The 62,500-nt window shown below is 46.4% G+C and overlaps 2 protein-coding genes across 3 annotated transcripts; one reads left to right on the forward strand and one right to left on the reverse strand.

Moving 5' to 3' along the window:
* Positions 1 to 18,194: 18,194 nt before the first annotated feature.
* On the reverse strand, positions 18,195 to 49,066 carry LOC311307540 (guanine nucleotide-binding protein subunit alpha-11-like; the record flags this gene model as incomplete). Of its 2 annotated transcripts, none has more annotated exons than XM_084436356.1 (7): positions 18,195 to 18,385; positions 19,724 to 19,877; positions 23,013 to 23,142; positions 29,743 to 29,871; positions 32,628 to 32,782; positions 34,655 to 34,839; positions 48,931 to 49,066. In XM_084436356.1, 7 exons carry the CDS (start codon positions 49,064 to 49,066, stop codon positions 18,195 to 18,197), a joined length of 1,080 nt encoding a protein of 359 aa, XP_084292482.1. The 2 variants fall into 2 exon arrangements, with proteins under 2 accessions (XP_084292482.1, XP_084292481.1); XM_084436355.1 differs by lacking the exon at positions 29,743 to 29,871 and adding an exon at positions 30,386 to 30,517.
* A 4,326-nt stretch (positions 49,067 to 53,392) lies between these two features.
* Positions 53,393 to 59,826, forward strand: LOC311329845 (guanine nucleotide-binding protein subunit alpha-14-like; the record flags this gene model as incomplete). The annotated part of the gene is made up of 7 exons (XM_084461781.1): positions 53,393 to 53,543; positions 55,130 to 55,314; positions 55,491 to 55,645; positions 56,922 to 57,050; positions 57,969 to 58,098; positions 58,612 to 58,765; positions 59,621 to 59,826. 7 exons carry the CDS (start codon positions 53,393 to 53,395, stop codon positions 59,824 to 59,826), a joined length of 1,110 nt encoding a protein of 369 aa, XP_084317907.1.
* Between the last annotated feature and the right edge of the window lie 2,674 nt (positions 59,827 to 62,500).

The following is a 62,500-nucleotide window of genomic DNA, read 5'->3' on the forward strand; positions in this document are numbered from 1 at the left end:
TTATGCAACTTGGCCCAATGGTAGAGGCTTGTGCCACGAAGCCATGGAACAAGTCTCACATTGATTGGCTAATGGGGGGCGCTATAGCAACCGTTCAAAATGGCGTTGAACAGGCATCTCTCTCACGCCCCATTTGACATACAGGTATGAAACTTTGCACCCACATCTCTCCTCACAAGGAACTAATTTGCCTCAAGAACCCAGAACTTCCGGTTATGCAGATTTTTTTTTTTACGCTTAAAATCTATCTCTTCCTAGCAAGTTTAACTAATCTGTATGAATCTTGGGGTATACACAATCTAGGGACCAATATCTAGTTCCATCTCGGCAAAATTTAGAAAACTTTGTATGGATATCCCCACTCTCAATAGGAGGCTAACCCTCCAATATTGGCCCGATCAAACAAAATGGGGGCGCTAAAGAGCTCATTTCCGATTTAGGCCTAAGCGCCATGCAGATCTTTCTGAAACTTGGTACAGTGGTACCAGGGCATGCCTAATGGTCACTGGAGAAAGATCACGCTGGCCACAGGATGGCGCTATAACAAGCCAAAATTCTTAAAATTGGCTAAAACACAATTAATTGCTGTGGCGCCCCCAATGGCCAAATGGGGTTCATATTATTTGTTCATCCACAGATTTACGAACACGTCACGAATCAGACGGCAGCTTTCTTTAGAAACGTTCTTAGGAAGAAATTTAAGAACGGAACTTAGGAAGATATTAGTGAATGAGGCCCGATGTCTATGTTGTGTCTCTATACACACATCGTACACCATTTTATATTTTGCACTGTTCATTTGCACTGTCCTGTTTTTGCGCTGTCCCATCTAGTCTAATGTTGTCTACCCATCAATGTTATGCACCAAATGACCAGAACAAATTCCTGTTGTTGTGTAAAAACTACCGGGTAATAAAACCAATTCCCATTCTGATTACACCTTCTTTTTGTTTTGTTGTTTACAGATGGCGTGCCTGTGTTAAGAGACACACAGCAGCTTCAACCCTTAATGAGGACAAACTCTCCCATGTGAAGAGACAGAGAGTTGGTCAGGTGGGAGATCCACTAGAACAGGACGATGAGGAGCGTCTGATTGGAGCATCTGATTGCGGCGGTCTGTACTACAAAGAATGACATGTCACCAAACGTGGTCTCCGCTAAGAGAGAGTGTCACTGTCATCGTCCTTGCGGTGCCTCCGCGCCTCAATCAACCGCGGTGGATGGAATACAGTTTCTTTGTTATGGCAGAAAACAGCCCTTTCAAACCCTCCGTCCCTACAGCCGTGATAACCCCTGGTCCGATCCTAGACCGTTACTCTGCGGAAAAAGACTCTGACATTCGAGCGCCGTAACCTTTCAGCGTTATCTGTCCAGCCGGCCATGAATAAAAAACAGTGCAAACAGCCGCCGTGCTATAGCCTACACAAGACAAAGCCTGTGTCAACACAAGGCACTTAGGGGCAGGGCAGGCTGGCTGCCTGACTGGCTGTCTGGTAGGCTGCTCCCCGCTCCTGAAACCCTGGCGTGAGCCTGCGGGTGTCCCTCCCCCGTACCGGGGGGGGAGGGGATCTGATTTCCTCCCCATGTAGCGCAGTATGCTAACGTTTAAAATACCAAAGGTTCTCCGAGTCAATAGCCTCGGGCGGAACATTCCACTACAGAGACAAAGGGGGGGAGAGAGGAGGAGAGTACAGAGGAAGAATGAGAGAGGGGCCCCTAGAGTTGGTTCCTCCCACTCAAGCGTAGCCTGGTCTCTCTCTCTCTCAGCGTGATCCTCTGACCCTGGGGTTCTGACCTCTGACCCTGGACGGCCGCAGGGCGGGGACAAGCCTTGGGATTGACCCCATGACCCCGGCGCCGCCAACACACCCGTTTCAAAACAATCGACATGTCGTCGTCGTCGTCGTCACTGCTGGGCTCGGCGCAGGCCGGAGGAATCAGGTGCGCCAGACGCAGGGCAGGAAGGAAGACATCTGCAAACCGAGCCGGAAATATCCTGGGGAGATCTCCTTCCTCCTACACACGGACCCGGCTCCTTCCTCCTCCTACACACGGACCCGGCTCCCAAACCCCCCCCCCCCAACCAACCAACCAACAGACCCGGATAATAGCTGTGTCCCTCGGCGTTCCTGCTCCACTCTTTACTGCGGTGCTGTACTGACCGACTAAGAATAAGCAACCCTGTAGGCCTCCGAGCCCCCGACAGATGGATGCACAGGTTCATGAAATACCGCTGCTTATTGACATCTGGTGTGACGGAGAAAGGCGCCTGCATTCTAAGTGTGTGTGTGTGTGTGTGTGTGTGTGTGTGTGAGTGTGTGTGTGAGTGAGAGAGATAATGAAAGAGAGGGAGGGGGGGTGTCATCAGAAGCACGTCTAGATGCAAGGCGAGATAAGACGCTCTGCAGTCAGAATAGCTATCACACAGTTAGCGGCGTGAATCAGAAACATGCCTATGTGAGCCCACCCACCTCCACGCGCACGCACACACACACACACACACACACACACACACACTGGCACACACACACGCACTCGCGCGCACGCACATACACACACAGCTCACACAGCTCCAAAATGTAGGGCAATCTCTAATTTGATTCTGCCCCGCTCCTTTGAGAAGCAATTAAAGCATTAGAAAGCTTTGTGCGCTGGTGGAGCAGTGGAGATGGTCTTCAGTGAATAAATGGGATTCATCATCTGTGTAAATGGCTGCCCAACGCCCCCATGCCCTCACCGTTTGGGGAAGAAGAAAAAAAAAAAACAACGAATCGCATCATCATTCAATCCATGTGAAATCTAGTCTAAAGCATAATGTCTATCTTCAAGGAGGATTACAAACCCAATCCCTGTGTTTCTGCTCCGAGGATCAGACCGCCAAGGAGGGAGACGGAGATTACTGAGGGGCGAGCGGTTCTGCTACACACACACACACACACACACACGGACACACACACCAAGCACAAACACACGCAAACACTGGGTATCATCTGAAAACATCCTCCTCAGTTTCAATCTTGCCTGGGGGGAGCAGCGGCATGGGGATCTTGTTTCCTGGAGTAACATCCAACTGTTTGCATCTCAACTAAAGGGAGAAAGGGAGAGTGTGTGTGTGTGTGTGTGCGTGGGGTGGGTGGGGGGCGGGGGACTGGGCGCTCTAATTATTCACTAATGATGGGATGTTATCAAGCTCCTTGATTGACTCCAGAGGATCAACAACACAACACAACACCACACACCCACACCACACACACACACCCACACAAACACAGCACACACACACACACACCCACACAAACACAACACAACACCACACACCCACAAAAACACACACCCACACAAACACAACACAACACCACACACCCACACAAACACAACACACACACACACACCCACACAAACACAACACAACACCACACACCCACACAAACACAACACAACACACACACACACAACACACACACACCCACACAAACACAACACACACACACACCCACACAAACACAACACACACACACACACAACACACACACACACACCCACACAAACACAACACCACACACACACCCACACAAACACAACACCACACACACACCCACACAAACACAACACAACACCACACAACACCACACACCCACACAAACACCACACACACACACACACACACACACACACACACCCACACAAACACAACAACACCACACACCCACACAAACACAACACACACACACACACACCCACACAAACACAACACACCACCACACACCCACACAAACACAACACACACACACACACCCACACAAACACAACACAACACCACACACCCACACAAACACAACACCACACACCCACACAAACACAACACACCACACACCCACACAAACACAACACAACACCACACACCCACACAAACACAACACACACACACACACCCACACAAACACAACACACACACACACACACCCACACAAACACCCACACAAACACAACACAACACAACAACACACACACACAACAACACACACAACAACACACACCCACACACACAAAACAACACCACACACCCACACAAACACAACACACACACACACCCACACAAACACAACAACACAACACCACACACCCACACAAACACAACCGTCAGGGCGCTGGATTTGATATTCAAATAGACGGAGGATATCAGGTCATCAAATACATCGTTCAGTCCGACTGGGAAACCTCAGTTGAAACCGTAAGAACGCCAGAGGTGTAAAGACGTTGCGTCATCGCACCACGCGGCGTCATCAACAATATAAGACCTGAGGATCCGAGGGCCGCTCCCGCAAACAGCTCCCGTATAAACATCCGGCGTTCGAGAGACCGCAGCGGAGTGCGCCCGTGTCCGGCTCGGCCGAGCTGAGGGGGGCGGCGGCTCGCCCCGGGCTGAGCTAGCCCCAGCACGCTACCGGGAAGGGGGCGGGGCTGAGGAGGAATCCGGCGCTAGCTAGCTGGAGCGGGCTGCGGACACGGTGCGTGGAGCCTAATCCTGTTTGGGCCAGGAATTTGATTTTGATTATTATCTCCCGTCCGTGGAGCAGGCCGGGGGATTAGCCGCCGCTCGGAGACAGCGTTATCCCTCGTCCCTCGTCCCGGATGATTTGACCTCGTTAAGACGCTTTAAAGGGGATTATTCTACTTTTATCACTTCTAGTGAAGTACGCTGGTAAACATCGGCTCGGGCTTCCCTCCGAGCGCACGACTGCCCAAGCATGGCAGGCAAAAACACAACCACACACACACACACACACAGGCTCACAGCTGACATCGAGGGCATACCAACACACACACACACACACACACAAACGGACACATAAGACCGTAGCCAGAAAAAGAGCACAGACACAGCGAGGCAAAGCAGAGGGGAAATGGGCAATTTGTCAAGAGTGGGGGAGAGAGGTGAAGGCGACAGGCCTGCAGGTTCGGACGCCGCGGCGCAGATTAAAACTGGCCCTGCCGAAGGAGACGGCGAGATTACAGAGAACGCCGTCGTGTTGGTGATTGATGCCTCGCTGTAAAAAACAAGGTTATTGCTTACAAGCGTCCAGGAGGGAGGGGGGGCGGAGGGAGGGTGGGGGGGGAGGATCACTCCCAAGGTTCAGAAACAAATAAGTGGACAATGAGAGGCCTCACCCGGCTATTGACAGATTTGGCACAGGCTCTGCAGGCCTGGATCTGTCCCCTGAACAAGGACAACAGCTAGCTAGCTGGCCGAACCCCCCCCCCCACCAGGGAGACTAGCTAGCTGGCCGAACCCCCCCCCCCACCAGGGAGACTAGCTAGCTGGCCGAACCCCCCCCACCAGGGAGACTAGCTAGCTGGCCGAACCCCCCCCACCAGGGAGACTAGCTAGCTGGCCGAACCCCCCCCCCCCACCAGGGAGACTAGCTAGCTGGCCGAACCCCCCCCACCAGGGAGACTAGCTAGCTGGCCGAACCCCCCCCCCCCACCAGGGAGACTAGCTAGCTGGCCGAACCCCCCCCACCAGGGAGACTAGCTAGCTGGCCGAACCCCCCCCCCCCCCCACCAGGGAGACTAGCTAGCTGGCCGAACCCCCCCCACCAGGGAGACTAGCTAGCTGGCCGAACCCCCCCCCCCCCCACCAGGGAGACTAGCTAGCTGACCGAACCCCCCCCCCCCCCCCCAGGGAGACTAGCTAGCTGGCCGAACCCCCCCCCCACCAGGGAGACTAGCTAGCTGGCCGACCCCCCCCCCCCACCAGGGAGACTAGCTAGCTGGCCGAACCCCCCCCCCCCCCCCACCAGGGAGACTAGATAGCTGGCCGAACCCCCCCCCCCCCCCACCAGGGAGACTAGCTAGCTGGCCGAACCCCCCCCCCCCCCCACCAGGGAGACTAGCTAGCTGGCCGAACCCCCCCCCCCCCCCACCAGGGAGACTAGATAGCTGGCCGAACCCCCCCCCACCAGGGAGACTAGCTAGCTGGCCGAACCCCCCCCCCCCCCCACCAGGGAGACTAGCTAGCTGGCCGAACCCCCCCCCCCCCCCACCAGGGAGACTAGCTAGCTGGCCGAACCCCACCCCACCAGGGAGACTAGCTAGCTGTCCGAACCCCCCCCCCCAAGCCGAGTCAGGGAGGCCAGCCCAGGATCCCCTGGGTTTGAATAGGGCTCCAGGATGAGCCGTTTTGTTGTTTCAAGCCCTTTCTTCTGCAACCCCCCCCCCCCTCCCCCCCCCAGTCTCCAGGAGAGAGGACAGCTAATTCTCTTGTCTGGCCTCTGCAGTGGCTGTGTTCTGGCAGGTCTGGGGCCTGTGCTGGGGGTTGGCCAATCAAACGCCCCCCCACTGAGCTGCTTTGTTCCAGACCAGCGCCCTGCACTGGGGTGCGGTTGCCCCCTTCCCTCCCTCCCTCCCTCCCTCCCGCCCCCTCCGGCGCCCCCCCCCCCTCCTCCTCCTCCCCCGGCGCCCCTGCTGAATACTGATGCAGCCGCTCCACTCCTAGTTCCCCCCCGCACACACACACACACACACACACCCCCCCTCCTCGCGCTCACTCCTACACACACACTCCATCCGCTTGTGCCCTCTTTAACGCGCACACACACATTCACCATATTTCTTTTCTCTCCCCACACACCATCCTCTGCTTTGTCCTTTACACACACACACACACACACACACACACACACACACACACACAATCATGTATACAGACGACAAACAAATCCCACACAAACAAAGGCGGCAATCATTTAGGAATTCATAAAACGGAGGCATATTAAAATCCACCCCCACACGCTCAGCCTAAATATGCACAACACATCCAAAGTGAGAAGGAAACGATCGCAAGACAGTAACAGGTGTCCCATGTGAAGGCTTCAGTTGAATGGAGTCGGAAGGGGATACTTCAAATTATTGAAAATGATGGTCCTAATGGTGAACACTCCTCTGCAGTTTGTGCTCCAAACCTTACTATGACCTCAGGGAGGAAGGGGGAGGGTAGCGTGTGTGTGTGTGTGTGTGTGTGTGTGTTCATAATAAGGGGTTTGGATAGAGTCCCAAACCCCCAACCCTGTAGCATTTTGGAAAATCAGCCAGTGTGGCCCTCCACAAAAATCAATATCACCTGTGACCCGGGGCCTCAACTCAGCCCCTCAACGCGCCGCCCCCTGGAGGGTTGTGTGTGTGTGTGGGGGGGGGGGCTCTCTGGGGGGGGGGGCTCTCTGTCATGCTAATGAGCTGGCCTGCCCTTAACGACCCAGACATCTGCTGGCCTGTGTGTGTGTCAAGACCCACATTCAATTTGTTCCCCAGAAACAAAAAGCAGATAAGGCCCTTGAGGCCAGTAAGGATGTTTGTGTGTGTGTGTGTGTGTGTGCGCGTGTGTGTGTGCGCACGCACACGTGTGTGTATATACAATCAAGGAAATAACATATTTTGTGCGTGCATGGGTGGGTAGCCGAAACAGACAGAGAAGATTTTTCTTACAAATGTATTTATCTGGGTAATTATTCTTGCACTGATAAGTGGGTGTAGGGAGGAAGAGGAAGGTGAAGGCTGTGTGTGTGTGCGTGTGTGTGTGTGTGTGTAACAGAGCGGCGTGTGTGTGCGTGTGTAACAGAGCGGTGTGTGTGCGTGTGTAACAGAGCGGTTGAGCAGGGGTGGGAGGGAGTTTGTTTAATGGGCGAGACAGAGGACTGTGGGGAATGAGCTCCCCCCAGCTGGAGGCTTTGGAGAAAAGGCCGGGGGCTGTTCTGTTAATTCAAGTGGGCTTAATAATGCCTGTGCACCCTCTGCCCCCGACCCTCCCACCACTACACAGATCTGGGAGGAAGCGCATGATAAAGGGAGACAAGCAGGGGGAGGGAGACAAGCAGGGGGAGGGAGTGGGAGGGAGAGAGAGAGTGTGTGTGTGCGTTCTTACAACCTGTGGACTCTGCTGTAGCGGTAATAGAGGGTTGGCTATGTTCTTGTTAGCATTGGCGTCATGCCATCCTGGGTTCTACTTCCCAGGCAGAGACAGCTTTGTTTATGCCTTGGATTAGTCAACACCAACAACAATATGGCGAACGCAACCATCTAGGTCAAACAGACACAATCTAACGGAGAGCTGTGCGTTTCGCTGGACTACTCCACTCCTGCATTATGCCCGTTGGAAGATTACAATTCCAAACGCGATAATCTTTTCTCAAGCTTGTATATCAGTATCCACATAACCTAGCAGTTTATCTGTTAGTCACCCCCGCATTGGGTATCAAATACTCCTGGATGACCCCTGGTGCGGTCAGTCCACAGGCTCACAGGCTGTTCTTGTACTGTAAAATAGCATGAATACCATACCTAGCGTAACGTAGGGCTGGCTATCTGCTAGGACCTCATGATACGATGCGTTTCACCATACAGGGGCCACAATATGGTACGTATCACCATACAATACATATTGCAATACTCTACATAATTTACTAAAAATGTTAAAATACAGCTGAAAATACAACTCCAGCCCCCGCTCCCTGGAGGGTGGATCCAATAAGGACATTTTAACCCATTTAAAACATGAATAATGTATATATGGCTGAATTCTATAATTAATTTTCTATACCAATATCTATTCCGTCTTATTCTGCATATTTTCCTTGAGCCTTTTCTTTTTTACTGTATTGATACAGTATCGGAGATGATCCATACAGTTCTGTATAGTGGAATAAAATATGCCTGATGTATCGCTGTATGGATTTTATTACATAGCCATAGATAAAGTAAAGACAACATCCCTCGTGCTTCAGAACCCAACATATTGTTTTGATTGCAGAGATATTTCCTGAGGACAGGAGGAGACATGACGCTACTATCAAGCACTTCCTGCTGCATCACCTTCAGGGCCCAATATGGGAGGTGAGCCAGTCGGAGAGATCCATCTCCTGTCAGCTCGCCGTCCTGCAGGTCCTCCTCTCTGATGCTCATATCTATGGCTGTCATATCCCCCCCCCCCCCGAGCACAGGGGGATTCTGACTGGGGGGGTTGTCTCTGGCAGGGGGGGGCTGATTTGACTGCTTATATATGCAAGTAGGATGGACAGACTGCTGAAGCTCCCTCGCAAAGCATCACACTAAATCCATAATCCTGTTTTTTATTTTTTTTGATCCTTTGTGCTGGGATCTTAATACCCCAGTCGAGTAGCATAAGGACACGCAATTGGATTAGAGAGGAAACCAACAACAAGCACCTAGAAGACGGACGGGAACGGCCAGGGTCTCATTTAGGAACATGTGATTGAATATCAGTCCACATGATCACACTACAGACAGCCCAAACCAGCCAATAGACCCTCCACTCCAGGTCACATGATCACACTACAGACAGCCCAAACCAGCCAATAGACCCTCCACTCCAGGTCACATGATCACACTACAGACAGCCCAAACCAGCCAATAGACCCTCCACTCCAGGTCACATGATCACACTACAGACAGCCCAAACCAGCCAATAGACCCTCCACTCCAGGTCACATGATCACACTACAGACAGCCCAAACCAGCCAATAGACCCTCCTCTCCAGGTCACATGATCATACTACAGACAGCCCAGACCAGCCAATAGACCCTCCTCTCCAGGTCACATGATCACACTACAGACAGCCCAGACCAGCCAATAGACCCTCCACTCCAGGTCACATGATCACACTACAGACAGCCCAGACCAGCCAATAGACCCTCCACTCCAGGTCCATGGAGGGACCCAGGTCCCATGGAGAGGTTAGAATGGGAAAAATGGCAGCCTCACCCTCAGTAGTATTCATCCATTAGCCTACATATCTCAATCGAGTAGCTTGGTGAATTTGGTATACTTTGTCATTTAAAAGCAGCAAGTTTAAATAAAGTTTAAATACGGGAAGGCCAAACCATTTGGATGACATTGGGAACCCAAGTCAGCCTTTACCAATGGCTTTAGAAGAAGAGAGGGTTTGGGTAAGTCTTCAGTCCATGGTACCATCGTTGCCGTTTCCTGGTTGTGATTGGAGGAGCAGAGGTAGAGAACAGCGAGACCCAGCCAATCAGCTAACCCGTGGCACGTCTCTCTCTTTACTCAGCGTATGAAGGGGGTTTAGAGAGCAGATGGAGATGTAGAGGCAGTTAGATCTCTTGGGCTTTGTTCACACGGCAGTGAAATGTGACCCAAATCCCATCTTTTTGCCTACTTGCGACTCAGGTCAGATTTTTTCATGACCGTCTGAACAGCATGTCGCTGTCCAACCTGGGTCTCTTTCAGAGGTGGTATTATATCAACCTGGGTCTCTTTCAGAGGTGGTATTATATCGGATACATGTCTGATGTTTTGCAACGTGCCCGCCGTCTGAACGGTCATGTCGCGTTTAATGCTACTTTTACGTCTCTAGAGCGGTGACTTGCAAATTCGTGAAGCGTTCCACTGTGGTGTGCTTGTGCGACGTCACAAGACGATCCTCATCCTTCTTCTCGTTACCATTCGCTCATACCGTCGCCGGCTTCCACTGCACAAATACTTGAAAATCAACCCGTAGTAAAGGCTAACTTCAGTTGTGGTTGTAACGTTATCATGGATGTATTAATAGAACGTTATCCTTGGTTAACGTTACTTCCGTAAACAGTGCACTGCGCGTGACGTCCTGACGTCTTTGTTATTGTTGTTCTGCGCATGTGGGTCTGTTCAGGGCCGTGGGCTGTTCACACAGCAGTCACATATAGGTCAAATATAGGGTACAATTAAAAAGTCATATGAACAGCTAAACACAAAAATCGGATCTGTGTAAAAAAAATGGGAATTGAGCATTAAGACCTGCCGTGTGAACTAAGCCTGGGACACGGAGCTCTCTTCCTTCCCCCGCTGGTCACTGATTAGGGGGGAGGCAGCAGGAGACTGAGGTTCTGCTCTCCCCCCCAGAGCAGGAGCACCGCCAGGCAAGGCAGGCACCAGGGCCAACCCTTCCCTCCAGACCCATTCATGTCACGAGACATTCACACTCAAGTCTGAGCAAACAACTATCCCCCCTCTGTGGCTGGAACTGGCTTCAAATCGTTGCTATGGAGAGAAGGCACCTTGGCAACATAATAGTCTTGATATTGTGTTGTCCAAGCCGAACCCTACATTGTACTCTGAGCTTTCATTTTCTGTTGCATCCGAGTGGATAACTGTGAGGTCTAGAGCAGCAATAGTGGGTCCTCACGGGCAATACTGCCGGAGCAACGCAAGTGCTATATTTCTACCAGGATGTATGGAATATGTAAATGTATCATTTACGTCCGATGGCGTGGGAGTGTTTTCCCAAGGTACAACGAAACGCAGTGTGGACTACAGTTTCTGTTACCATGGAAACCTGAGATTTAGGGAGAGGAGACAATACAGTATGTAGGCCTACGCCAGCCATCAAAAACACCTTGTTTTTAAAGAGGGTCCATTCCAGAAATATGTTGAAACGTAGCAAGTCCTGTTACGTTTAGGATGCAGGCAACACCAAAGGAAACACTACTAGAAGCCCTTAAAATAATTCAAGGTTGATAAAGTATTCGTAGGTCTACTTGAGCTTCTGAATTCTCGTCTCGGTTAAGATGCATGGAGAGCAGCAAATAAGTAGCAAATACCTGATTTGTTTATAACACCTAGAAAACCTGAAAAGTTCAATTGAATTGAGCGGTATGCAGCTGGGCTCATGAACCAGGCCGGGCCCCTCTGACACTGACTGCTACCCTCACCCAACAGATAAAGCATTTATTCTATTTATTCTACTTTTTCATGTGTTCTATTGTTAATTTGTCACCTATGTTATTTTATTTGTATTGTATTATTTTGTACATTATTGTATATTGTATTGTAGGATACTGCATTTATATTGTAGGCCTATTTGTCACTTTAGTTACTGTATCTTGCACTGGTCTGGTCCTCGCACTATCTTTAGTATGTTATGCACTAGAATACTAAAGCAAATTCCGTGTATGTGAAAACCTACTTGATCCGTTTCTGATTGGGATGTCCAGATAAGACGATCAAACAGGGTTTATTCAAGCAAGCTAAACTTCTCCCATGTTAATACTTGACTGTTTAAATTAGCTGATATGTGACAATACACACACCCCTGGTTCGTAGGTTATTAACAGGAAAACAATCATCTTTTAAGCAATGTTTAAAAAACACAATAAATCAACATGCACATCTTCCTGGTACCACTCTATTACCGAGGAATGTTAAGTTATTTATTGCGTTTATATTGTAGGCCTATTTGTCACTTTAGTTACTGTATCTCTCACTGGTCTGGTCCTCACTATCTTTACTATGTTATGCACTAGAATATTAAAGCAAAAAAAAAAAACCCATCCGGAATAATAGTAGTCATTAGTCCGATCTGTAAAACCAGATGTGTTAAAGCAAGGTCTATCCAGACATGCTGCAGGTGGGGACAAGGAACAAGTACCCTATTAGTTAAACTAGTTAGTTTCATGCAATTATCACAAAGATGAAATCCACTTACTGAATGTCTGGATTGTGGAAACATCATGTCAATTCCTTCTTTATTGTTTTCCTTTCCAAATACGATGAATGATGAGGATCTCAAAAAGCCTGGCCCGTTAATAATGTGTGTGTTGGGTCTCTTTGTCCTGAGCTCTCTCTCCTCACTGCTGATAGGGGACCTCTGGTCTCTCTCTCTGTCCTGTCTCCTGTCTTCTGATAGGGGACCTCTGTCCTCTGTCTCCTCACTTCTCCCCAAGAGATACGCGAATATTTGCTTCAATCCGAATAGATGAAGGGTTAGCTAACCCTATTAAAGATCTTCTTGTCCAAGTGATGTGATATAACTCGACATAGATGCAGCTGTTAGCTCGGGTCCGGTAGCTAGGCTAGCACTTCTGATGGGGAACTACAGAGCTCGAGCATCCGACTGGCTCGTGCTAACTGTGCTAACTGTGCTAGCTGGTCCGTGCTAGCTGGTCTGTGCTAGCTGGCTCGTGCTAGCTGTTCTAATTCTCCAACGGCTGCTCAAAAATGATTAATCACTGTTGTTAGCTTCCAGCTAGCTTGTGACGTTATTTGGCTTGGGATGCTAATAGCTAAGCTACGTTCACTGGTTCCCCTCGACGTACTTAGAATAATACTGATTATAAAAGCAGTGACAGCGAGCTAATGCTATGCTAGTTCTAGTGATGTCAGACTAGCCAGCTAAGCTATGCTAGCGTGATGCTAACTACCCAGCTAACAACCACGAAGCATCAGACTGGGAAAAAAAGCTTGATTCTCAAAAATAACAAAATGTCTCCGGATTCGCTGAAGTTGAATCCCGCTTCTTCCTCCCTAAATACAGCTCGATAGCTACCCGTGCTAGTTCACAAACAGATGGAACCGAGTATAAACTCGATGTTTAACCATAAAACACGAGAGAAAATCAACTTTTTGCTCGATTGAACCAGTCTGTGCTGTCAGATGTAGCAGGAGGCTCCGTGGTGGTCAGGCGATGGCGGCTGAGGAGGCTCAGTCCGTTCCTGGGGAGGCGTTGCGACGTCACAACACGCCCACATAGAAATACAAGCACAACGATTTCCCTGGCACAAACGCTTAGTGGTTCTATGCAGTACATTTCTATCAAATGACACCGTTGCGTTTCCCCCCAAACGCTGTGGGTGGAGGAGGACCAGCGCCTCTCGTGGATCAGAAGGGGGTTATCACTTATCAGAGAGGGGCATGATCAGAAGGGGGTTATCAGAGAGGGGCATGATCAGAAGGGGGTTATCAGAGAGGGGCATGATCAGTGGATCCGAGGATCTCGGTTAAACTATTACCCCCCCCCCCCCAAAAAAAAAACACCCATGCCAGAATATGGTACTTCCATCAGGTTATTTGTTTTAAAAAAGACAAAGATTGACAGTATAGGAACATTTTTTATTCCAATTTAAAACAGATATTTTTTTTTATTCAAAGGAGAAGGCTATGAAAACCATTTTCATGTTTGAATGAGGTTCAGGCAACAGTGGTTGAAATGAAACATACAAAAGAGAAATATGGCTAGAATACTGTAAATCAACCATTCAGACCCTTTTCATAAGGGCTCTGCATTAATAGTTTCTCACCCACCTTTCCTAACCACCCAAACAAACACATGCAATTAAAATGACATTTCTTTAAAACAGTAGTTCATCATTCATCTTAAATAAAGAATAAAATTGTATTTTTTTCATGTATGTATTGTCTTAATCACATACTTAGTGTTTATTTGTTTTAAAAACTGGACCATGAAATACATAAGTCCTTTTTTTAAATGATTTTTCACAACATTGGCACTTGTTAAGAGTCTGGCTCTACAAGGTAAGGGGATTGGCACACTCATTATTGTACATAATTTACATTTGGAATACTTAAAAAAAAAAAAAAGCGAAATAAAACAAACAAAAATACAATACTTTCAATTTATACACCACCACACAATGTTTATTTCAACCTCTTATTTAAAATAAATCATAAGTGGTCCTAAATACAAGTGTTCAGGTATTGTCTCAGCCTTAAAAAAAAGAAACAAAAAAGATGCAAAGATAGCTTTAATATTTCTATGCATCCATTGCATCATAATGGACCTCAAGCATCAACCATGAAAAGTGTTCGTCACACATCTCCGTACCAACAGACATGTCTGAACGAACATGTGAGTTGCATGAATGCAGACAGTCCCATGGCTGCAGAGCAGGTTCAGTGCATTGACCCAGGGAGAGTGTGGATTAGATTACAGATCAAGTAAGGGAAGAGGACAGGACAGCCGACATTCTACAAAACATACTCATTCATCCATTCATTCACTGCTAAAATGGCCCTTCAGTACCTTCACTTAGCAAGCGTTTCAATAAATAAAGCTGAAGTTTTAACAGGCTTCATTTCAGAAAAGGGAAGAGTGGTGCAGTAGGTAATGTATCATATCCAGGGCATGGACTGGGAGTGTTTCCTATGGACATCAACGCTGTGCTGGTGTCAATGCGGAGTGTGGGCTGTATACTCTTCGCTTCTAACAGCCATAATTAACTTTTTGGCTCACGGTGAGTCACCTGCCAAGGGGACTGTAGATGGAAAAAATCTAACGGCCAAGTATATATATTTTTCAGATAGCCTTCCGAAATCTAGTCGCCAATTGGACATTTTACCTGCATTTGGCCGGTGGCAGGTGTTCATTTTCAGCCCTGGCCGTAGTGATGCTCAACTTGTATGGTATACAGATTGCACTTATAATGAAGGTCGCTGTCACTGCCTACAGTCCATATGAGGTGAACAACAACACTGAAGCCAGATAAAACCTTTAGTCACAGCATGGGCCTTCCTTCTGCCAAGCAATCGTTGACAATTTGAAGGGAATCAGTAGAGCACCTGCCTTCATCCCTTTTTGGCAGGATGTTTTTGGCACCAACACTGCAAGATGTGCTGAGTAAATGTCTGGGTGTGTTTGTAGAAGACCCATCCCTTCACACAGCCAGCTCCATATGCACTGTCAGTCAAATGGCTTCTAAGAAATAGGTCTAACGTGGCCCGACCTGCTCCAACAACGATTATGTCAAGCATAGAAACGCCGCTGACAAGGGGAGGTCACATTAACCGTTAGTGACAGTGGAGTAGAGCCAAGCAGATGACAACTGGGGAGATGACTGGCAGTCTGGGAGGGTATCTAGGACAAAAGAGATTCCCCGTGCCACCTGGGCAACCCGCCTGCTCTTCCTTGTGCTGCTCTGGTCCCTCCCTGCCTCTAGCGTTCCCCAGACGTGTCCCTCCACATGGGTTTAAAATAATTGAATGACATGATCTCTAACCAATCCTGTGCTTTTAAATCTGTGTGTGTCGTGACGCAGGGTCTGTGATCTAAAAGTGGACTGATTAGCCAGGACCCAAAAGCCTCCTGACATCCCTGGAGTGTTTGAACCCGTGTCACTTCCTCCTCCAGCCCTGAGGTCGTGGCCGTCAGCCTGGCACATCCCAGTTCCCTGATTCAGAACTCATTTAAATTGCACCTTTTGCTCTATGCCATCCATAGAGTCATTTCATTCTCATTCAATCTAGCTAGTAGTAGCCCTTGTAATGAAGTTATGAAACTCACCTGAATTACATTGAGAAAAAAAATCTTTAGAGATATCTATTGGCTATGGGATTTTAAGAACTAACAAGCAGAAGACAAGCTATGGGATTAGAACCATTACCCAACAGAAATTCTTGAATTACAAAATGCAAGCATAGACCAGTAAAAATTCAACCACTGATTATTTTTTTTGTCCGTTTTCACTTTCATATTTGCATAAAGCAACAACGTAAATGGAAATGCGTCTTTCCACTCTTTAAGCATTTAAAAACAAACAACCACAAATAAAGTCTCCAGAGAAAGATTAATCATTTGCCCCAAATATATCGCCCCCCCGCCCCCGGCAGAATAGTCTTCCTGACTGGAGGAAACAAGGGAGCATAAATCCAGACTATCAACATCTGGACATCTGATCCATATATATAGATGAAACAAATATTTACTCTTGTTTACACCGACTGTTTATCAAAATATTGGCCAAATATGAAAATTATATCATATTATTCTCATAAAGAAGGTCTGAACTGAGCGACCATCTTGTGATTAAATCAGCTGGCAGCTCTTTAACTAAACTATTGCTCCAGACTATTCCGTTTTTGTCATCCACACATTAAGTACAGCACGTTGTTCACCTTCATCAAAAATAACAAACTAGAAGAAACTGAATCACAGTACAAAACATTATTATCCATTAGGCAACTGGTCAAATGAAATTATTAATGGCAAATTAACATATGGATAATTTAGCAAACATACAGTATGTGAACCAATATTTCAGATTTTACTATGACAGAACACGGGCAAATATAAACATTTGGCTTCAGTAATCATCACCCCATTTTCAAATATATTGGATTTGTTCATATCTGAACTGCTATAGTGATGCAACAGATACTGGCAACTTGATTGTATTTACAGAAAACAAAACGTTTTTTTTTTTTCAATTTGGCAAGTGGGACAGCATTTCAAAGACAACAAATAATATAAATGAGATACAAGTAGTGCTGCCATGTATCTGCATCTTCATATCTCTTTATATTAAAATAGCTTTGGGGGGGATGAGAGAAGTAGTGTAACAACTGGGACAGTGGGAGATGTGGAATGTGATAAAAGTTGCTCTCTTGTTCATTTTGGATTAACATTTACATCAAAAAGCTGTAATAGCAATAGTGTCAATTACTAAACATTTTTAAAATATTTCTTAATAAACACAGAACAATATACTTCATCTCTCCATCCCTGCTCGGTCTGTGTGTGAGCTGCGTCAACCTGATTTGAACTCATACACTGAGTTACATTCAAAAGAGCAACTTGGCTGACGCTTAGCTGGGGTGAGGAGAGGAAAAACAACCTCACCCACTTGGAGAGTCACGTTTCTCACTACTGTTGATACTTTCTGTAGTGCTTTAAAATACATTACCCATAACCCCACTGCAGCCTGGCGGGGCGTCATCCCTCGACCCCATCCTGCAGACAAGAGACAAGCGGAGGAGCAGTGACAGCGCCATAATCCAGCTTTACCCTCCCTCCATTAAAGCACGCCACCAAACCGGCCCGCCCCCCACCCCCGTGCACCCTCCTCAGCACCAGTAAAGTGCCTGCCCCCCCCCCCTCCCGATCAGGGGCCGGAGGTCTGGTGACAGGGCTTCCCCGGAGCAGGTGAGCCATCGGGGGGGGGAAATGACAGGAACTGTAAAACACCTGCTGAAAAACTGTCAAGGACTATAAAAGAACAAGAGGCAAGAAGATAATGGAGCTGGGGGGGTGGGTAAAACATGTGACTGTGGTGTTGAGTGTGTGTGTGTGTGTGTGTGTGTGTGTGTGTGTGTGTGTGTGTGTGTGTGTGTGTGTGTGTGTGTGTATGTGTGTATGTGTCAACTGGTGAGAATATACATGTTGGTTTGTTTGGGTTCATTAGTGTCCATGTGCACTGTGTGTTGTGCGTGGGCTGCATGTTTCAGTCTGTCTCACACCAGGTTGTACTCCTTCAGGTTGAGCTGTAGGATGGTGTCTAGACCAGGATGTAGTCTAGACCAGGATGTAGTCTAGACCAGGATGTAGTCTAGACCAGGATGTAGTCTAGACCAGGATGTAGTCTAGACCAGGATGTAGTCTAGACCAGGATGTAGTCTAGACCAGGTTGTACTCCTTCAGGTTGAGCTGTAGGATGGTGTCCTTGACGGCGGCGAACACGAAGCGGATGTTCTCCGTGTCGGTGGCGCAGGTGAAGTGGGAGTAGATGATCTTGTCGCTGTCAGGGTTCAAGTCTATAAACATGTTCAGAATGAACTCCCTGCATGCCTGGGCATCTCCCTGAGGGCCTACACACACACACACACACACACACACACACACACACACACACACACACACACGCGCACACACACACCCACACACACACATGCGCACAAACACACACGTTACCACTCAGATACATATGCCATACTGATCAGAAATGCAAAAATAGATTTGGTTGGCATTTCACTAGTCTGGCTCACAGGATGTAGGTTTTTGGGATAAGCCTCTCATTGGCACCGGCTATTTCTCCTGGCGCCAATCAGATTCAATCCCCTGGGACTATTTGTCAAGTTACCATACCATTGAAAAAACAACACAAGCTTAGCACCACCCTAGTGTGATTGCCCCCCCCCCTATCCCAGAATGATAACTGGTTGTAAGACCAGCATTTTATTTTAATCTAGAGCCAATTAAGAAAAGTTGATTTATGTAATTGACCTCAGCAGAATACATTTTCCTGTGTGTGAACAGAAAGACTAAATTAATCTAATAGTTGATTCCAGGACTTTGAACTACAGTAAGCCGTTCAAAGCTGAGGTGTAGCTACCTCTGGCGTGACAATAGCATACTGTATGATAACATCATATATTTTGGCTTTATCCCCAATTTTGCTGCAATAGGTACGTTAGTACAGTACACAATACAATTCAATACATTGTTATACATTTATTACAAGTGGGCAGCTGTGGCTCAGTGGTAGAGCGGGTCGCCCAATGATCGTAGGGTCAGCGGTTTGAATCCCGCCTCCTGTTCACATGTTGAAGTGTCCTTGCTGCCGCCATTGGTGTGTGAATGTGTGTGTATATGGGCGAATGGGAGGCCATTAAAGCGCTATATAAGTGCTATATAAGTGCAGTCCATTTACCATTTTACCATAAGTACACATATCCTTAAAGAGGTTGTTGTGCAACTTCTTTATTATCAAGTTGTAATTGATTGAAATAATATATGTATTATTTTCAGTCTATTTTTTCACTGTATATTTTTGCTTAAATTTATGTTATGAATCTCATTCATTTAAATTAATTGTTGCCTTTTGAATCAGTGCATCAAAAGGAATTAAAGCACCCCTATATTTCACTCTGGAAGGTGTACTGAATTTATGTTAATCATCTTGCCACAAGGTGTCACTATATACTCACATAACACAATGAGGAATATGTTTGTATTCATAACTCCACCAGTAACAACAAATATGATTTACATTAAATTAAATCATTGTTCCCTACAACTGACTGGGTTTTGGGGCAATGCAGGGAGATGAAAGGGCGGTGTTAATAGGTAAGGGCAGTGTTAATAGGTAAGGGCAGTGTTAAGAGGTCAAAGGGCAGTGTTAACAGGTAACACAGTGAGAAACTCACCATCAAACTCTGGGAAGTAGTCCACCAGGTGAGAGTGCATGATCTTCTCCTCCAGGAGGTCCTTCTTGTTGAGGAACAGGATGACCGAGGAGGTCTGGAACCACGGATATGTGACGATGGTCCTGAACAGTGCCTTACTCTCCTCCATCCGGTTCTGAAGGAGGGAAAGAGAGGTAGACACAGAGAGAGAGAGAGAGAGAGAGAGAGAGGGGGGGGGGGGGGTCATTTTTGTGGGTTTACACTTTTGAGGTAATTGGCTAACTTGTGCTGGGAAAGCTAAAGCAAATGCAAGTGCTTGTTTCTGGAACTTAATCAAGTGCACGGTCTTCCACTAGACCAGGGGGAATCAAGTACACTTCTAAGAGGTCCATTTTGACAAGGTGGGCTCAAGCCAGGGTCCGGTGGTGATGCGTGCGTTTTTTATGCCCTCAACACAGATTTGTTTCCTTGCATATTCCTATCAAATTATTGTATAGCAGCAGGTATGTTACTGTGAAATACGCATGGAAGTTAAAATATTGTTCACTTCAGTTGTATGGACCCCAACTTACTTTAAAGTCGCACTGAAATGAAAAAAGCATTCTGTCCCATTTTGGTTCACATAATTGGTCATAGTGTTCACCTATTCAACGATGTATGCCAAAGAAATGTACAAAATTCTACTTTTGTTGTAATCCTATATCAAAATATATAATTTCTTACTTCCTGGAAAACGGTAGGTCACGTGCAATGACAACAACAGGTACCTTCGATTTTAGGCCAATAATCTCACGACATCCACCCGTCAATCAACGCTATCCTTCTATCGAATCGGTCTAAAGTTCTTAAAACCCGTCTACTTGTCAATGTTCCAATCAAATTCCTCTAAACGCATGTCCCACCCTCATAGCTTGTTTGCGTCGGAAATACGTCAAACTACGGAAGTTAGATGATCTCAAACGTCCGTTTCTGTGCGACTTTAAAATCAAATGAAGTAGGCTACATTTCAACAATATTTCAACCCGTTTATTGACACTTCACATTTAGGAGGGATTATAAATAAAAAGTAGGTTACTATAAACTATTAATATACTACAAAGGCTGCGCAGGCTCAAACTAGTTGCCTACGCTCCGTCAAAAGAGAGAAATTCTCATTGATTTGTCGGGTTAAAGACCAGCAGGCGGATCGCGGTCCTGATCCAGACCCAGAAGCCGTCCAAACCGGACCGCGGTCCGCCTGTTGGTGATGGCTGCACTAGATGCTTAGTACATCTAGTGATGCATGCAGGAGGATGTACTGTAGATTTCCTCATTCAACCTGGCAGATATGACAATGTTTTATAAACTAGGCCTATGACCAATCAGATATGACAATGTTTTATAAACTAGGCCTATGACCAATCAGATATGACAATGTTTTATAAACTAGGCCTATGACCAATCAGAAAGCTTGTTGTCCTAGAGAGCGTGCATGAACAGGGTGATCCTATCATTCCTAATTCCATAATTCAAAGGCATGCAGAAAGCATTTTGAACAACAAACAACAAACTGACAAGTATGGATGGGTATCGTTAGGATTCTATCGATACAGATATTACTTGTTATCGATGCTCTGCTCGATACTACTCTACCATTTTGGGACTCGTAGGTAGGTACCGCATTTGTAACGCGCTCCCCATCCAGTTGTTACACTGGCCCGGAGCGCCATTCACACACCAATGGCGGCAGCTGCCATGCAAGGCGCTTGACTGCTCATTGGGAGCAATTTGGGGTTCAGTGTCTTGCCCAAGGACACTTCGACAGGTAGTCAGGAGGAGCCGGGATTCGAACCACTGACCCTACGATCACTGAACGACCCGCTCTACCAACTGAGCTATACCGCCGCCCGTACACCGCCTGGGTCTCAGTTGGGCTTCATTTACATAGTGGACAATCACTATAATATACTGATCCTGTGTGATACTTGTCCGGTCATTGCTGGTAATGGCTACTTCTTACACATTGGAAAGCTCCACTATGATGTTTCTCTTTTCAAGCCAAGCAGGTGTGAGGGTGACTGATCATGTGCCTCTGGAAGGGGGGTGGTAACTGGGGTTAAGGGCTGTGGTCATCTCCCTACAGCAGGGGTGCCAAATACGTCGATCGTGATTGACCAGTAGGTCAGAGGCTATGCTGGTAGATCTCCAGCCATTCCAAAAAATAAATAAATAAAAGGCGACTGGATGACGTGCATATTGACGTTGCGCATGTGGAGGCAAGCAGTCACGTCACCTCTCATGTTGTCCAAATGAGCAACTTTTTCCTGCTGCTACTTTGTAGATTACAAGTGACCTTTTGTACTGCCGTTTAGCGGAGTATTTGGGTGATTTAATCATGTGTGGGCTGATTTCATCATTGTTGAGGCTTGTATGTGTAGCTGATAGCTGATAGTAACCTAGCAATATCAATCAGAAACTTGAAAAAAGTCAGAATTATGCAACCCTAGCTGAATCCATTCAGTGCCAGTCATAAGTCATCAGAGTGTATTGTGCCGTGTGATTGAGTAATTTAAGAAATTTAAGAAATTTCTTCTTAACTCCACTTACGAAGTTCCCGGGACAATTCTGGCATTCCTGAATGGTTTCTTATCTCGGATTTGTTCTTATCTAAGAACAGGATTTAAGAACGCGGAAATGCAGGTAGGCCAGATTGGAGTGCGCCCGTTTGCAAGGGCTGAATTTATGAGAAATTCAAGGTGATTGCGTTCACATCAAGTCTACAGACACCCTAGGCATCCTAGCATCCTGGCTCATCTGCTACTATCAGTGTTAGCATTAGCCGCTTCGCTAAAGCAGTCAAACACGCTTCACTGCTTCACACTTACTGAATGTGATATTTCTAAGTGCTTCATGAGGTTGCTGGTGTTACCCTCTTTGGACACAACTAGCTTTTTACATAAATTGCATTTAGCACCGTCGGTAGATTTGGTGGAGTAGCGTTTTGCCCTGTCCGCCACTATGCCTACTTCCTCGAGAGACACACAATAACAATGCTAGATCATCGCCCGTCACTAGCAGCTTTGTCATGATTAGGCGACGAATGCCAGCTGCATTGGCTGATATATGAAACGAGCGCGGCTCCATGGATTTATGACACAAACGTGTTAAATATTGATAGCAGCACCGGTATTGACCCAATGATTGACCCAATTACTGACCCAATGACTGACCCAATGACTGACCCAATGACGTACCGGTACCAAAAAATACCAGTTCCCGATACCCATCCCTACTGACAAGACTAGCAAGGTGCTTTCTGCGTGTGTCTCACCTCATTGTCGGACTCCACCAGGACCTGGTCGTACTCGCTGAGCGCCACCAGGAACATGATGGAGGTGACGTTCTCAAAGCAGTGGATCCACTTCCTCCGCTCTGACCTCTGACCTCCCACATCCACCATCCTGTGAGGAGAGGGGGGTGGCGAGGATGAAGGGATGACCGTGAAGGAGGAGAGAGGGTTCGCCGTTAGGTTCAGGATTCTAATCTGCTACTGATATCATGCTGCATATTTTCTTAGTTGACTAATTTTCGTTGATGATCAAAAAGCTCAAACTAAATTGGATTTAGCACTAAATTGAATTTGATCGTAGAAACACCATCAAAACACATTACAAGACAGATAAAAGAAAGACAATCTTATTCCACGTCAGGGGCCAATGGTAACTGAGCCTGCCTCAGGACAGCTCTCCATCATGGACCTCAAACACTCAAAGGAGTTATGTTGGGAGGACAACACAATAAGGCCTAGGAACCACACAATACCTCATGATGTAATGAGATTGAGCTACTTCTTATGGAGAAGAACAACTACATCAGTGCAAAGGAGCATTCTGCCTATGGTAGCAAACAGCAGCAAAAAAAAAAAAAAATCTATACAATAATAATAATAACAACAACAACCTGTCCATATTAACATCTTGCAAGGTTGCGGTCATCGGTCTGCAGGATTCACACCTGGTGCCTTTAACATGTAATCTAATAATTATTATTACCACTCTGCAAATGCAATTCCCTGACTAGTTTGTGTTCAGGCTGAACACGTCCTATGCACTGATGCAGTAGTGTGGGCGCAGTAACCCTGCAGCACGGTCCAGAGAGGGTCCAGAGAGGGTCCAGAGAGGGCGCAGAGTAAACCTGCAGCACGGTCCAGAGAGAGCGCAGAGAGGGCGCAGAGAGAGCGCAGAGAGGGCGCAGAGAGAGCGCAGAGAGAGCGCAGAGAGAGCGCAGAGAGAGCGCAGAGAGAGCGCAGAGAGAGCGCAGAGAGAGCGCAGAGAAACCTTAAAACCCCACGTTGAACCCAACAGAAGAAAGGAAACACTAAAGCTGTGTTCGGAATCGCTCCCTATTCACTAGATAGTGCACTATATAGGGCGTCAGCCATTTTGTTTGTAATGTCCGAATTCTCCACGGAATTCTCGTTCCCTATATAGTCCACTATTTATTACCCACAATTCAACTTGATTTGCAGGGAACAGCGCATGTACCCTACGTTTTCTCCGTTCCCTAGGTAGTTCACTACATGGTGAACCCTATCTAGGGAATAGGGAGTGAGGGAACGAGGGAGCGATTCCGAACACAGCTTAGATGTGTGCAGAGTTTCTCTCCCCATTCCCAAATAAGTGGATGCAGGTGCGTGTGAGAGGCCAGACCCTCAACACACTGGCCTGTCTGGAACGCTGTTCTGAAGGAGTATGAGCTGAGTGGCAGGGTGGGGTGTGGGGATGGTGGCGGAGGGGGACCCCTGAAGCCTAAATCAACCCCTAGGTCCTTGATGCTGCTGGTGGAGAGCAATGAGCAGGTTTAAAGTAAATCAAATGTTAAAATATTTACATACAGTTATACTTTAAAGTATTTTGACAGTAACAATATTTTTGTTGTTTTAGCTCGGTACTCGACTTTGGAATTGCAATGACACAATGACCATGGGGTTAAAGTGCAAACTGTCCGCTTTAATTTGAGGTTATAGTCATCCATATAGGGTGAACAGTTAGAAATGTACACCTCTTTTTTGTACACTACATGTACCAGGTGTCATGGCGTCACTCGTAAATACAGCTTCCAACACTAACCCACGCTGGGTTCGATCTCTGGGGTCTTTCATACAGTACACCGCCGAAAAGCAAGGATTCAATGGCGTGTGTGGCGCTATTTATTCTGAGGAATGAATTAAACCAATTCCGTTTGGTTACACTCGCCCCCCTCACTCATTCCACACACTACAGACCACAGCTGGTCGAGCTGAGCCCAACAGCTGTCTATCCGGAGTCACCGGCACCAACGTCACAGTTGTCACTGTGCGGCTTGTCAGTCAGTACTGCTGACTTGTCAATGCACATGCCCACCTCTCAAACATCTCTTTAGCCAGCTACGCCACCAAAAAGCCAGCCAATGGGCGGTATTTATACTGAGGAGTGAGTGGAGGGTTAGGAGGAGGGCGGCTGTAGCTCAGTTGGTAGAGTGGGTCGTTCAATGATCGAAGGGTCAGTGGTTCGAATCCCAGCTCCAACTGTCCACATGTCGAAGTGTCCTTGAGCAAGACACCTAACCCTAAATTGCTCCCAATGAGCAGGTTAGCACCTTGCATGGCAGCTACCGCCATTGGTGTGTGAATGTGTGTGTGAATGGGTGAATGAGAGGCCATTGTAAAGCGCTTTGAGTGCCGCTAAGGTGGAAAAGCGCTATATAAGTGCAGTCCATTTACCATTTAAGCAATTCAACTCAGTGGCACATACAGCACATGCACCATTTAGGGTGCTTATAGGATCTCAACAGATTAACATCAAACACAAAGTAGTCATGCTTAGTACTTGGGTGCTTATTCTTTCTATGCAATGAATGCCTGTAGTATGCATGTAACAGTCAGTTAGGCATCACCAAATACTGGGTGTGTGTGTTCCCTAGTGATGCTGCCAGACGAGTGGTTTCGCCATCTTACAATACATTCCAGGATGTCAAGGGGACTTAGACTAAAGCTGTGTTGGGAATCGCTCCCTCGTTCCCTCACTCCCTATTCCCTATATAGGGTTCACCATGTAGTGAACTACCTAGGGAACGGAGAAAATGTAGGGTACATGCACTGTTCCCTGCAAATCAAGGTGAATTGTGGGTAATAAAGTTGGACTATATAGGGAACGAAAATTCCATGGAGAATCCGGACACTACAAACAAAATGGCTGATTCCCTATATCGTGCACTATATAGTGAATAGGGAGCGATTCCGAACACAACTTTAGTGCCTAAGTTTTCTCTTTAGAAAGTGTAATGGCAGCCATACATGTCCGGTGACGTTTTATCCCATATGCTAAGATAAGCCTGTGGTTTACCAAAAAATATACCAATAAAAGCTTAAATGATTTACTAAGTTTCAGATGTTTCAGATAATGTTTTTTGATTTAACTGCCTGATAACATGCCAATATTCTCCTCTCAATTTTGCCAGCGTTCAACATCGCCCCTCTGGATTACCTTGTGAAAACAAGAATTGTAATGTTAAGTCTATGGAAAAGCCGGGCTACGCCAGGAGCAGTTGTTTTATCCTATAGAAAACAAACCAATATGAAGTACTAGCCAATCAGATGAGGCTTAACTTACTAAACTGTGAACTAAACCTAATATAAACTAAACTGATTAGGCAAGATGCCTAAAAAACACAGGTTAAGCCATCAGGGTCTGGTGTCTCTCCAATCAAATCTGCCAGAAGCCAGCTTCTTTCCAATCAAATCTTATCATGATAGGCCCATGTTCATCCATCATCGCTATCAGGTTATCCAACGTTGGCTACTTAGCAGCAACAGACAGTCCACAGCCACAGTGGACAACAGAGAGCCTGAGTATTTGGTGGAACACGGTTTCAGAAAACAACCTTTTCAATTGCAGCTCCAAATAAAAGATGGAAGCTCTCCACCTGCTGAGAGAGAGGATGCCTCATGGGAGAAGTGGAGTTTCCAGAAGCTTTTTTGCAGATAATTATGCTAGAGTGGTTAGCTGGTAGTTCTGTTAGCCATATCCCCTGTTTGACCTGGCAGCAGCTGCTGGGTCACAGCTGGTTTTGTGGATCTCAAGAAGGCTGTTCAGAGTAAGTCCAAAAACCATAATTGACACAAGTTACTGTTTTGCTGGGGACATCTTTTGTCTTATTTTTTTTTTCCGGGGTCTGCCTTTGTTATTCTAGTGTTTGTTATTCTCTTCGCTGTAACATGATTGATTAGTGTGCACTGCCTATTTTATTTTAATCATATTTGATCGTGCGGAGCTTAAGTTAGTCCATGCAGGTTATGCTGGCTGCCATGACTCAGCTTTGGAAAGGTGTCACGTTTTTGCCCTCGATGGTTTTGACTTGTTCATAAATGCAATTGTCTTGCATGTAGTTGTGCTGTACTTATTTCAATATTATAGTACGTGGTCTATTTACTTTGCTGTGGTCTCAATCTTCATCGCCAGTTCTGCTGTGATGTACTGTAAGTTGGCTGAATTTATTTATTTACTTTAACCTTATGCAACCTAGTGTTTTGTCGTGTTTTTATTAGGCCTATATCATTTATTTTTATCTATATACATTTTCAGGGCTCAAAGGTTTGCAGTTATAGGTTTATATAGTTTTTTACTCGTGCACTGCCTCTTTACATACCACTTTACTATGTACTGTAACTAGCTGGAACCTGGCCATTTTGCTCAAGGCTCATTTGTGGTTTGTGTCTTGTATTGTACCCTTTGACGTGAGGGTTTTGTGTGTGTGGTATTCTTTGTGTGGTAGACTGTAACACAATATTGGGCACATACAAAGAAAGCGGCTTTGAAAGCATGTGTGTTACTTTTGATGGCCTAAAATGAGGGCGCTACAACAAACGCTAATTCTCAATAGCTGTGACCATGTACGCACATGCGTAGGGTATGGGTCTTGTGGACATTTTTGTGTACTGACTGAACAATGTTATGTTATTTTTTGTTATTTTTATTTATAATGCGCCCCCCAACCAACTGTTACATCAGCCCGGGGCGCAGCAACAATCAACTGACCGACCGACAAAGCAATTCAAACTGCTGTAATTTCATTTCATTTCAATGAGTTCAGTTCGCCAGATATAATAGAGAATAGAGATAGAATTGTAACACTCAAATTAAAGCTTAAAGTCTATACTTCAACATCATGGTTTAACCTCATTAAATCACTTCAGAACCTTTGGAAAATGTTGGAGCACCATGCCAAAACAACAAATAATATTATCACTGTTCATATATTTTGAGTTAACTCTAAACTGCGTATATCGTCTTTAAGGAAATCAAGGAGATCATGTAATAATTATACAGCAATCTACTACAATCCTCCATTTGACCATTTTTGTGGCAACAAGATTTGCCCCCTAGACCCTAACACCATGGAGAGAGAGACAGACAGACAGACAGACAGACAGACAGACAGACAGACAGACAGACAGACAGACAGACAGACAGACAGACAGACAGACAGAGCAAAGCATGCTGGTTAGTCTATCCTTTCCACCTACTTGTGTGTCAACAGAATAGGGGCTGAGGGTTGATTATGAATTTAGGGAGGGTGATGGGACGGCGGAGGGGTGGAGGGGTGGAGGCAGAGAAAAGAAGGGAGGGCGTGAAGACAGATAAAGGGAAGGTGTAGAGGAGGGAGATACAAAAGGAAGCTGTTGAAAAGTGAACTCATGAACAGGGAATGAGAAGAAGAGAAGGCCATGATTCTTCATCAGGGACCAAACAAGCCCGCTAGTCAGTGGCCTCTTAATTAATTAATGTTGGGATCACTGTTCCCATATAGCCTGCTAGACAGGATTGCATCCAATGAGGCAAGTTGGCCTTGAACCAGTTAAAAACGCAACATGATACGCTAGGAACAGTGTGACATTTAGCAGTGCCACTCAAGGAGGTGGACCGTTCAATAGGCTGTGCCCTGCTGCCTTCTTCCTCGCTGGCTGCGGAGCCAAGGGGGTCTTGAAGAATGGGGGTCGTCCAGGTTCGCCTGCCTAAAATAAAAGCTCCTTCACATCAGACGACCTCCTTTCCTACAGCAGGGATGAGTGACCTACTTACCGGCATAAGCTGCTCCTATGAAGGATGAGCCCAGAGAAATGACATTTTCTGCGACTTCAAAAGGCAATTAGGAGAGTAGAGCTCTGATCGGAGGCATGTTTGTTTCTCTGAAAGGCGGCCTTGTGAAGCTGCTGTCCAGGCTGCCAGACAGTATCTCTCCCTCACACAAGTGCCTGTGTAAAAAGGAAATCTCTCCCATCACAAGTCTCTATAATCATTGGCCAGAACTCACTCATGCCAAATCTAACTAGCTACATATTCATCCTTATTCATAACGCTACTCCTGATTTCTTTTCTTATCCTGTAGAATATGAGCGTAATTTAGGAAGTGGTCCGTAACTATGCAGTGATTCACACAGCAGGTCATCCAGCAGCAGCAGAACAATGGGATCCTCTCCAGTCCAACTTCATTGTGAGCTCAGAGTTATTTCTAGACTAGCTGAGCGTAGGAAGGTCTGACATGTTGGCTTCCTATCGCTTTGCACTCTTTTGTAATCGCTCTCTCGTTCCCTGGCTCCATTTCCTCATCTCTCTCTCTCTGTTCTGCACTCTGGTGACATGAGCTCCGTCGATCTCCCTGTGCCAAGTCCAGGGGGCGTACCCCTCCTCCTCCAGGACGAACCAAACACCCTGCCAGCTAGTTCTGAACCATGTCAAACCAAGGGCCACAAGTCACAGCTCCGAATACTATCAGTTCATTGGGCCTCGTTGTGCAAAAAAACATTGATATCTGGAATTTGAAATCACTCGGGTTCAAATCAGCAGAATAATTTGAGATGTGCATGAGCTTAAGCCCTGTTTTTTAAACTGAGTCTGATCACAATAAATGCACAGTCCACATGAATATCAAAACAATGATGATTTGGGGAGGGGGGAGGGTGTAAAACACTAGGGTACACAAACGGGGAACGGGGGGTTAGTTCAAGTGAAGGTCTCTTCTACCTGAAAATGATGCTTTGCAAGTCGAAAGGGTACTCTATGATCCCAGTGGTTGGGATGCGAACCCTAAGCACATCTTGTTGGGTTGGTAGATAGGATGACTCAGCAATACGATCCAGATCACTAAGATAGCTAGACGGGAAGAGAGACAGGAACGACAACAACAGAGAGGAGAGAGAGAGAGAGACAGAGAGAGAGAAAGACAGGGATAGTGAAGCATGACAGCCGATATTCCCCACCGAAAGAAGTGCACCCACCGGACCCCACCGAAGAGAACATTCCGGAGAGTTCTGGGGGGAGGCTGACCCTTCACCACCACCCCTCCCCCACCGAAGGTTGGTTCAATCCCTGATGGCAGCTTATGAGACTGAACAATCTTTACACCCCCCCCCCCTCCTCTCACCTAATCAGATCAACCTCAAATCAGAGTTTTTATGTAGGTGGGCAAATGTGCTGGCAGTGGGCAATGTTCTAGAATGTTCTAGAAAGACTCCTTGATCTATATTTAGTGATTTGGCGGTGCCAGTCTGGTCCAGTCTCAGGGAGCGTGCCACCAGGGCTCTTTACTGTGCTGTGCGGAGCAGTAGTGGGTGACGACAGGCATCGGCGGGGGGGCAGTGCCAGGAGGGGCACTTCACACCAGTACCTGAAAATTACAGTCTCCAGGTCAAAAGGGTACTCAATGATGCCAGTAGTGGGCACTCGAACCCGCAGGATGTCCTGCTGAGTGGGCACGTAATCATCGCCTGACGTAATTCGGTCTATATCGCTAAGGTAACTGTGGAATGAAGGAGGACAGGTGACACGTGCTAGATGACGCACAAACACTTGAACACACACACAAACGCACGCACACACACACACACACACTAATACAGTCAAGCCGGAAAGTCTGCACACCTCTTTAACCTTCTCATGTTTTATTACTTTACGGACTTATTCTATAATAGATTGAGTTAATTTTTTGCCTCAAACATCTACAAACAATAGCCAATAATGACAATGTGAAACCAGGTTTTTCGGAAATATGCAATTTTATTTTAGTGACAAAAACAGGTTATTTAGGGGTTAGATATCTGTACACACCCTTAGCGTAATACTTGGTTGATGCACCTTGGCAGAAATTACATCTTCAATGAGTCTTGGGAAAGAAGCTACGAGCTTGGCACACTTTGTTTCTGAAGATTTTTTTCCCATGCCCTCTTGGCATATCCTCGCAAACTCCTTCAGGTTGGATGGGGAGTGTCGGTACATCGCCATTTGAGCGGTGCCTTGTTTCCTCCAGACGTGACGCTTGGTATTCAGGCCAAAATGTTTGGTTTCATCAGACCAGAGAATCTTAATTCTCATGGTTTGAGAATCATCTAGGTGACTTTTGGCAAACTCCAAGCGGGCTGTCATGTGCGTTTTACTAAGTGGTGGCTTCCGTCTGGCCACTCTACCATAAAAGCCTGATTGGTGGAGTGCTGCCTGGATGGTTGATCTTCTGGAAGGTTCTCCATCTCCACAGGGACACGCTGGAGCTCTGTCAGAGTGAACCTCGGGTTCCTGCTCTCCTCCCTGGCCAAGGTCCGTGTTCCCTGATCGCTCAGTCAGGCCGGTGGCCAGGTCTACAAGTCTAGGAAGAGTCTTGGTGGTTCCAAACCTTCCCTGATCGCTCAGTCTGGCCGGTGGCCAGGTCTACAGGTCTAGGAAGAGTCTTGGTGGCTCCAAACCTTCCCTGGTCGCTCAGTCTGGACGGTGGCCAGGTCTACAGGTCTAGGAAGAGTCTTGGTGGCTCCAAACCTTCCCTGATCGCTCAGTCTGGACGGTGACCAGATCTACAGGTCTAGGAAGAGTCTGGGTGGCTCCAAACTTCTTCCATTTATGAATGATGATGGCCACTGTGTTCTTTGGGACCTGTAAAGCTCCAGAATGTTTTCCGTACCCTTCTCCAGATCTATGCCTTGACATGATCCTGCAGATATTTCCTTCCTTCCCATTCCATGACCCCCTGGTTTGGAGTTTGCTCTGAGATGCACTGTGAACTGTGGTACCTTAAATAGGCAGGTGTTGGCAATCCCCAATCTTGTCCGATCAATTGAATTTGCCAATTATGTTGTAAAAACATCTCAAGCAGTATCAGTGGAAAAAACATGCACCTTGGCTCACTTTTGGGTGTCATATCAAAGGGTTTGCAGACTTGTGTACATTTTACATTTAGATTTTTAATAAATTAGCACGGATGTCTAAAAACCTGTTGTTTTTTTTTAACACGGATGTCTAAAAACCTCACTTTGTGATTATGGGCTATTTTGTGTAGAATTGAAAAAGAATGAGCTCAATCTATTGTAGAATAAATCTGTAACGTGCACACTTTCCAGCTTGACAGTATTATGGACAGTAGTTTCATATGAGTTGAATATGAATTAATCGACTACACACATTTAAAGGCCTAATCTTTGTTAGTATGATAAACTGAGCATTTCTAACAAAAATATATTGCTTAAGTACAAAAAAACCATTTAGGTATAGCTACATGAGTTAGTCCAAATACGACAATGGGAGGAGTGGGATGAAAACAGTGAAGGTTTACAAGGTGAGGCGTTCTCCATCTCTCCTTAACCCTTTCGATACGACCACGTCACCGGCAACATTTAAAAAATATCTAACAAATATTTAATAATATTAAAAAAATATCTAACAAATCAAAAAAATTCCTGGCTCCAACACTTGCTGAAAGCTGAGAAACTGCGCTTTCTAGTATTATAGGGAAAATCCAATTAATATAAAAAATGTTGTCACTGTACTTTCAGGGTTAAAAGGGTTAATCCACACTCACTGCCCCCCCACCCGTACCATTTGCCCCCACCCCCACCCCCACCCACCCATGCGTCGGGGGGACGTACTATTTGGTGGAGTCAGAGAGCTGGTACTCCCTCCTGCGGTCGTAGGCCTCCTGGATGCCAGGGTCTGTCCACAGCATCTTCACTGCGCTGATGTAGGGCTCGTCGAATGACGTCACAGTCTCCACGTCCACCTCTTTCACCAGCAGTGAGTTGGACTGGACATCAGGACACAGAGGGGACAGGAGAGCAACGTGTCGCGCCCGCACCACAACATCACAACACATCATATTTATACTTCTAGCTTTGTAAGATTTTAACATACGCACGCGGCAAAAACATTGACGGAATCCTTATAATCGCGACTTTCCGGGTTGAGCACAGTCAAATAATGTTTTTTTTTTTTTTTTAAGCAGCTCAATTACACAAAAAAGTAAGCATGCATAACCTTGCATGTTACTGTCAGACACCCAGCAATGTACAGACCACTTTCTACTGACATTCTAACAGGTGCAAATGTACCTGGATTGATAGGGCACTTTCTCTGTGGACATCTATTCACATTCTGAATAGGTAACGGGGCACACACGTCACACTTTTGCAACTTCATTTTTGTCTCTTGGACTATGTACAGCATGATCCTTGTTTTAAAATACACAAAACAGTTTCCAGATCCTTCCGCTGTGCCCTACTGTGAGAGCATGGCAAGAGAGGGCTGGAGAAGCAGTTCTTTATATTTTATGGACTGGTTTACAGACAGTTTTATGGTCTGTTTGAATATGGTTTGTATTTGCTGGTGCAAACCCTACAGTATAAACTCTGACTGGACAATTGGGCGCCAAGATTGCCAGAGGACAGCTGTTGCCAGAAAGTCTGGCCTCTGAACAGATGAGCATCTAAACCGTAGTCCTGGACACATGCTCAGACTAGGATGATACACATGCTCAGACTAGGATTATACACATGCTCAGACTAGGATGATACACATGCTCAGACTAGGATGATACACATGCTCAGACTAGGATGATACACATGCTCAGACTAGGATTATCCACATGCTCAGACTAGGATGATACACATGCTCAGACTAGGATGATACACATGCTCAGACTAGGATGATAAACCGTAGTCCTGTCCACATGCTCAGACTAGGATGATACACACGCTCAGACTAGGATGATAAACCGTAGTCCTGTCCACATGCTCAGACTAGGATGGATCCATGTGAAAAACCTGTCCATATCAGAACCTGCATTTTCCTTTTTCTGCCCACAACAATGCAGACATTTATAGTTTGGATGGCATTTTAGTATTCTAGCACAGATACTGTACAATGTGAAAGCAAGTTTATATGTTAATTGGGCTATTACAGATCAGGTGTAAGATAAAGCATGCAATTTGATATTTTGAAAATAAGTAAAGGAGACTGGTATTGTTTGTGAATGTACCGATAACACTGGGCCTCACAAGTTCTGTTCTTAAATGTAAGAAAGTTTCTAAAGAAAGCTGCCGTCTGATTCGTGACGTGTTCGTAAATCTCCGGATGAGTTCACACCTGCCTTCTCATAATGGATGAGTTCACACCTGCCTTCTCATAATGGATGAGTTCACACCTGCCTTCTCATAATGATGGATCCCATGGTTTCGCAGACTGAATTCGCGTGGCTGGAAACAGTGTAAGTGGAATTTAAGAAGAAATGCTTCCTAAGAAATTCTTAACTTTGTTGGTGAATGAGGCCCATTGGTTTTTCACTGCGGGGTTCACCCCCACACTGCAACAATATTATATATTTTTAAACTATGTCAACAATATGATCATCAATACATTCAGCTTCCCCAGTTCAGATGAGGTACTCTGTTAAAGGTATATTCCACTCAATTTAATTTATTGTAAATAAGGAGAGCTAAGGCACCACATTTTTAAGCGATGTAGATGTAGATGCTCATATACGTTACATAACACGTGGCCGTCCGTCCGCAGCATGAGATTTAGACCAATCTCAAGTGGTCGATACCGTTGCACGCCAGCAGAGGGCAGTAGAGATCGCTCATTAAACCTGCGCCCCTTACGTTCCCCCCCAGACACCCACCTTGTTCTCGTCATACTTGTAGGGAATCTTTAGGCTCTCTGTGGCCCGGCACATGGACTGCATGGAGGTGAAGATGTTCTGGTACACCAGCCGGGTGTAGCCCCTCTTGTCCTCGTCCGTGTAGCCCGTCCCATGGATGATCCTCATCTGTTTGATGAAGGTGCTCTTGCCACTCTCGCCCGTACCTGAGGTGGACAAACCAGAGAGTTCACAGGGGTCAGCAGGGCTCAGTACTCCCGAGTAGGGCTGGGTTTTAAAAATCGATTCATCGATTCTGAATCGATTCATGAATCCCAAAATCAATCTTTTATTTAATGAATGAATGAATAAATGAAGGAATGAATAGTTCATTAATTCATTCAATGATTCATTCATTCATTTTTGGAAATCAGTATCGATACCCAGCCCTAGTATTGATGTGTTGCATAACTTGGCAGTCATGTAATTAAGGTTACAGCTAAAAAAAACAGGTTTTAGTAACACTAACCGAATCGATATTGAATCGAATCGTGATAATCGATTCTGAACCTTGTGAATCAGAATGGAATGGATTCTTGAAACACCCAGCCCTACTCCCTTTTTGTTTTCTTTTTTTAAAGAGATCTTTTTGAGCCACCGTTTCACTAATCATATAGTAGTTCTACAAATTTATCACAGGAAAATAAACCCTTGATTCAATTTTATGGCCGTCATCTGCAAGAAATGACAACCACCAGCCTTCCACAAACACACACACACACATAATATAGAGTATACAAGTGTTCAAATATACAAGTAAGGATAGGTGAACACATTAGACAGACATTCACCACTTTAGGACACTGCCATTTGAATGAGTGTGTTTCTATCAGAGCAGCTCTCACCCATCCTCTCCCAGTACCAAGGCTGAGTCAACAGGCCGTCGGCTGCAGTCAGCTAGTTCTCCTTTCTCTGCTCTCCCTCTCCTCCATTCCTCTGCTCTCCCTCTACTCCATTCCTCCTCCTCTCCCTCTCCTCCTCTCCCTCTCCTCCATTCCTCCTCCTCTCCCTCTCCTCCTCTCCCTCTCCTCCATTCCCCCTCCTCTCCCTCTCCTCCTCTCCCTCTCCTCCATTCCTCTGGTAACCCTCTCCTCCTCTCCCTCTCCTCCATTCCTCCTCCTCTCCCTCTCCTCCTCTCCCTCTCCTCCATTCCTCTGGTAACCCTCTCCTCCTCTCCCTCTCCTCCATTCCTCTGGTAACTAGGGCTGGGTATCGAGTCGAATTTCAAGAATCGATTCGATTCCGATTCACAAGGTTCAGAATCGATTATCACGATTCAATTCAATTCGATTCGATTCAATATCGATTCGGTTAGTGTTATTAAAACCTTTTTTTTTTGTTGTTGTAACCTTTATTACATGACTGCCAAGTTATGCAACACATCAATACTAGGGCTGGGTATCGATACTGATTTCCAAAAATGAATGAATGAATGAATCATTGAATGAATTAATGAATGAATTTATGAACTATTCATTCCTTCAATTATTCATTAATTCATTAAATAAAAGATAATGGGATTGGGATTCATGAATCGATTCTGAATCATTTGATTCAGAATCGATGAATCGATTTTTTGAACCCAGCCCTACTGGTAACCCTCTCCTCCTCTCCCTGTCCCTCCTGTGCCCAGTGCGACCCCCTCCCTCTGTGTGTTCTACTGCCCTGGCACACCTGCCACGCCAGGGAGCTACAGTACGTGAAATAGCCCCCTTTGCATAACGTCTGTTTTCTCAAGCCTCTGTAGACCTGCTGCTGTTGCTCCTTTTAAACCTCAAACTCCCAGAGAGGCGGTGGGAGATTTCCTCCCCAGCTCCAACACCCACAGATGGGCTGGAACAACACTTCAAGAGCGTAGCTACTGTTGGATGGCACTAGAAGACAAGAACACTACATATCCCAGAAGGCAGCACTGAAGTAGCAGCAAGTGACTGCCTACAAAATCTGACACACTAGCAAGCGCAAATTCACAATAGCTGTGCCGGTGACCAAGTACGTACATGTTAGGGCTGGGTATCCGTACTCGATACCTTGTAGTACTGCATCGAAACAAACTGATACCAAGTAGCATCGAAACGTCTTCAGTCAAACCAGTCAAAAACGTACTTCATTCGATCCTTTTTGTACTGAGATCTAGGAAAATGGTCCAATCACCGCAAGCGTTCTTCAATTTAATGCGACGCGTGATTGGCCCGTTACGGCAGACAGCTACAATCCGTCTGGTGAAATCGACTGCAACTGCGAGTTGTTGTCACAGTTTATCACGCTGAGGTAATGCCACCAAAACGCTCAAAGTCATGGTTATACTACACGCCTATGGCGTATGGTAAAAATAAATGCAAAAAAACGCGGATTTCCCCCATTACCTAGCTAGCTAGCATTAGCAACCCTACTGTAATGCATTACTTAGTGCATTGGTTACTTAGTGGTAGTTTTAACTTCTGTAGCAGCGAAATGTGTTTAGGCTAACGTTATTAACTAATGTTATGCTTAATGTTAAGACCCCCCTAGGCCTTCTACCACCACACCTGCTACTGCTGATGTTACCACCCCCAGCAGCAGCCTTGACACACCGTTCACATTAGCTGCAAGGTCACGGATGACTGAAAAATGTGTAGTCACTGTCAGTAGTTATATTGTAATAAATGCAGTTTGATACTTAAACACATTCAAAATGTATTCTTGTAAAAAATATTTGAATGTGGGAGGATTGATGGCATTTTACACAACTGAATGCTTCCATTCACATGACGGTTATGGAATGGAAAAAATGCAAAAAAGAAATTTGAAAGTATCGATTGAAGTATTCAATTGGTATCGGTATCTTTAAGGGTACTGGTATTGGTACTAGTATCGTAATTTTTGAAATGATACCCAGCCCTAGTACATGTGTGCAGTGTGTATTTGCAGCCAAACCCAATTTTTGTTGACCGACCACCCACCCACCCATCCATCCATCCATCCATCCAACCAACCACCCAACCAAACACCCAACCAACCACCCAACCAACCACCCACCCAACCAACCACCCAACCAACCAACCAACCACCCAACCAACCAACCACCCAACCAACCAACCAACCAACCAACCGACAGAGCGAGCTACAGAGCTGCCGGTCGCAGCTAAAAAAAAATAAAAAAATAAAAAAGGTTAATAACCCTTTTAACCCTGAAAGTACAGTGACAACATTTTGAATATTAATTGGATTTTCCCTATAATACTAGAAAGCGCAGTTTCTCAGCTTTCAGCAAGTGTTGGAGTGAGGAATGTTTTAGATTTGTTAGATATTTTTTTAATATTATTAAATATTTGTTAGATATTTTTTTAAATGTTGCCGGTGACGTGGTCGTATCGAAAGGCTTAAGGCTATTCACTTCTTAACTGTCCTGAGCATGTCTGGGACAGCCAGGGGCCATGTTCTGCAGCTGTGGCTCAGGAGGTAGAGCGGGTCGTCCAATGACCACAGGGTTGGCGGTTTGAACCCTAACCCGGCTCCTCCTGAACCCCAAATCGCTCCCAATGAGCAGGCTAGCACCTTGCCTGGCAGCTGCCGCCATTGGTGTGTGTATGTGTGTGTGATTGGGTGAATGAGAGGCCATTGTAAAGCGATTTGGATAAACGCGCTATATAAGTGCCGTCCATTCACCATTTAGGGCCGGCTCACTCAGGGACCTAGCCACAGCAACAGCTTTGTCCGTGTTTATTTTAATCAAGCTGTGGGTGGAAGTAGTAAATGCAGAAATCTCCCACCTGGGGATTATTAAAGTGTATCTTATTGAAGGAAGATTGTTGTCAGACACAAGCGTCTTACTTAGCTGTGATGCCTAAGCATTAGTAAACTGCTAGTCTTGCTAAAGCCGCATTAATGAGCGTGCATCCAGCCCCCCCACCCACACGTACACACACACACACACACCCACACGTACACACACACACCCTTCTCAGCAGCTGAGAGCTCTGAAAACCAGGTTTCGTTCAGTCCAGCTTCAATGAGAAGGACACAATTAACTGCAGTCACATGGCCCTGGAGACTTCTCTCATTGGCCCTCATTCATGCCGCCAATCCCATCGTACGAATGATCGGGTGTTGATAAATGTGGTGGATGAAAACAATCGTCATTTAAATATCACGACCCTACATATTCTGGCCTCACCCCTGTAGTTAACGGCATGGAGATGGAGACACCGGGAAGAACTCACTCAGAGAAGGCCCAGAGGACGCCCACACACCGGGAAGAACTCACTCAGAGAAGGTTCGGAGGTCGCCCACACACCGGGAAGAACTCACTCAGAGAAGGTCCGAAGGTTGCCCACACACACACCGGGAAGAACTCACTCAGAGAAGGCCGGGAGGACGCCCATACACTGGGAAGAACTCACTCAGAGAAGGTCCGGAGGACGCCCACACAGAGGGAAGAACTCACTCAGAGAAGGTCCGGAGGACGCCCACACACCGAAGGCCCGGAGGACGCCCACACACCGGGAAGAACTCACTCAGAGAAGACCCGGAGGACGCCCACACACACACAGGGAAGAACTCACTCAGAGAAGGTCCGAAGGTTGCCCACACACCGGGAAGAACTCACTCAGAGAAGGTCCGGAGGAAGCCCCCAGAGAGGGAAGAACTCACTCAGAGAAGGCCCAGGAAGCCCCCAGAGAGGGAAGAACTCACTCAGAGAAGGCCCAAAGGACGCCCACACAGAGGGAAGAACTCACTCAGAGAAGGCCCAGAGGACGCCCACACACCGGGAAGAACTCACTGAGAGAAGGCCCAGAGGACGCCCACACAGAGGGAAGAACTCACTGAGAGAAGGCCCAGAGGACGCCCACACAGAGGGAAGAACTCACTGAGAGAAGGCCCAGAGGACGCCCACACAGAGGGAAGAACTCACTGAGAGAAGGCCCAGAGGACGCCCACACAGAGGGAAGAACTCACTCAGAGAAGGCTTGGAGGACGCCCACACACCGGGAATGGGAGACTGGGTGACAAGTAGGAGCATTAAGCTCATCAGGTCTTATTGCCGTATCAGTATGTGTGTGTGCAAGACACGTACGTGTGTGTTTGTGTGTGTGGTGACAGTGTGTGTGCGCGCGTGTGTGTGTGCGGTGAGAGTGTGCGTGCAGTCACAGGCAAGCACTGGCTCAGGCATACGCAATCAATAGAGGCAGCCAAAGGGTTCTGCAGGATTTACAGGAAAACCATTGACAACACACACTGAGCACAGTCAGGAGCATGGGCTAGTTTCCGGTTTCACGGTATTCACCTCCGTTTGAAAAAGTCATGGTTCTAAAACCACTAATATTTCCCGTCATACTGTTCTGACGGTATGAGCTGTTTTTTCCCCTTAGGTTTTGTCCCCTAAGTGAGGTAAGCAGAGGAGGTTTATGATCAATCGCTACTGCCCTCTGCTCTGCTGGTGTGCTCATGCTACAAAGGGACACGAGGATGTGACACACTTCGCGTATAGAAGCGGTTGTCCCCCTTAAACCCCCCCTAAAAAGGTGATTCCACGTGAAAAAGAGGTGATTCCACGTGGTACTTTGTGTACAACCCGTGTATAATGGCTGAAGGAGGTTAACCCCCTGAACATTTCCCCCCCCGTCCCAAAAAAGTCATCAGTATGGAAATATATCGGTTATCCCCCAAAAAAGCATTTATTTTAATTTTAAGTATTTGTTTGTTTGTTTGTTTAGAAAATAATTCAAATATGTTCTGTTAACATGCAACATTTACTAATGCTCCAATTTTATATGGTATTTAAAAATCACACCCAGGTGGTGAAGTACGCAGTGCAGGTAATATTAGCTAGCTAGCTATGTCTTATGTTGAAATTGCTTGATGTTTGGCTGTGTTGGCTGTATGAGGATGCATCTAGCTAGCTTGGGGCACCATGTTCACTAGCTAAGCTGCTAAATGATTGTAGTAACTTTCTAAACTGATTGCTAGCAAGTTAGCGAGCTGACGAAGTGTAATGTAAGGCTACAAGACCGATGCCTCTTTCATAACGTCAGTTAGCCTAAGCTGGCTAGCTATCTCTTATGTTGTTAGAATTGCTTGACATTTGGCTGTTAGCTGTGAATGTATGAGGATGCATTCTATAGTGACTACATCATGTGTTAGGCTGGCGTTTGCTAGCTAGTGTAACTTAGTTGAGTTAGATTTGGCGATCTGACAAAGTGTTGACAGTTGTGAGATTTTGTGGAATTGGGTTAGTTTTGTTAGCTAACTTATCATTGCAGCATTAGTTGGCTAGCCACACGATAGGACTGTCATGAGCCATGAAGTGCAGCATTGTGTGACTAGTTGGCTAGCCACACGATAGCATTGTCAGCAGCCATGAAGTGCAGCATTGTATGACTAGTTGGCTAGCCACACGATAGGATTGTCAGGAGCCATGAAGTGCAGCATTGTATGATTTGTAGCTACCGCATTTGGAGATGGATGCACGCGCATGTGTGTGTGTACTGTTGTAAGTTGGGCTAACAAGGCTGTCAGTGGACTGACATTACATTATATCCGGGAATAGCTAATAAGTAGGCCCTTTTATTAAAGTCATCAACTGTTCTCTGTTGTCTCATGTGAGTGTTTGGGGACCGGCTTCACCTTGTAAACAAATGCAGGTCTGCAGCTGTACTGAACGGGTATAGCATTTACCGTTTTACGACAGTTGTGCAAAAGTGAGTCTGTAGGGGGCGCCAAATCACAAAAACATCACAGCCTCCATTGGGCCGCTTTAAAAATAAAATACATTCAGGGCAGTGGCAAAAGATGTGTAATATTTCATTTTATTTTTATTTTTTTTACCCAAGATTTTACAATAACACATTTTAGAGGTGTGTGATACTGTGAAACCGTGGTATTTTTGCCTAAGGTTATCATACCGTCAAGATCTCATAGTGGCTCATTCATAGTCAGGAAAGAGCCATTTCTTAGAGGAATGGTCCATCTGATACTGTATGGTCCTCTCCCTACAGCAGTTAAACAGTATGTACATTAGTACATTATATACATTAACATCTACTGTACATTAGTACAGTATGGCTTGAGGGGCCATCCTCCTATCCATTAGAAAACCAACAAACAAACAGCCTCATCTGAGAAAAGTGTGCCTAGTGCGTGCCTTTCTTCCACACTTAATTCAACAGAAAAATAAAACGGAGAGGATAAAACGGAAATGTGCATGACCTATATATTCAACATGATGAACAAGTTGACCTCACACCCCTGAAAGGTGCAGTCCTCTGATCAATGACCCACGGCGTTATCCGGAACAGAACACGCGCCACAGAACCAGGCCTTGCCTTCCTAATAACCATAAGCCCAGCTTTAATGGCAAAAATCAGTCAAAGAAACAGATTCATTTCATTTGGTCAACTAGGGGACAGACTGGCGGCTTTCCCGCTCCAAATTAAATGGAGGGCAATAACTTGAGGCCGAGGTTGACTTCCTCTCCCAGGAGAAAGTGCAGTAAGTGTGACAAAGTGGAGGAGTAAGGCCCCCTTTTTTTGTAAATGATTCTTTAAGCCATTCCCTGCCGTGAGGGAAGCTGCTCAGCAGAATGCCACAGGGACACACCGGCCACAGGCATCAGACAGGCCGCCTATATCCTCTCTGGGTTAGTTAGGGAAGCTGACTAAGACAACACCGTAGCGACACTCAGGGTCCTGAGAAGGGATTACACGTTTCAGTTTCCCCCTGATGCAGTGATGGACAACTGCTCTCTGGACAAGCCCAGTAGCCAGTCCACAGATATACAATTCTTCCTTATTCATTTCCCGTGACCGTGTCACAAGATGGACCCTCCCCTCCTCACCCCCCCCCGGCTGGGTGTGTTGGTGCAGTCCAGGCTGCTTCCTGTCCTTCCCCAGACAGAGCAGACGGCCGTGTAGGCTGTACTAGGCCCTGCTTCAACACCTGCTGCAAAAGCACTTCCTCCAGCCACAGTGTGCTTGCTACCGCTAGGCTATCCCAGCCGGTACAGAGCCTAAATGACAGATTTTCCCCACGCCATCATTTTAACAAGAGACCGGAGGGAGTGGGAAGATGATCCAAGTAGATCGAACCCTCTGTCTCTCTGCCTTTGTTCATCTCTGCTTGCCTGGCTGCCGTCCTCCGTCGGCCTGCCTGTCTTCTCTCTCTTCCTCTCATCCAGCCCGCCTGTCTGTCTCTCTGCCTGCCTGTCTCTCTGCCTCTCTTAACGGTCTCTCTGTGTGTCTTCACAGGACTATTGTAGATGATATTCTTTGCTGCAATCAGAGGAGGGTTCAGTGCCGAGGCAGCCAGAGCATCTCTCTCTCTGAGGAGACTGGAAGTGGAAAGAGTCCTCTATTCCAGTTCGGGGAACATTCCTTGCATTCTTTCCCTTCTAAAAGGACTTAAAATGTCTATTTAATAATTTTGCCTATTTTGGTTCCCATCTAATCAAAACCCTGTACTGTACTGGAATAGCAATATTTCCTACTGGGCACAGTTCTGTAGTTTGCGATTCCTTCCTGGAGTAGGCTAATCAAATTATGCTCCCAAGTTTCTGTCACTCTCGAGTTCACTAAATCTGAGAGCCTTCTCACGCAGGCTGGTCTAGTGGCCAGTGGTCTAGACCTAGTGGTCTAGTGGCTGACACTTCCAAGACTTGAACACAAAAGACTTTATGGGTCAGACTTCAGACTCGCTGCCCACCATGTCGCCAAGGCCCTGCTTGTGTGTTTAACACCTAAGAATCATCATGATCCCCCCAAGATCCTAGCGAATGTTCTTCGACGTTGCATACTACTACCCCATGAGATCTCCTGACCTTATAGGGCTAAGAGGAGGACATGGCCCGGGCCGGGCTGGGGTGGGGACGGACAAGAGCATGTACTACTGACATGCTTGAGAGTGACAGGGGGAGGGGTGGTCAGCTTTAGGCTCCCGACTCACACAGACTGCCTCATAACTGTCGAAACTCTGGGTGTGTCAACATTAGTGTTTGCTCAACCAACAGAACAGACAAACACAGGTTAGAACTACAAGCGCCCAATCATACCCTCAATACTGACACGGTAACTAGGAGTACACCTACATTTCAACGTCCAAAATATTGAGATGAGACCAACGCAGTATCAGTTAATCCAGTGGGAACCTAATGCGGTAATGCTCAATACCACTAAACTGTTCTGTGGTGTGACATGGAAATCCTGTGGCTAACCTACAATTTGCATGGCGATAACCCGAGACCCCATGCAAAACACATCCTCTCTTGATTCTAGTGTTACTACTCAGTCAACACACAGGTAAACGCGAGTACAGTGGTGGTGATGGCGTTTCCCCACTTGGAAAAACAACCCCTCCCTCTCTATTCGCTACATAAGGCCATGTCCAAGACAGAAACGTGACACGGTCTACCACCTGCAACACAAGTAGTGTGAAATGCACCATTAATCCATTCCAATTCAACCCTCACACACAAAATGCACATGGTGACCTGAGGGGAATTCACAAGTGCTAAAAGCTCTAACCTACTGATTGTAGGGGGCCCAATGAAATTTCCCCAAATTCTGTTTTTTTTTTTTCCCATTTTCCGTGTTCTCGGTTTTAGTTTTTCAGGATTCAGATCTTTACCTTCTTAATCATTTTTCCCACGCTATTATTTTCACGCAGAGTAAAAAAACAAACGTTCACGTTCCTCTCTGGGCATAATTAAGCACTGCTCCTCTCAAAACAACGCTAGCCAAGGGGGTCAGAAACAAGCAGCCAAAACAAAACAGGGGCATTTGTTCATCATAATATTGTACAAAATATTCAACTTATTTACTCAAAATCTGGAATTCTGTTTATGTCTGTATGTTCTGAGATTCCATCTGTGTTGTCTGCAACACAGAAATGATAGGGCCCTAGTCTGGCTCTTAGGGTATGATTCAGGACATGGCATACCAGCTTTCCTACTCTAAGCAAAGGTCAAAAAATGATTCAAGTCATCCATGGTCAGAAGAACATGTGCTTGGGTGTCCTGCTGCTCATTAACAGAGCATAACAACACATACACCGATGTCTTGAACTTCCCACTAGCTGTACAGTCTAGATTATCACATGAGATTATCAGTTGCCAGTCCAAACTATAGCCTAAATGCAAGATAAATTCACCCATTCAGGCGAGTGAGAGAGAGAAATAAATGAAATGTACATGGTTTGCTGGAGCAGATGGAAAACCACGGCTACAGTACGTACATTAGGTCTTTATAACATTGATTGATTCAACAAATAATTGCCAGTTTGGCACCATAAACTGAAACAACAGGTCAGGCTGAACACCTCAACGAAGATGCCTAAGAAATGCCTAAGCTCACATAGCAACCATGTAGGCTACACATAGCAACCATGTACATGAGTCAGTGCTGATGGACAGTAGGAGTCAGGTTAAAGGAACCAGATGTCTTCAGTGACAATGGTGCTGTTGGCTCTCTTTATCAGAGAAAACATCTTGGGAGTAAGGAACTGTACAGATCTCTGGGTGTGCCGAAAAACAAACACTCATTTATACCACATGATCCCATGGAGAGAATCTCAACACAGGCACTGTTCTGTATGAACAGGGAAATCAACCACCTGATAAAACATGGAATTAACATAGGCTATGTCCTACAAATCTATAATGTAGGCGCCCTGCGCACAGCCATGCTGTTTCATTCAGGGTCTGGGGCAGGAACAAACAGCCTAGACTAGACACAACATGGACGTGATCCAGTGCACACCAGGAGAGTTAGAAAATACTTTGTTTAATAAATAAATATATATTTTTAAACTCTCCTGGTGTGCACTGGCATGTATAGGCCTTGTTCTGTCGAGGGAAACATTTCCCCCAAATCAAAAGAAGAAACTAGTCCAGACAGTCAGACGGTGTTAAAGATGTCATCATGGGGCCTGGAGATTTATAAGTTCAAAGGCTGGTTCACTGCGAGTCGCAGACAGTTGTGCAGTATTATTATTATTATTATTATTATTATTATTATTTAATCGCAAAAAGGTCAGGTTTTAGGAGCACTAGGCTATGTCAGGAACCTCACAGACAGAGCCACGGTCATACAAGCTAGGCCCAAACATCTAACCTAGATTCTGACTCCCATTCTCTTCTGGGAGCCCAAATACCGGAGCTCTACCAGCCAGGAGGGTTCATTGAATTAGACCCAAATTACGATCACATTTCAACTCCCAGAAAACGTCACTTTAGGACAGCCTTCGAGCAGGCTCACACTCACAGTACAGTCTAATCTTGTTGATGGCTTTCAGCAGAGGCCTCCTCACAAAGGCCAATTGTGTTTTGGCCGTTACCGACTTGTGTTTTCTGAGGAAATAATGTGGGAGAGGCAGCAGGATGGGGAAGACTGAGCGAGGAGGACACCTACAAACCAGCTTAATTGACTGATCAAGTCACAGCAAGTCTGAGAGGGAGTCCATCACGGTTTCTTTACACGTTCCCTAAATCTGACGGCACCTGCCTACAACACATTATCATGACAGGGGAACGATTTCCCAGCATGCAGTATTCTAACCACAGTGCGGCTGAGGCCCAGCTGGCAGTGTTAACAGGGATTTTAAAGCAGGATAAAAGCTGATGTAATTCTCACAACTGTTAATATGTCACTTAATTAAGTTTTTATAGTTTTTTCAGGCGCGAAAGTAAGCAAATAACCCCAGTTTGTAACCCTGTTCCTCTTCTCTTACAGAAGAGCAGTAGAACAGTAACATTAGCCACTACAGTAGCCTACCTTAACAAGTTGTAAGATGGTTTAGAGGCCAATATCTCTAACTAGCTACATTAAGTAGGCTAACTAGCTTACTATATTGTTTTATTAACTGTTTGTTAAAAAAAACCACAAAAACGTGTTCATTCATCTGAACCTATAAACCGTCATTGGTGTCTGGATGGAGACAGGCTGTCTAATAATGTATCAAACAATTGTAACATTTATTTGGGAACACTAGTTAGCTAGCCATAACCAGTTTGTTGGCATTTCATTTTGACGGATACGTTGATAAACGTTGGTGACGTTAGTGATACTAGAGAAAACGTCATCATGGCACTGTGAATGCGCTGTCATCCGTCTGTGCCTCAGCTCATTGGATGTGAGGCTGCGCAGAGGATTATGGGTCAGAATAAGCCAGAAAAGCCAGAAAAGCATGCTGGCTTAAATGTGCCAGGATGTAGTAGTACATCCTGGTATTTTCAGTATACTGCATTTGACATAGTACTAGCCTGTATTGAAACATACAAAATATTTTTCTAGCATACTAAACAGTATGGAAGTATGCGATTTAGAACGCAGAGACTGACTGTTACTTAATCGTCTCTCTCTCCGTCTCTCTCTCCGTCTCTCGCATCAAACCTAATTGAGAGAAACTCCTCAAAGTCACAGGGTTTCCTAAAGTCTATTGGACACACCAATGTAGAAGTTCCCTTTCGTAATAAAAGCCAATAAGAGTCACAAGGCCAGCGTGACCCTACTGACCCCTGAACTAGCGAGGACGGAAGAACAGACCCCTGAACTAGCGAGGACGGAAGAACAGACCCCTGAACTAGCGAGGTAGGAAGAACAGACCCCTGAACTAGCGAGGTAGGAAGAACAGACCCCTGAACTAGCGAGGACAGAAGAACAGACCCCTGAACTAGCGAGGTAGGAAGAACAGACCCCTGAACTAGCGAGGACGGAAGAACAGACCCCTGAACTAGCGAGGTAGGAAGAACAGACCCCTGAACTAGCGAGGACGGAAGAACAGACCCCTGAACTAGCGAGGACGGAAGAACAGACCCCTGAACTAGCGAGGTAGGAAGAACAGACCCCTGAACTAGCGAGGACGGAAGAACAGACCCCTGAACTAGCGAGGACGGAAGAACAGACCCCTGAACTAGCGAGGACGGAAGAACAGACCCCTGAACTAGCGAGGACGGAAGAACAGACCCCTGAACTAGCGAGGACGGAAGAACAGACCCCTGAACTAGCGAGGACGGAAGAACAGACCCCTGAACTAGCGAGGTAGGAAGAACAGACCCCTGAACTAGCGAGGACGGAAGAACAGACCGGGGGTTCAAATAGAAACTCAGTGTCTTTCTGTTGGCCGGTCTCAAACTACAGGGCCTAATTAAGTGGCATACGACCTGCTCTGCTACCTGTAACCTGACCAAAATATAGGACCTAATCACATTTTTCAGATTATGACCTATTAATTTGCTTCCACATAAATCTCATTACTACTGTAAACCAATCATGGTGTGCAATACAGAATACCAGACAGTTATGGTAATCTATGGGTGCTCTGCATAGCCGTGCAACCGTACTTAACCCAGGGTACAGCTACAGCAGGAACTAATTAACATAAAATAGTAGTAATCACACCAGGAGTGTTCACTTCAAACTTCAAATTGACTGTTGTGATTTAATGAATATATATAAAAACATCACTTATGGGTTAGGCTACCCTGTATGCTACCCTCCCACAGGAACACTGCAGAAAACGGAAGGGACACATCAGCAAACCTATGGGGGAGGAATGGGAGCAAGTTAGCCCATCTGTGACTCAGTCATCCCCGATCTGCCCGTGTCCAGAAAGAGACCTATAGAGCTCAGCGGTGTCCAGTTAGAGGTTGTCTCCTCTATAACAATATTATCAACCTCACAGTCAAGAGAGCTCACGTGACGTCAGCCCCGGAGCACGAGAGCCACGAGGATGTCTGGATTTGATCTAAACTCTTGATTATCTGATTACTGGCTTAACTGATGCTTTCCCCTCTGCAGATTCTACAACATGAGATGGTCTTGAGCGATCAACCCTCTTAAAAACACACTAGCTCACTAACGTGTCACTGGGCCTGCAAAATAGTGCTGCATTAAAAGTTGCTCTCTTTAATATAGCCAATATCTTCACAGTCTAATTTATCCATCTAATTCCTAGATAGGCCTGGGAGATGAAATATCAAAGAAGTCACAAGAATTACAACAACACAGAACTGTTTCCATAATGTTTCCTAGGCCTAGGGATGTGTGCATGACAACTGTCAGGCCAGCTCAAGTCCACCAAATCCGCATACATTACCATGGTTTGCAAAAGGACTATGCAGAGGGAAACTTACAGATTCACAGCAGACTTTATGCAATTTGCCTCTTTGTTTTACATGCATCAAACATTTATATAGCAAGACTTAATTCATGTGCATCAGCACGCTGCAGCCATTATACAGTATTTCAAATCACACATGCACCAGGGGTGACTACAAGGTTCCTTACCCAGTAAAAGCAGCTTCAGCTCCCTCCTCGAGTCTCTCTTGTCTCGGCGCAGCTGCTTCTCGATCTCCTGGTTGATCCGTTTGGACTCCTTCCCCTCCTCAGTCAGGCAACAAGCCATCATGGATCCTAAAGTCATCACAATTTAAAAACCTCCACTCACACAGGGCTGCACACCTCACCCCAACCCAGAAGACAACATGTCCTATCAGAATAGACAGCCCCCAAGGGGTGACAACTAAAAAAATAAACAAATATTGTGAGCTTTAGGTAGTTATGTTAAGTTGGCCTTCCTTGCAGACAAGAGCTGAGGCTCAACATACCTGACAGGTGCAGGTCGTCCAGTGCAAATATAAACTAGGGTTAGGGACTGATCTGGGATCAGAGACAATGCAGACAACGACCTAGCAAGCGAGGAATACTGTGACTCCGAGCTGCCTGGCTACCCTTAGCCAGCTATCAAGCCAACCCAAGCTAGCAGCTTTGATACTCAGCAAGATAGCTGAGAAAACAGTCTTGTTCTTACCTAGCTTGCTGGTCCCTTATACTCACACTCCTCCAACACATCCAAGGAGTCTGTTGATCTTGCGAATGCTAAGCTAGCTAGCAGCTAACAGGACTAGCCTGCCTCCACATCTGCCCCCTGCTAGCTGAGCCTATCTGCCCCAAAACCACAACTAGCTGAGCCTATCTGCCCCCTCCTATCTGCCCCCTGCTAGCTGAGCCTATCTGCTGAGCCTATCTGCCCCCTCCTATCTGCCCCCTGCTAGCTGAGCCTATCTGCCCCAAAACCACAACTAGCTGAGCCTATCTGCCCCTGCTAGCTGAGCCTATCTGCCCCCTCCTATCTGCCCCTGCTAGCTGAGCCTATCTGCCCCCTGCTACCCTGCTAGCTGAGCCTATCTGCCCCCTGCTACCCTGCTAGCTGAGCCTATCTGCCCCAAAACCACTACGCTCCTGTGGTGACAAAGACCAACTGTCCCTCAGAGGACCAGCTCCACTAGGTGACCAGACGACACACTGCGAATATGAATCCGAGCAACAAGTCACTAATCTGGGCTAAAAACCATTCGACTTGAGTCTCTTTTCCGAGCTAAGCTCTCCATACTGACCTGGCCAGGCTGAGGTGGATGTGCAGGCTAGCAGGCTAACACCACGGTTATCCAGTCATCTACCTGACGTTAGTTAGCATCTGAAGCTAACAAACCGCCCCGTTTGGCCCCAGCCATGTCAGCTAGTATGCTCCACAGACGGTAGTAGGCTGGATTCAACTGAATAAAAGCCCAACTGACACAGTGGAATGGGCCTTATCTGTGAGGGCGTATCGCCTCTTTTTTCCTGGTGATCGCGTCACCCACTCCCCCGGTGTGCTGGTGTACTACCCGGTTGCTGACGACGGCGGGCCCGGTGAATCATAACGAGGTAGTAAATAAAAACACAGCACGGGGTTGCGTTACAACTGGCTGCGTAATTTCATTCGATTATAATACTCGGGCAGCCCCTAAGGTTGCACCGGGGTGGCGTTAAATGCATTATATTACAGACAAACCTTTCAGGTTTGACTTAACCATTTGACAACGGATTAATCCTTACCCCCAAAAGTAATAAACATTCTGGGCGGGATTTGCACTCTGTACAGGCTGGTTTTACAAGTATAAAGTTTGGTAGAGGGACCAGCACACTCTGGAGGCGTGACAACCACAGATCCAGAAATGTGACTGGATGGACAACGCCCATCCCCTGCCAACATATTCAGCTAAGACATTTTGTGAAAAATCTAAAACAATATTTAGTTTGGGCCAAATAATGAATCCCTCCCCATTTCTCATTCCCAAATTATTTTCTTTTGTCGCTGGGAAAACATGTCAGTCAAGTGAAAACTGTAGGGTCCTAGTTGATATGGCCTATTATTTAAGCTACTGCACTACTAACGAAAATATTACTATATTCATTCATATAATTTGGTTAATCATAGTGAGTTAATTTGTTTAATTCACAGTTACTCTAAACGCTATAGTCGATCAGACATAAATCATGACTTATATTGTAATATCAATTCATGGGCAAATTGGTGTGATCACTGTTAATTTAGTTGAGTAGGGTGACACCATGTGGAATAAAGGGGTAATTGCAAGTCATGGCAACTATCAAAGTGGTCTTGTCACCCGATAGCTCAGACTATGAAGACCCACCAACACATCTACCGTGTGGGCTTTGCCCGTCAAAATTAATGACATTTTACTTTAAATTATCAAGTGCCATTATAGAGGTTTATTGGAGTGCAGAATGAAAAAAGATGCATTTGTCTGTGAGCAGAGCATGTCACATCTGTTGTTCCCATTCTTTCAGTTTGTTGAGTGTTTACATATATCTCAGGTAGGCTATATTTCAAATGAACAGATTTCAAACAAACCAATGAAAGAGCATTGTTTACTCAGGCATTGTAATCTCTTCATACATCACCAGTCACCTCTTGTTACAGTGTGGCCGGACCCACCCATGGGGTGTGGTAGAGGGTAGCAACAAAGCAAGAACAGATAGGGTAATAACATTTACTGTAATTACATGAGGTGGCTTCAACTTCAGTTCGTCTCATTCTAAACCCAAAGCTTGAGTTCCGTAGCCTACGGCTTCTGTTCATAAAGCACTGTGATGTGTTGTGTACACAGGAAACCAAAACCAACTGGGTCTGTGGATTGTTGCATGATTAATCATTAACAATGCTCAATCTCCAATGATAAGGTTGTCCTGTGATAAATAGGTGGCTACCGCTTCATCTTAGCTCCCCAGTAGACTCATTCAGCTGAACTAACTGATTGCTCTCTGGGATTTGCTTCTCATCCCTGGTAATGGGTTATCACTATTGATACCTCATTTCCTGTATTTTGTAGAAAGAAAGGGACTTTCCTGTTACCATCAGTCCCTTGTCTCCACCCACTCACCATATCTCTTTCCTCCCTCCTCCCCTCTCTCTCTCTCTCCTCCCCTCTCTCTTTCTTTCTCTCTCTCTCTCTCTCTCTCTTTCTTTCTCTCTCTCTCTCTCTCTCTCTCTCTTTCTTTCTCTCTCTCTCTCTCTCTCTCTGTCTCTCTCTCTCTCTCTCTCTCTCACACACACACACACACACACACACACACACACACACACACACACACACACACACACACACACACACACACACACACATTCAACCCCCTCCCTTTCCCGGCAGTTGTTCGCCTCACCTTGTTCCCATGGCAATGTGGAGCTCATATCTTACTATGTGAGACCTGTTGGAGAGACCGTGAAAGCCTCGACTAACCGGTTCTGCTGGCCGAGACAAAAGATTGACATCTAGAGTCAGAGAGGGAAAGAGTGACAAATAGTCTACCCGGTCTTCACCTATAGGCTACCTGTGAACACTTTTAGAGGCACTGTATTCTTATTGATTCTGCTGGCCTAATCAAGTTAGCCTAATTAGCCAATTTAGTTTGAATAGAATAAACAGGTAGGCTAGGCCTAGTAGGCTAGTCTAGGTCTAAAGCCAACTCAAAAACAGTGCGGTGTGATCAGTCTAAGTCTATTGCCCATACCTATTTGATCTACACATTGACATTTCAGTGTCTCCTACTTTGATTAATGGCCCTCTAGTTTTGCTCACTATAACCTTTTTGAAATATGAGTCTTTGAAATAGCAGGCCGAGAGAGGGGATGAGAGAGGGGATGAGAGAGGGGATGAGCCTCAGTCGAAACTTTATCCGCAGCGCCGCAGCGCGGAGCCTGCCCGAGTCACTCAGGGCGCATTCCATTCACTGAGCAGAGAGCGTGTTTCACCCACAACACACACTTCCCAGACACTTCCCAGCACTTCTACACTAGCCTAGACCTGAAACACTTCCACCAGGATTACTAATATGCTTTGGACGGGAATTTGAAATCTGATAAATAACCAGGGCTGTTCTGCGTTGCAATAAACAAGTTGGTAAGGTTATCGCGGTGAGACATGGATCACGTATCCCAACGCAAATCTGGGGTAGTTCTTCGTTCACAAAGGGCGTGATACATTCAAGGTAATTTACATTCAAGATACATTTCTTCTTTTTTTTAGTTTACTCTCTCCAGTAGCATAAACTAAATGTGAAATGTAGTTTATGACTCCTAGAATTTACTGAAAGTATAGGCTAGCAGCTATCATTTTTATTATTTATAATTGAGTTTCAATTAGGCCTACGTAAAGTCAAAATATACATATTCTATAGGCCTATTATGCAACCTCACATTCCCTAGATATTTAAAATGAATAAATACATATATAAATAAGGCGGTTCTGCAGGTGGGGATTTCCAGGAGGTGTCAACAAAAGTTGCATTCAGTGAACAACGTGGGCATAGTTATGAATTTAATCGTAAACGACTCCCATTGTCAATTAATAATCTATTAACTGATTATTTATGGATAAACTCACAAGCCATTTCAGCGGAGTTTGTCATGGAGGGGTGTTTGCAATGGTGCCACCGGACCTGCATCTGCTGCCTGACCGAGGATGAGAGGAAGACCATCGCAGTGGACAAAGAGATTCAGAGGATTCTCCGACAGCAGAAAAAGAGGGAGCGAAAGGAAATCAAAGTTCTTCTTCTCGGTCAGTTTACCTTTCATTTCTATTGACTAATGTCTCATTTTAAACTGGCATCTCGTTATAGCAACACCTGTCCTTGTGGTGGGTTCATGCATGGAACAGGTGGAATCATACGGGTGTATAAATATATAGGGAAAGCCATAAAGACACCTGGGGGAAAAGTGGGTGAGGAATTCATTGTGGCTCATGAGAAGTATGCCTAGCATGTGTCAACGTGTTAGTATGTGAGGAATGAAAGAGAGAGAGAGAGAGAGAGAGAGAGAGAGGAGTTTGTTAGTTGGCCTTGATAGAAAATAGTTGATGCATAGGCTATAAGCAGAGAAGCATATACCCCATCATGCAGCAGCTGCACTCCATAATAAACTATAGTATACTGTACCATCTAGAGGCTATTCAATAATGTTCCTACTAGAGGTTTGTCCACTTATATCAGTAACGTGTGGGATGGATGTGTGTATAAGAGCCTCTTACACACATATGACTTACTAAGAGGCCCTCCCCTTAGTGCTGGTAGGATCCTTACATTGTAGAATACTTATCTGTCTGTTGGTCATTCTATGTAGAGTAAGTATAATAGACTAGGTAGTATAAGTATAATAGGCTTGATGTGCAGAATTGACATATACAAGATAAGACATTGCAAATGCTGCTTGGTGTCTAATAGCTCAAACCTTGCAGTGAGGACTGGTGAGTGTCTATCTCTGTCTTTATGTAAACACCCATTTCATTCAGGAAGGATGTATTTTTCTACAGTGATCGGGGAGATGTAAAAGTTGGTAGTCTTCTTTAACCCCATTTAAGCTAGTTTGGACTCAAATCTAAAGTATATCCGCAGGCTACGTGACCTTACATTCATTATGTAAAGACTTTTTAAAAAACTTATTTCATTCATATTCATTCATCTTAAATGTGTTCTCCATCCATCCATCTTCATCTGCTTATCTGGGGTCGGGTCGCGGAGGCAGCAGCTCCAGCAGGGGGCCCCAGACATCCCTTTCCCTAGCAGCATCAACCAGCTCTGCCTGGGGAATCTTTAGCCGCTCACAGGCCTCCGCTCTGGCCTGAGAGTGGCTAAACCTCCGCTCTGGCCTGTGAGAGGCTAAACCTCCGCTCTGGCCTGTGAGAGGCTAAACCTCCACTCTGGCCTGTGAGTGGCTAAACCTCCGCTCTGGCCTGTGAGCGGCTAAACCTCCGCTCTGGCCTGTGAGCGGCTAAACCTCCGCTCTGGCCTGAGAGTGGCTAAACCTCCGCTCTGGCCTGTGAGAGGCTAAACCTCCACTCTGGCCTGTGAGCGGCTAAACCTCCGCTCTGGCCTGTGAGTGGCTAAACCTCCGCTCTGGCCTGTGAGCGGCTAAACCTCCGCTCTGGCCTGTGAGCGGCTAAACCTCCGCTCTGGCCTGTGAGTGGCTAAACCTCCGCTCTGGCCTGTGAGCGGCTAAACCTCCGCTCTGGCCTGTGAGCGGCTTAACCTCCGCTCTGGCCTGTGAGCAGCTAAACCTCCGCTCTGGCCTGTGAGCGGCTAAACCTCCGCTCTGACCTGTGAGCGGCTAAATGTGTTCTATCTGTGGTCGATGGTCGTATCCCCTCAGGCACAGGGGAGAGCGGGAAGACCACCTTCATCAGACAGATGAGGATCATCCATGGGCGGGGCTTCTCTGAGGAGGAGCGGCGAGCCTTCGCCAAGCTCATCTTCCAGAACATCTTCACCGCCGCGAAGGCCATGACCAACGCCATGACGACGCTCAGGATCCCCTACTCCAACCCGGAGAACGAGGTCCGAATCGTAACCAGAATCAGAACCACGCGTAAACACAAGATGATTAGCATATACGCATCACACACTTCGGGATGCGAGTGCAATAGCAGTGAATGGCTAAGCCGCCTATGGCTGTGGTGGATAGATAGTGTGGTACTGTACGTGTGAGTGAGTGTGGGTTCCCCTCTCCGCAGATGTATGCCAAGTGGGTGCAGGATGTGGACACGGTGCAGGTCACACAGCTGGACAGAGGCTATGTGGATGCCATCCGTCGGCTCTGGGCCGACTCTGGCCTCAGGGTCTGCTACAGCCGGCGCAGCGAGTACCAGCTCCTGGACTCCACTGAGTAGTGAGTGTCACACATGCCTTTCATACTCTGCACTTGCTCTATCATTCCAAATGCTGATATTATGTATTTAGTCTGAAATCCCATTCAGTGCAAATTAAATCTCTCCCCGTAAGAGAGAGAAAATGGACTATGATTAGACAGAATATTCAAATGTATTGATACAGAACAGAGATCATAATACTCTCGTGTGTACTTGATGACTGCATCTGTTTTCCGAAATGTCCACTTGGGGGAGCTATTTCTCAACAAATATCGCTTTCAGTTCTCAGCCATGTTGGAACCTGTGGTGCAAAGAAGATTCCAGTTAGCCAAACAACTATCTTGCAACATAATAATAACCGTACGGATATTCTAACTGAATTAGTCAGGGCACAGTTAATTTCACAGTTAATTAGTAATTGATACCCTCCACCAATCCTTGAAATTAACTTTGCTTGTAAGGTTGTGTATGATTGAATGAGCAGAATTACTACTTCACAGTACACAACTAAAGGTGAAAAATATAAAATCACCTCTGAAACAGCAACCCCCATCTCCATTTCTTTCAATCGTGAGTTTGTCTGTTCCGTCTGCCCGTCTCTCCTCTCTCCTCTGTTCAGTGCACTATTTACCCAGCTCACAGCTGCCATGATAAGACCCAGTCAGTCAACATTCAATTAATGGCAGGTTCTTTCAACATGGGCCAGAGAAACAGTCATCCTGACACAGGTGATAAGGACACGGACTCGCTCTGTTCTCATTTTCCAGCTCATCTTCTGGTCGTGAGCTGAAGCAGAACTGATTGCCGGGTGATGTTCTGTACATGATGTATGTTCTATAAGCAGAACTCGCTGGAGATGGAATGACGCTGTCGTCATCTCCAGAATAGTGATTGAATGGCTATTTCAATATTCTCGCTCACTCCCTCCCTCCCTCCCTCTATCTCTCACTCCCCCTCCTCTTCCCCTCACTCTCTCCATCTATCTCTCTCTCCCTCCTCCCCTTCCCCTCCCTCTCTCTCCATCTATCTCTCTCCCTCCTCCCCTTCCCCCCCTCTCTCTCCATCTATCTCTCCCTCCTCCCCTTCCCCTCACTCTCTCCATCTATCTCTCTCTCCCTCCTCCCCTTCCTCTCTCTCTCCATCTATCTCTCTCTCCCTCCTCTTCCCCTCCCTCTCTCTCCATCTATCTCTCTCTCCCTCCTCCCCTTCCCCCCCTCTCTCTCCATCCATCTCTCTCCCTCCTTCCCTTCCCCTCCCTCTCTCTCCATCCATCTCTCTCTCTCCACCTCCCTCCAGCTACATCACCAACCTGGATCGCATAGCGACCCCAGACTACATCCCCACTGCACAGGACGTGCTGCGGGTTCGATTCCCCACCACCGGCATCCACGACTACTCCTTCAACGTGAAGACCATCACTCTCAGGTGGTTATGCTTCAGCTCACGTTACCGAGGCGTCGGGGGGATCACAAAACGAAAGCTGTTGAGAGGATCGTGAACCGCTCTCTCTGTGACATTGTCTAACCTTGGGCGGGTACTCAGTGGGATCACAATAGCCATTGCTACGACACAAAGCCTTACCAGGAACCTACCTGTTGCCTCTCGCCTGTGCACTCGACACAGACAGTAACACGTCCTCAGAGGATTGTCGCTCTATTAACACAGGTCCAGCTGTGTTCAGGTGTTCAGTAGTTTACATCCCTGTTGTTTGAGGGTCGGACAAGCTTCCATCTGTGCAAACAATTCACAGCGACTAGCAGGATACAGAGGGGATGGAAATGATGAGGGGGCAATTAAGGTCTTTTATAGACTCAAATTTGAGCAATTAGCATGAAGAGGAATAGAGGTTTGAGAGGTGTGTGTGTTCACAGAGGGATCTTTAACAGTGTTAGCTCCACCACCACAGGCAGGCAGGCAGACAGACGCAGCTCATTAGCAAACCTGACCAGCTGCCTCCTCTAGACCTGGGCAATGACAACCACAGCGTTACAAATAACCTGCTGATAAAGGGTATCTGTGTGTGTGTGTGTGTGTGTGTGTGTGTGTACATGTATAATAGAGAGGAAGGGGGATATTGAGAAAGTGTGTGTGTCTGTGTGCGAGAGAGAGAGAGAGATAGCGATAAGTGTGTGTGTGTGTGTGTGTGTGTGTGTGTGTGTGTGTGTGTGTGTGTGTGTGTGTGTGTGTGTGTGAATGTGTGTGTGTGTCTATGTGTGCAATAGAGAGGAAGGGGGATATCGAGAAAGTGTGTGTGTGTGTCTGTGTGCGAGAGAGAGAGAGCGGAAGTGTGTGTCTGTGTTGGTAATTCCAAATTCAATTGTGTCTCCTCCAACCCTGTAACAGGATCGTGGATGTGGGCGGACAGAAGTCAGAGAGGAGGAAGTGGATTCACTGCTTTGAGAACGTCACCTCTCTCATCTTCCTGGCCTCCCTCAGCGAATACGACCAGGTCCTCGAGGAGAGAGAGACTGATGTAAGAACCTGTCTGTCTGTCTGTCTGTCTGTCACAGTCTGTCTGTCTGTCTGTCTGTCTGTCCGTCCGTCCGTCCGTCCGTCCGTCCGTCCGTCCGTCCGTCCGTCCGTCCGTCCGTCCGTCCGTCTGTCTGTCTGTCTGTCTGTCCATCTGTCTGTCTGTCTGTCTGCCTGCCTGCCTGTCTGTCTGTCTGTCTGTCTGTCTGTCTGTCTGTCTGTCTGTCTGTCTGTCTGTCTGTCTGTCTGTCTGTCTATCCGTCCGTCTGTCTGACCATAACCCACTCTTTGTTCTTTGGGTCTGAATATCCTCTTCAAACATTTCTCCATATTTATTGCCAAATGTTTTTCTGCAGCCCTCCCCCCCCCTCCCCAGAGGTCACTAAGCCTGTTATCTCTTCTAGCCACTTCTAAGTCCCCTCTAAATTCATTAACCTTCCCTGCCCCCCCCCCACACACACACACACACACACACACACATCCCTACTCATCTCTCTCTCTCTTCCTCTCTGATCAGAATCGCATGGAGGAGAGCCTGGCTCTGTTCTACACCACCATCCACTCCCCCTGGTTCTTCAACACGTCCATCATCCTCTTCCTCAACAAGACGGACATCCTGGCCGACAAGATCCAGACCTCCGACCTCCAGAAGTACTTCCCGGGGTTCACAGGTGAGACGCGGCTCCTACTCTCTCTCCTCGCTGCAGATAACCAGGAACCCGTGGTGATTCAAAGTCTTGCTTTGACGCTTTGCTCTGTCTCAAAACCCTTCACCGCGCTGCGCTGGCGACGGCATAATCGCATGCAAATGAGCTTCCTTTTTTGTTTTGAAAACAAAGGAATCAATCAGGTGCTCGGCGGGAAGTAAAAAAGTAGTCTAGGATCGCGAGGAAAATCAATATCAGAGAAGAAGGATGATCCTGGCACTCAAGGTGATAAAATGATAAAAAGCCTTTATTGATACATGTATCTTTTTTATTTTATTTTTTTACTTATGAGCCATGTATTAATAAAGGCTTTCTTTCATCTACCCTCCTTGAGTGCCAGGATCATCCTTCTTTTCTTCCTTGTTTGTTTGTTTGTTTGTTAGTTGTTTGTTGACTCTCAGCTGCTGCGGTGTTACACTCAGGTGTGGTGTCATGGAGACATACTGTAGTTAGCTAAGGATCCACTCTTGAGGAGGATAGTGGAGCTACGAGCTACGAGCCTCCTTCACGCTCCCTCGCCACCGCAAACCCCACCCCCCCCGGTTACCCGTGGCAACCATAAATACCCTGCTCTTTGCGTGGCCAAGCGAGGCTTCAGACAGGGTGCCTGGGGCTAGGGGGGGGGTTGGGCGGAACATGGAAGACCTGTGAATGACTGTAGAGCAGGTTGGGTTGGCCGCTAGTATGTGGATGTCTTTGTGTTTTTTGTGTTGTTTTTTTTTGAGTGTTAAACACTTTTGATTCAACAAATGCATGGATGTTCTCCTCACCCTTTACCCCCCCCCCCCCCCCCCCCCCCCCCGCCACACACACACATAGGAAAAAGACGTGACGCGGAGGACGCTAAAATGTACATCCGCAAGATGTATGAGCACCAGGCGCACAGCCGGGAGAAGAGGGAGGAGTGCAAGACGCTGTACCCCCACTTCACCTGCGCCACCGACACCAACAACATCCGCAAGGTGTTCAGCGACGTCAAGGACACCGTGCTCCTCAGGTCCCTGAGGGACTATGGAGTGATCTGAGGGCCTGTGTGTGTGTGTGTGTGTGTGTGTGTGTGTGTGTGTGTGTGCGTCTGGGGGCCCTCAGGGCTACAGAGACCCTCCTCCACCTCTCTTCTCCTCCTCTCTGCGCTGGTGGAGAGAGGCCCTCTGACCGGACCCCGTCGGCCCTGAACGGGGCCTCCCCCCGGAGAGTAGGTCCTATCGACCGGCCCCCAGCTCTCCCCTGTGTGTGTGGAGCTGCTCCCGGGGCTCGCTCACTCTCCACCAACCAGTCTGTTCAGTGTTTCCCTTTTATTCACTTGGTTGCTTTGTTATCATGCAGAGATGGAGTAGCTCAATCCTTTATTCAAACTGGACCAGATATGTTTGAAGTGCTGCACCACTGTTATGATTAATAATGACTTCTGTAGCGTATACAGTCTCCTGTAGTCTCGCTGTTCTGTTGACCCCTGTGTCGTCGAGGCCTGCTGACTCTCCCGTTCTGAATGCTGAGTGGATTCTCTCACCGTTGGTTGTCTCGTACTACTACTGCATCATGGCTTACTGACTCTGACAAGTTTCACATCAACCATTGTATAAAATGAAAAGATATTTTCCATTTAAAGGTGCTCAGTTCGGGTTTTTTCGGCCACTAGAGGGGGCAGTGGTGCAGCGTATCAGATATAAGTGGGCGTTTTGACTCCATATTTGGATATGCACCCTCACACCCCCACCCCCCAGTCGCATATTCGCTAGTCAGTTGAAACAGGAAGGGCCCTCTCTGTAGCTGTAACAAGGAAAACAGCTGGAAACAGGCTTTCTATCATGACTGCAATGGGCCCAGCATTGCAACTACGGTTGAAAAACAGGTCCGACATCGATCAATTACCCATCGTTCCTGATTTATCAGCTAAATACATGGCTAACGTTACACAAACACATGGCTAAATCAGCCGATTACATTCAGACTGACCACTCGCCTGAGTGGGAGCAAACGTTTGGTATCTAGTTAGCTTGCTGGAACTGTATCCATGTATGTTAGTGTATGCCTACACCATGTTAGTCGGTATAATACAGAAATACATGGTAGCTAACATTTTAAGGGGACTAGGCTGGCTAACGTTGCTTATGAACCTGGATTTAGCTACTTACGCGTCGAGGAGAAAGGCGAGATCCGAGTCGCTTTTGAAGCCCAAAGTAGCTCCAACCTCTCTCCAGATAGTAAAAGCCAGTCTAATATTTATTTGTGTACGTGAACTTCTTTTGTTTGACTGTTTTTTAGCCGAAGACCGTGGTGTCTTTGCTCGAGTATAAGTTCTCTCAGTCATATTCAGTAACGGACACGTCTCAAACGTCCATCAAGATGACGCTGCCCCTCTCTTATATACGGTACGGTTCAGGGGGCGGGGCTCAGCGCCGGGCCGGCTTCGCTCATAATAAAAATAAATTTGCTCCACAGGCACGACACCGTTGGCTATATTTTCTGTACAGATACTTATGACTCCCCTGGACCTATTTATTGCATATATTGGATTATTTTATTTTATTTTATTTTTTTTTACAAAAAGTGCAGTAAATCGAACAGAGCACCTTTAATATAAAAGCCTGGTCACCGGTTTGTCTGCTCAGTAGGAAGTAACTCTTGAATATCTTATAGCCTAATAGCTTGAGGAAGTTGAGGAAGTTGATAATCTTATAATAGCTTGAGGAAGTTGATAATCTTATAATAGCTTGAGGAAGTTGATACCAGGGGAGCTCCCGGTGATGGTGAGAGCAGACGCAGGTGCATGGAGTTGAAAAGCAGAACAGTGAGTGAGGGATTCATTCACCTGCGAAGGAGCCTGGGATTAGGTGTCAGAGAACACCTCTCTGAAAGCCAGAATGGGCTTTATCCTAATGCGTGATTGGACATATAGCATAAACACAGTGTGCTGCAAAGCTACCTACTCTATTTGTTTGGCCTGTATCTCCTTGCCGTAATGCTTTGCTTTCAGGGCACATTATTTATTCCCATGTCCATGAATCAATGCATCACCCATGCCCAGATAAGAGTGGTCAAGACAGCCTTGCACCAGTTTAATGCTAGCTGCTAGGCATGCTTTGCGAGATGAAATATGTTAAAAGTTCTCATTAAATTCCCAGGACCCAATTAGGGGCGCAATTAGATGACAGAGAGCTCAGTGGAAATGAAAACGGGGCATTGTGGGTGGTTCAAGCCATGCACTGATCGCTTCAAACCAACAACAGGAGCAAAACAGATTTGTGAAAATAGGAAGAGTTAATGGCTACAGCTTCCTCAGTGGAGTCGGTTTAAGATCATGTTGAATGCACCAAAAAAAGGACTTAGTGTAGTATCAAGGCAGCCTTATGTGAACCACACACTCTTATCAGTGGCTTCACCGTCTGTGTTTCCTTCTCTTAGCGTTTCATGTTTATTTCAGGTCAATGTCTTGTTTAATAAGTCATGCTCCTTTTACAAACCCAGTAAGGCTCATGAAATGCATTCACTATCCCTGCTGTTGTGAAGCCAATTTGCTGATAAAACATAGTGTCGGGCTGAAAAGGTGTCAAAATCTATTTAATTTAAGTTGTTCATCAACAAGAGCTTACATGGTTACAGTGTCTGTTTTTTTATTGGAGTTAAAATATAATTGTTTTGATTCTATTGATATGTAAACAGAGTATTTTCAACTGTTTCTTTCTTTTTGATGCTTTA

The sequence above is a fragment of the Borostomias antarcticus genome (genome assembly GCF_949987555.1).
Source record: "Borostomias antarcticus genome assembly, chromosome: 3".
In the NCBI taxonomy this organism is placed as follows: domain Eukaryota; kingdom Metazoa; phylum Chordata; class Actinopteri; order Stomiiformes; family Stomiidae; genus Borostomias; species Borostomias antarcticus.